The sequence below is a fragment of the Nicotiana tomentosiformis genome, chromosome 8 (genome assembly GCF_000390325.3).
Source record: "Nicotiana tomentosiformis chromosome 8, ASM39032v3, whole genome shotgun sequence".
NCBI classification, from domain to species: domain Eukaryota; kingdom Viridiplantae; phylum Streptophyta; class Magnoliopsida; order Solanales; family Solanaceae; genus Nicotiana; species Nicotiana tomentosiformis.
The window spans coordinates 109,628,733-109,700,821 of record NC_090819.1 but is presented as its reverse complement, the minus strand read 5'-3'; the positions used below and the strand labels follow the sequence as shown (position 1 = coordinate 109,700,821).

The window sequence follows — 72,089 nt, the reverse complement described above, 5'->3', positions numbered from 1 at the left end:
CGATTACACCAGAAGGCCAAAATTTCAGATTTTCCTTAAGTCCAAATTTTAATCCGTTAACCATCCGGAATCCACCCGAGGCCCACGGAACCTCAACCAAATACACCAACAAGTCCTAAAACATAATACGAACTTAGTCGAGACCTCAAATCAAATCAAACAACTTTAAAACCGTGAATCCTACCCCAATTCAAGCTTAAGGAACTTAAAAAATTTTAACTTCTACATTCGATGTCGAATCCTATCAAATCAAGTTTGATTGACCTCAAATTTTGCTGTCACGACCAAAATCGATGGGCCGCCACGGGCACCCGGATAACAATGTAACATATCTTTTTTATCGTATTATCATTGGCAAATGGGCCAAACGGGCCATCATGGGCTAACCAGAATAAACATAAGGGAATACTCAATATAGGACGACCCAACCTGATATAAAAACTTATACACGTGACATACAGGCCTATAAGGCCAACATGATCATTTGTAAACTCAAAACACAGGCCGACAAGGCCATAAAATCGTTCTTATACATGACATTTGTCTACAAGCCTCTAAGAATACATAATTATCATAAAGGTCGGGACAGAGCCCCGCCATACCAATCAATACATGTCCTAATCATACTGATCGAATAGCAACTCCGGAGCAAATAGAGCGCACCAACACCTTCCGCTGAGCTGATAGCCTACTTGGAGGACTCTCAACCTGTATATCGGGACCTGCGGGCATGAAACGCAGTGTCCCCAGGCAAAAGGGATGTCAGTACAAATAATGTACCAAGTATGTAAGGAATGAAAATCAGTAAGTAATAAACATGAGAGAAACATGGAGTAAAAGACTCAACATGTAAGTCTGAATAACTCTGTGAATCAATAATAATTATAATACCATGCATATGCGTATAAATGTCATACCATGCATAGGTATATGTGTACATAACATCATCAAGCCTCTGAGGGCATCCCATCATATCATCTCGGCCATTGTGGGCAAATTATCAACGTATACCAACTGATCAGGTGGTGGTGCATATATAACGCCATAACCTTTTCCCATATCACATATACATATAATATACACGTATATAACACCATCTGGTCATGGGTCAATGTATATGTATAAATGCATGAAATACATAAGAAATACGTTAATAAGATCTCTCGGAACGTCATAAGACCATTATCCCTTTGATTAATATCATGAAATAAACTTTATCAACTTACGTATTTTCTGAGACCCATAAACAGATGATAGAATAATAGGACACATGGGGAATCAAGAATATAGACACCCCTAGTATTTCTATGAATAGAGTCATTTATGAAAGTTGCGTATTTTGCTCGTTTCATTTGTATCATTTGGATCATGCCAAAAGGAAAGAAGGGATAGCCTTAACATACCTGGACTGATTCTCTTGACAATTCTTCTAACACACGTCTTTTGCGACGAAACACGTAATGGCGGATCGAAGTAGGGAAAAATCCGTGTGATATTCTTGAGAAAGATTGTACCGTGCTCTCTTAGAATCTCATTTTACGCTACTGTAGCAAGCCATCTGTTAGCAAGCCTATGTATTTCCCCTTGAGAAAGAGAATGCACAACTTTCCATCCGTTAACAAGCCTAGCTCTCTTATAAGGGTTTATAAGAATTCCTTTGAAAATGACATGCATTAGTAGCAGCCCATGATTTCCCTCTTAAATGATATATAACAATCTCTTATTTTTTAGATTTGTGGGCCCCCACTTTTGGGATGACTTAGCCACCAATTCTTCTAAATATGCCACAAAGCATATGAATGAAGAGTCATTGTTACCCATTTATCTTGCTGCCACGTTAAGGCTTATCCAAAAGCCTTAATTAAATAGTTAATCTTTCACTAAAATTAATAATTAATCAATTATCTACATAATTAAGAATTATCTCAAATTACTTAAAATACTACTCACTTTTAACACACTTTATACACCTTACTATCCTGGTTATGTGGTACCTTGTATGGCACTAGTCCATAAATACGGGGTAATATAGCTTGGACCGTATTTTATCCCAAATTGTCAAACTTCGACGAAACTCATTTTCTTTGATTCGCTTACCCTCTCACCTTTACAAATTTACTTATCACTTGTTTGAAATAGCGTAATACTTATAATCTCAAATAATCTCATTCCCGAACTTACGTCGGTTAACTTACGGCGAAACTTTAACATACGAAAATTCGGGATGTAATATCTTATTTTCGAGCTTACATCAATTTACCTATGGCGTACTTTCACGTACGAAAACATGGGGTGTAACATCATTCCCCCATTTGGAACATTCGTCCTCGAATGTTGACTGATGCACTTATCATTCTCATAACCCATAACTCTTGCGAATACTTTAATACTCTCCTTGCCAATCTAGGCAACTGTTCTGTGAATAAGTCCAAAGGCTAGGGCATTCCCCCCTTTAGGCCTCTTTCTCACACCACGACTTGTGGTCAGAATCCTTCCAATCTCGTAACTGTTGCTACCTTCCATCATGCAGCCTGTACGACTCTGACCTTGTAAGTGCGTCTATGTGACTTTTCTTTCCTTTTTCCTCTAGTTTTTAGCCAATATATAGGCCTCACTTTGTAAACATATACAGATCTTGACAAGATGTCCCTCTGGGCATCTATGGGTATACTGAAGTTCTTCCCTCGGTACTTTATCAAACTTACGAATATTGCTATATTTTATCTCATAGACCCAATTATCTATCCGTATGACTTTACTGCATCTAGGTAGGTCATACTATACCATAACTCTTACTTCGATTTATTGTTGCTTAGGTCTGCTACCAAATTCCAGCTTACTCTCGTTGCTTATTCTATATATATAAGTCTAAGTCCTTTAATGCTTCCTCATTACTGTTCATCTTAAGAATGACGGCCTAATCTCATCTCATACTTTGTAACTTTTATCCATACATTATTGATTCACCTCAATATTGATCTACAATCTACCACAGATAACTTGAAACTTCTTACGTAATACCTTGCCACTAGGGTTTACGTTGCATCGAGGAATATTTGAAGTGATTTTCCTGATCCACTTAGGGGTGATACTGTACTTCAATAACCATATTATATAGCATCCCAATGTGATTCACCTTACGTGGGTATTTTAATCCTGTACAATTCAAGAAATCCTCTTTAAATCATTACTCAATCGAAGGCCCAAACGTCATCCTTTATCTATCATAATTACACCCTCACTGTACTACATGGCAGAATTTTATCTCTTCTAAATGCTACTAGTCTTAGACTCCTTTGAGTTCGTTCAGGCTATACTGAGATTTCTATAACTTAGAGAAACCATCAGCTCTCTTATTTTCATGAGCTTAATCCCGAGGATCTATCCATTCTAGTCACTTCTCACTCGCCTTTTCTCATCCTTACTCCTGTCTTCCTAAAATTTTGTCGCTCTACCATACTTTAGCTTGCGACCTACACATATCTATTAATACTACTCGCAATCTTCCTTCAACTTGCTTGCACCATAGATTTCCTTATGTTATTCTGAAACATCAAGCGAGACATCACATCGTATCAAACTCTTCTTTACTCTCTTAACTAGGCCTCTCGGTATCTAGAAACCATAGGCTGAAAGATATGCCACTGACGACGCCGCTATCACTCCTAGATATTCAATCCCAGTGCTTGTAGGCCCCTATCTAAAGTATAGATTATTCACAACCTTCTGCACCTGAGTATCTCGTACGTTGTTCACCTTTACCTTACTTACCTTAAAATTTTGTATCACATCTTCTATCTCTTTCATGACCTTCATTCCACATAGGTATAATTCACATCCACATACTGACTTCTTATGAGGCTGGCACTCTTCATAGAATATGGTTCTGTACTATATCTCTTGTACCTCAGATATTAAGAGTGAATTTGCAATGATCTCAATCACGATTTCTATAATTTTCTGGGTCTAATAATCAGACTGATTTACTTAGTTGATGTAACTATTTTAGTTTCCTCTTCCCTCTGATCAGCCTGTATGTAGGCTTAAGCTATCTTCCGATCTACAGCTCATGGTATTAGTTATTACTTTATCCTTTCATGGACGCTATGGAATATCCGTGATACCATCATCTAACAATTCAATCCTTTGTCTATGCCATGGGCTCAATTCTTTCTTTTAACTTATACATGAGTCTTTTATGGCTGTATGAATGTCAATATATATGCTTCATGGATAATATAATACTCCGAAATCTTAAGTGCGTTCATAACGTAACTAACTCTGGATCATTGATCGAATAATTCCTTTCGTTCCATCTCAGCTTTCTTTAAATATAAGCAATTACTTTTCTTGGTCTTTCTGCCCCCTTGTTGCGTGCATACTTAGCTTATCTTAGTTCCCACGCATGCCCAATTTTTTTTTCTTTTGTGCAACTCATATGATTTCGACCATTACTTTTGGTTTCACTTCCCGTTCATTAGCCACGATAGGTGCCAGTTCACTTTCTTATGGAGTGCATACAATGTTGTAGTGAGACTGTTATTACAAGACCATTTCTTCTTCAAGTTACTATGGTTAGGTTGAAGCCTTCTTTCTTATTTCCTCAGCTAGTTCTTCATTGTAGTACTTAGAGAAGACCTTCTGACTCTTGTAAAGCTATGAGCTTATTACATCGTATACCCAATAAAATTTTTGATGTTCGTACTCACTTATAATTATCCTTAGTTACTTACCTCCATACTTATGTGCTCGTACGGTTGCTTCTGAACTGAAGTTTTGACTGTCTTCCCAGTGGGGCTTTCTTTTATTTCCATAACACTCATACGGTACTTTTAACTTCCCCAACTCCTATCTTGCACGATCTGCTGATTCGTCTATAACCTCCTGTCTAGCCAAAACTAGGCTCTTCCTGAATCAACTACCAACTACTCGTTGGCCCATTCTCATATCAATATTCCACGTAATATTTCTTGGGTTATTTCCTTGTCTTAACTTACGTCCCGCACTGGCTCCTTATCTACCAACACCATCTCGGGAAGGAACCCTTACTTTATTTCTTTGACGTCGTGTTTGCATAATGTTCTAGAATCGTAGCATATCTGTAGGATTTGAATAAGTGCAATCTCATCCCTTTCTTATTTTAACGCATTTTTCTTTTACCATTCCATAGTTACTAGAACCACTTAATTTTGTCTTAATGACACATCGCCCCATATTCCCCCCTTTAGGGGAGTATTAACATTTAGTGCTACGATGATCTACGTATAATTGTTTTACCTCCTCATCTTTGGCATCTTTTCACATCATCGATGACCCTTACTCACATTGCGATAATCCTTCTATACCAAGGATAACATATTTCCTTACTCGCGAGGGTGACACTTAGTATAACTGGCACATACATTCCCTTAAGCTTAATTTTGCTCATATTGCTTGCTTTAGGGAAGTGTCTTCCTGAATGACCATTCTCTGAATTTCTCATGAATCTTCTTCTGTTGTCCATTCTATTATCGCCAGAACGAAATCTGAAATTCTCATGATGTCGACCATTATCAAATCACTCAGTCCCTAATTCATGTTTAGTTTATCTTGTTCACCAGCCCATACTGATTTCTAATATTCTGAGGTCTAACTTTTCCTTCCGGTAGTCGCGTTGGAGTCACGAACTTATTTCTCGAAATAAGGATATGACTTTATGGCCTATATTCTTTTGTTGTCTCAAGGCCTGTCACCTCTCATCTTTTCCTTCACTTGACTATAGACTCTATAATACTGTCATTTTTTTGTCATCCATGTATCACATCTTACTCATAATGCTTCATTAACTCTCTTCTTATTTCTCTGCTAACATCTCTGTCTATCACTTTATTTTGAAAACTTCAACAAGACATTCTCTTGCTTTTAGCTCCCCTTGCTCCATCTGCTGGCTCTTCGGGTTGCCTAACATTCTCTCTCTACTAAGGATGGGAGCCACACTAAGGTAAATATTTACCCCTTCTAGGATTCCACTACCTATCTTCTAAAATTTCCGATCATTCTAGTATTCTTATCTGACTGTATTATTCTAGAGTGCACCATCTGGGTGTCTCACAAGGAGATCTATTAGCACATTTGCAATATCCTTGGAAATGTCAACTAACACAAATAATCCATCCACCATTTTCGGTTACTCTAACCCCATCCGGATCCTGATATCCCGTCCTTCTCTTAAACCATATCTGTTAGCTCCCATAGGGCATATCTGAGATGGGTGTAGCTGATTGTACATACATATATTGTTACTGAAGGTAACTCAAAAGGCTTATATTTCTCTGCCTGAATTGTAAATACTGATAATCTTCATTGGCTGGGCGCCTCGTACCCTCCTTTTACTTGTTGAAACTTGTATATACCTTCTGAATCTCTCATTACTTTTCATCATATGGGTGAATAGATATTTTTACCTTAAGGCTCCTTATCAAGAAGCTTACACGTCTTAGTACACACATGTTCTGCTGAAGACCTCATATTTACTCATCATAAACATGATGCAAAATCAAGTTCCTCTGACTCCACTCTTCCACAACCACATTCAATCTTTTACCAACTGTCTTTCTAGATGTAGGTATCGTCTTATTACGAATAAAATAGAATTTAGGGGTTTGAATTCTTACAAGTGAGCTCTACCACATGATCTAGAGTAAGAAGAAAGAGTGACAGTCCTAAATGCCATGTAGCCTCATGCTTATAAGTGTGGTGCACAACACACCCATAAAAAAGACTCTACTGGACACGACTTGTAGACTCCTTAGGACAGAACTGCTCTGATACCACTTTTGTCACGACCCAAAACGATGGGCCGTGACGGGCACCCAGTGCCTTACTCAACCGAGTACCAACGTAACATATCTTTCTTATCGTACTATCATTGGCAAATGGGCCAAACGGGTCGTCATGGGTTAACCAGAATAAACATATGGAAATACTCAATATAGGATGACCTAACCTAATATAAACACTTATACACATGACATACGGGCCTATCAAGCCAACATGATCATTTGTAAACTCAAAACACAGGCCGAAAAGGCCATACAATCTGTCTTATACATGACATTTGTCTACAAGTTTCTAAGAATACATAATTGTCATAAAGGTCGAGACAGAGCCCCGCCATACCAATCAATACATGTCCTAATCATACTGACCGAATAGCAACTCCGGAGCAAATGGAGCACACTAACACCTTCCGCTGAGCTGATAGCCTACTTGGAGGACTATCAACCTATCTATTGGGACCTGCGGGCATAAAACGCAGTGTCCCCAGGCAAAAGGGACGTCAGTACAAATAATGTACCGAGTATGTAAGGAATGAAAATCAGTAAGTAATAGACATGAGAGAAACATGGAGTGAAAGACTCAACATGTAAGTCTGAATAACTCTGTGAATCATTAATAATTATAATGCCATGCATATGCGTATAAATGTCATACCATGCATAGGTATATGCGTACATAACATCATCAAGCCTCTGAGGACATTCCATCATATCATCTCGGCCACTGTGGGCAAATCATCAACGTATACCAGCTGATCAGGTGGTGGTGCGTATATAACGCCATAACCTTTTCCCATATCCCATATACATATAATATACGCGTATATAACGCCATCTGGTCATGGGTCAATGTATATGTATAAATGCATGAAATATATAAGAAATACGTTAATAAGATCTCTCGGAACGTCATAAGACCATTATCCCTTTGATTAATATCATGAAATAAACTTTATCAACTTACGTATTTTCTGAGACCCATGAACAGATGATAGAATAATAGGATACATGGGGAATCAAGAATATAGACACCTTTAGTATTTCTATGAATAGAGTCATTTATGAAAGTTGCGTATTTTGCTCGTTTCATTTGTATCATTTGGATCATGCCAAAAGGAAAGAAGGGATAGCCTTAACATACCTGGACCGATTCTCTTGGCAATTCTTCTAACACACGTCTTTTGCGACGAAACACGTAACGGCGGATCGAAGTAGGAAATTATTCGTATAATATTCTTGAGAAAAATTGTACTGTGCTCTCTTAGAATCGCATTTTACGCTACTGTAGCAAGCCATCCGTTAGCAAGCCTATGTATTTCCCCTTGAGAAAGAGAATGCACAACTTTTCATCCATTAGCAAGCCTAGCTCTCTTATAAGGGTTCATAAGAATTCCTTTGAAAATGACATGCGTTAGTAGCAGCCCATGATTTCCCTCTTAATTGATATATAAAAATCTCTTATTTTTGAGATTTTTGGGCCCCCACTTTTGGGATGACTTAGCCACCAATTCTTCTAAATATGCCACAAAGCATATGAATGAAGAGTCATTGTTACCCATTTGTCTTGCTGCCACGTTAAGGCTTATCCAAAAGCCTTAATTAAATAGCTAATCTTTCACTAAAATTAATAATTACCCAATTATCCACATAATTAAGAATTATCTCAAATTACTTAAAATACTACTAAATTTTAACACACTTTATACACCTTGCTATCCTGGTTATGTGGTACCTTGTATGGCACTAGTCCATAAATACGGGGTATAATAGCTTGGACCGTATTTTATCCCAAATTGTCAAACTTTGACGAAACTCATTTTCTTTGATTCGCTTACCCTCTCACCTTCACGAATTTACTTATCACTTGTTTGAAATAGCGTAATACTTATAGTCTCAAATAATCTCATTCCCGAACTTACGTCGATTAACTTACGACGAAACTTTAACATACGAAAATGCGGGATGTAACATCTCATTTTCGAGCTTACATTAATTTACATATGGCGTACTTCCACGTACGAAAATATGGGGTGTAACATTTGCACACTAGTTATAAATGACATAACAGACCTATTCAAATTTTCAGAATCGATTTTCCACCCCGATATCAAAAATTCAAATCCGTGGTCAAACTTTAAAAATCTTTAGCCTTTAAATTTCTAATTTCCGTTAAATAGACATAACTTGAGCTAGGGACCTCCAAATTATATTCCGGGCATACGCCAAAGCCCCAAATCACGATACATACCTATTGGAACTGTCAAAACACTGATCCGGGTTCGTTTGCTTAAAATGTTGACCAAAGTCAACTTAATTGAGTTTTAAGGCTCTATTTCACATTTTAATCAATTTTTCATATAAAAACTTTCCGAAAAATTATACAGACTATACACGCAAGTTGAGGAATGATGAATAGTGCTATTTGAGGTCTTAGAACACAGTAATGAATGTTTAAATTAAAGATGACATTTTGGGTCATCACATTCTCCACCTCTAAAACAAACGTTCGTCCTTGAACGGAATTAGAAAAATACCTGAGCTGGTGAAAAGATGTGGATATCTACTTCACATGTCCGACTCGGACTCCCAGGTAGATGCTTCTACCGGCTGACCTCTCCATTGCACTCGAACCGATGGATAACTCTTAGACCTCAAATGTCGGAACGGCCAGGCTAGAATAGCTACCGGCTCCTCTTCATAAGTCAAATCTTTGTCCAATTGGACTGAGCTGAAATCTAACACATGGGGCGGATCACCATGATATTTCCGGAGCATAGACACATGGAACACTGGATGAACCGCTGATAAACTAGGTGGTAATGCAAGCCTGTAGGCTACTTCACCCACCCTTTCAAGGATTTCAAACGGTCCAACATACCTAGGGCTCAACTTGCCCTTCTTTCCGAATCTCATTACACCTTTCATAGGTGAAACCCGAAGCAATACTCTTTCTCCAACCATAAATGCAATTTCACAAACTTTATGTCGGCATAACTCTTTTGCCTAGACTGAGCTGTGCGAAGTCGATCCTGAATAATCTTGACCTTATCCAAGGCATCCCGTACCAAATCGGTACCCAACAACCGAGCCTCTTCGGATTCAAACCAGCCAACTGGCGAACGAGATCGCCTCCCATATTGTGCTTCATATGGAGCCATCTGAATGCTTGACTGGAAGCTGTTATTATAGGAAAACTCTGCAAGTGGCAAGAACTGATCCCAAGAACCTCCAAATTCTATAACACAAGCGTGAAGCATATCTTCCAATATCTGAATAATACGCTCGGACTGTCCGTTTGTCTGTGGATGAAATGCTATACTCAACTCAACCCGTGTGCCTAACTCACGCTGTACAGCCCTCCAGAAGTGTGAGGTAAATTGCGTACCTCGATTTGAGATAATAGACACGGGCACACCGTGAAGGCGGACAATCTCACGAATGTAAATTTCAGCTAACCACTCTGAAGAATATATAACTGCCACTGGAATGAAATGTGCTGACTTGGTCAACCTGTCCACAATGACCCAAACTGCGTCAAATTTTCTCTGAGTCCGTGGGAGCCCAACAACAAAATCCATGGTGATACGCTCCCACTTCCACTCAGGAATTTCTAACTTCTCAAGCAAACCACCAGGTCTCTCATGCTCGTACTTGACTTATTGACAATTTAGACACCGAGCTACATATGCAACTATATCCTTCTTCATTCTCCTCCACCAATAATGTTGCCGTAAATATTGATACATTTCTGTGGCACCTGGATGGATAGAATACCGGGAACTGTGTGCCTCTTCAAGAATTAATTCACGAAGCCCATCCACATTAGGCACACAAATATGACCCTGTATTCGCAGAACTCCATCTTCCCCCACAGCAACTTGTTTGGCATCACCATGCCACACCGTGTCCTTAAGGATAAGTAAATGAGGATCATCATATTGTCGCTCTCTGATACGCTCATATAAAGAAGACCGAATTGTGCAAGCTAGAACCCGACTGTGTTCTGAAATATCCAACATCACGAACTGATTAGCCAAAGTCTGAACATATGCAGCTAACGGTCTCTCACAAACCGGAATATAAGCAAGACTGCCCATACTCACAGCTTTTCTACTCAAAGCATCGGCCACTACATTGGCCTTTCCGGTGTGATACAAAATGGTGATATCATAGTCTTTCAAACACTCCAACCATCTTCTCTGCCTCAAATTGAGATCTTTTTGCCTGAACAGATATTGTAGGCTACGATGATCAGTGAATACTTCACGCGAGACACCATAAAGGTAATGCCTCCAAATCTTCAAAGCATGGACAATGGCTGCCAATTCTAAATCATGAACATGATAATTCTTCTCGTGAACGTTCAACTGCCGTGACGCATATGCAATCACCCTGCCATCTTATATCAATACTGCACCAAGCCCAATGCGAGATGTGTCACAATGCACCGTATAAGATCCTGAACCTGTGGGTAATACCAACACTGGCGCTGTAGTTAAAGCGGTCTTGAGCTTCTGAAAGCTCAACTCACACTCGTCTGGCCATCTAAATGGGGCACCCTTTTGGGTCAATTTGGTCAGTGGGGATGCTATGGATGAAAACCCCTCCACAAACCGGCGATAATAACCTGCCAAACCCAGGAAACTCTGAATCTCTGTAGCTGAAGTAGGTCTAGGCCAATTCTGAACTACCTCAATCTTCTTAGGATCCATTTTTATGCCTTCCGCCGATACAACATGACCCAAAAAGGTAACTGAGTCTAACCAAAATTCGCATTTTGAAAATTTGGCATATAACTGATTATTCTTCAAAGTCTGAAGCATAATTCGAAGATGTTTCTCATGCTCCTCTCGACTGCTAGAGTAAATCAACATATCATCAATGAATACAACCACAAAAGATTCCAACTAGGGTTTGAACACCCGGTTCATCAAATCCATAAATGTTGCTGGGGCATTTGTCAGCCCAAATGACATCACTAGGAATTCATAATGCCCATACCAAGTCCGAAAAGCTGTCTTAGGGACATTAGATATCCTAATTTTCAACTGATGGTAACCAAACCTCAAGTCGATTTTTGAAAATACCTTGGCACCCTGAAGCTGATTGAATAAGTCATCAATTCTTGGCAACAGATACTTGTTTTTGATAGTGGCCTTGTTCAACTGCCGATAATCTATACACAATCGCATTGAACCATCTTTCTTTTTTAGAAATAAAACTGGTGCACCCCAGGGTGAGACATTAGGTCTAATAAATCCCTGATCAAGAAAGTCTTGTAAATGCTCCTTCAGTTCTTTCAATTCTGGCGGGGCCATACGGTACGGTAGAATAGAAATGGGTTGAGTGCCCGGAGCCAAATCAATACAGAAGTCTATATCTCTGTCGGGTGGCATCCCCAGCAAATCTGAAGGAAATACTTCTGGAAATTCACGAACAACTGGTACTGAGTCCATAGAAGGAACATCCGAACTGGGATCGCAGATATAAGCCAAATAGGCTAGACACCCCTTCTTAACCATACACCGAGCCTTCATATAAGAAATAACCATGGTGCTAGAATGACCAGGAGTTCCTTACCACTCTAATCGAGGTAACCCCAGCATGGCTAGGGTCACCGTCTTGGCATAACAATCCAATATAGCATGATAAGGTGACATCCAATCCATACCCAAGATGACATCAAAATCTACCATATCAAGAAGTAGAAGATCCACACTAGTCTCAAGACTCCCAAAAGTAACCACACACGAACTATAGACATGATCTACCATGATAGAATCTCCCACTGGAGTGGACACACACAAATGAGCACTCACAGAATCACGAGGCATCACCAGATATGAAGCAAAATAAGAGGACACATAGGAATAAGTAGATCCTGGATCAAATAGAACTAAAGCATCTCTATGGCAAACTGGAACAATACATGTGATCACTACATCGGATGACTCGGCCTCAGGCCTAGCTGGAAAAGCATAAAATCGGGGCTGGGCCCCACCACTCTGAACCGCGTCCCTGGGACGACCTCTAACTGACTGGCCTCCACCTCTAACGACCTGACCTCCATCTCTAGTTGTCTGACCCCTGCCCCTAGCTGGCTGGGTGGGTGGCGGAACAACTGGTGCTGGAACCATAGCACGGGAACTCTGTCGTTATGAATTGCCTGATGCCCGAGGGCAAAATCTAGCAATGTGTCTCGGATCACCACAAGTATAACAGGTCCTCGGCTATTGTGACTGTTGACCCTGGAACTGGCCATGTCGACCTGGATAACCACTCTGATAACTCCGAATCAGAGGTGAATTAATAGGAGCTGGTGGTGCACTATAAGCTAGCTGGTCGGAATGAGACACATAAGGGCCATGACCACCTGAAGCACTGTAGGATGTCTGGAGCGCTGAATGAAATGGCTTGGGAGGATAGCCTCTACCAAAATTACCCATGCCTCCAGACGAGGCACCACTGAACCCACCGAACTGAAGAGGCCTCTTATCAGACCCCTCCCATCTCTCCTGTGCAAGAACCATCTCGATCCTTCTCGTAACATTAGCAGCCTCCTGAAAGGAAATCTCACTTTCGGTCTCCTTGGCCATCTGAATCCTGATAGGGTAAGTGAGTCCCTCAATAAACCTCCTCACTCTCTCTCCCTCCGTAGGTAGTAAAAGGAGAGCATAACGGGATAAATCCACAAAACGGGTCTCGTACTGAATAACAATCATACTGCCCTGCTGTAGACGCTCAAATTGCCTGCGGTAATCCTCTCTCAATGTGATATGGAGGATCTTCTCTAAAAATAGTCGTGAGAACTACTCCCAGGTCAATGCAGGCGATCCAACTGGTCTGGTCAATGTATAATCTCTCCACCACCTCTTGTCGGAACCCGTCATCTGAAATACAGCAAAATCGACCCCATTGGTCTCAACTATACACATGTTCCGCAATACCTCATGGCATCGGTCATGATAATCTTGTGGGTCCTCAGAAGGTGTACTACTGAAGTGAACTGGAAAGAGCTTAGTAAACTTATCCAGTCTTAATAAGGCCTCAGAAGACATGGCGAGCCTATCACCGGCCTGTGCCGCAACAACTGGCTGAACTACCCCAACTGGCGGGGCTGCTGGAGCCTGATATTGGGGAGCCATGTACTCCGGAGCGCGAGTAGTGGGAGTTTTTGCTCCTCCTCCAGCCTGTGAAATGGCTGGTGCCATTAGACACGCACCATTCTAGGCCACACCCTCCATAAGACTCACTAAATGGACTAGAGCGTCCTGAAGCACTAGAGTAGCTATGAATCCTTCCGGGACCTGAACTGGTCCAACTGGTACATTCTGAACTGGAACCTCCTCCCGAAGATCCACCTGAGGCTCTACAACATGTGTTAATGCTCGAGCTCTAGACTGAGCTCTACCTCTGCCTCTGCCTCGGCCTCTAGCATGACCTCGACCTCGACCTCTACCCCTGGTCATAGTTACCACCGGGGGCTCTGGTCCATATCCATCGGTAGATGTACTACGTGTTCTCACCATCTGCGAGAGAATAAGAATAGAATGGTTCAATCATCGATGATAGAATAAGATCGCACGACAGAATAAGAAAGAAGTGATATTGTTCCTAAACTTCATAGCCTCTGAAAGATAAGTACAGACGTCTCCGTACCGATCCTTCAGAATCTACTAAGCTTGCTCGTGACTCGTGAGACCTATATAACCTAGTGCTTTGATACCAACTGTCACGACCCAAAATTTCCACCTTCGGGACCGTGATGGTGCCTAACATTTCACTTGCTACGCAAGCCAATGTTAGAATAATCTTAACCATTTTAAAACAATTTAAATTAAACAGAAATCAATTACTGAAATAAAGTGCGGAAGACCATAACTACCGAGTCATCAAAATACATCCCTGAATCTGGGGTCACAAGTGCACGAGCAACTAAAATAATACAAATAAAGGTCTGAATAGAATTCAAGATGTTTGAAACATAATACACAGCTAAGATAAGATAGAAGGGGACTTCAGAACTGCGAACGTTGTGCAGTTATACCTCAAGTTTCCTCTGGATAGCTAAATCTGAGTAAGTCTATGGTACGCCGCTGGGACCAACTTTAAAATCTGCACAAGAAGTGTAGAGTGTAGTATGAGTACAACCAACCCCATGTACTCCGTAAGTGTCGAGCCTAACCTCGACGAAGTAGTGATGAGGCTTTGACAAGACACGTACATAAACAACCTGTATAAATATATATACAGATACGAAGCAACAATAATACCATAAATAATAATTTATAAATTTGGGAGGGAACATGAGAAGGGGGATGATATAATAATTTCAGCAGGAGAAGTATCACTTAGCAGCCAATTAATTCCTCAACAATAAAATGAGCAAGTGATAATATGAAAATGGCACGACACCGCCCTTCGTGCTTTTACTCTCATTCCTCCCATAATTTGATAAATAAATAATAATAATTGGCACGTCAACACCCTTCTTGCTTTAACTCTCTTTTGGCACAACACCACCCTTCGTGCTTTTACACTCTCTGAAAATGGCATGGCATTACCCTTCATACTTTTACACTCTTTCTCACCATGACAATAATAATATAAATAATAAAAATGGCACGACATCACCCTTCGTGCTTTTACACTCTTTCTCACCATATTCAACAATAATTAAATCAATAAAATTTTATGAATAATGATCAAATAATCAATAATAAACTTAAGCAGGAAAATCTTAATTAAATAAGCAATTATTCAAAATGAAATAAATTCCTCCAACATGCTTTGACTCAACCACAACGCATAAGTACTCGTCACCTCACATATACGTTGTACCCGCACATTAAATCATGTAACAAATAGACAAATAAATCATACTCCTTCAAGTCAAGGTTAACCACGACACTCATCTCGCTTTGCAACCAAATTCAAGATTTCAATAAACCTTTGCCTCGCGAATTCATGTCCGAAATCCTCAAATCTAGTCATAAACAATTCAATATACTCAATACAAATCATAGGAATTAATTCCATTTGAATTTACTAATTCCGGATTATAATCCAAAATTCATCTAATAAATTAAAAGTGGGGCCCACATGTCGAATCTGTGAAAGACTTACGAAATTCGAATACCCGTTCTGAGACGAGTCCAACCATACAAAAACTATCAAATTTCGATGTCAAATGGACCTTCATGTCTTAAATTTTTGTTTTTGGAATGTTTTACAAAAATTCCAATTTCTTCCATCTAAATCCGAAATAAATGATGAATATAGACATTGATTTATGAAATATAATCACTCGTGGATATAGAACACTTATCCAATTCAAAGTCGTGAAAATCTCTTTGGAATCACCTAAATCCGAGACTCAAAACTAAAAAATGAGTAAAAATGGCTAACTTCCGATTTTATGGGTTCTGTCCATGCCTTTTCGCATCTGCGGATACTTGACCGCATCTGCGGTTCCGCTTTTGCAGAAGTTGGGGTCGCTTCTACGGACTATCTTCTGCGAAGAAGAGTCCGCTTCTGCGCAAGGCTGCCCCTTCCCCCTTTTCCCGCTTCTGCGACGCGTGGACCACTTCTGCGACAGCCTGTCCGCTTCTGCGGTCTAAAATCCGCAGGTGCGATTACACCAGAAGGCCAAAATTTTAGATTTTCCTTAAGTCCAAATTTTAATCCGTTAACCATCCGGAATCCACCCGAGGCCTCCGAGACCTCAACCAAATACACAAACAAGTCCTAAAATATCATACGAACTTAGTCGAGACCTCAAATCACATCAAATAACTTTAAAACCACGAATCCTACCCTAATTCAAGCTTAAGGAACTTAAATATTTTCAACTTCTACATTCGATGCCAAAACCTATCAAATCAAGTCCGATTGACCTCAAATTTTGCACACTAGTCATAAATGTCATAACGAACCTATTCAAATTTCCAAAATCGAATTCCGACCCCGATATCAAAAATTCAAATCCATGGTCAAACTTTGGAAATCTTTAGTCTTTAAATTTTTAGTTTCCATTAAATGACAATAACTTGAGCTAGGGACCTCCAAATTAAATTCTGAGCATACGCCCAAGTTCCAAATTATGATACGGACCTATCGAAACTGTCAAAACACTGATCAGGGTCTGTTTGCTCAAAATATTGACCAAAGTCAACTTAATTATGTTTTAAGTCAGTGTTTTAAAAAGCATGGGCGTAAGACGAGGCGTTTTACATATGCCTCAGCGAGGCATAAGCCCCATAGATATTTAATTTTTAATATTTTATAAAATAATATAATGACAGTAAAAATTTATAAACAAGTAAAATTGCATAAAAATTGAAGAAAACTATATATATGTGTGCTCCATCCCCACAAAAAACTAATCAAAACAATCTATTATACGTTACTTACAAGCACAAGTAATTTAAATCTAAAAGAATAAAGTTTTCTATATGGAGGAACAAAAAGGATGATTAACCTGCAATTTGAACTTTGAATTTGCTGATATGAAGAAGAATGTAGTTCTCTTTGTATTTGTAAAAAAAAAAATATTCGTTGCTTTTGAGAGATATTAGTAGACTAGCGGACAAGATAAAAAATTAGAAAAACCATGAATTAGGGCTTAAATCATTAAAAATGGTCTTTACTTTTAAATTTAATACTTTTGAGTTCCTTTTTAAACCTTTTGAGTAATTACCAAACTGATTTTTAAGAATTTGGTGTTATATGAAAGACTAATTCAACAAATTTTATTTTAATTTAAAAAAGTCTCTAGGGCTTACTCCTTACTAAAACAGAGTTTTAAGTCTCTATTTCACATTTTAATCAATTTTTCATATAAAAACTTTCCGAAAAATTATACGGACTACGCACACAAGTCGAGGAATGATAAATAGTGCTATTTGAGCTCTTAGAATACAATAGTGAATGTTTAAATTAAATATGACATTTTGGGTCATCACATAGGTACGCTTCGATCGGTGTCAAGATACAGAAGAATAAGAGCTTAAAGAGAAATAATAATGATGTATTGCTTTGGAATGCGTGTTACAACATGTTCAACGAATTATTAGACCCCCCTTTATATAGTAGAGGAGTACTACTTTAGGTACAATTCTATAAAAGGTAAAAATCACTTGATTTGTTGATTGCCGGTTCCTTACTGATACGTGCCGAGATTCCCGCCGCAACATCTGCACGGTTTAAGATATTTCGGTCTTTTGTTGATTATGCTAACAATATTTCTTAGAGCTTGTTCGGGGCTAGGGTCGACTCCGGGGTCTCGGACTCAATTTTCTCGAAGGTAGGTGTCCTGACCCCGGGTTCTAGCCCGGTGTGACTCGGGGCCGATCTTTAGTCTTACATTGCCATGTTTCGAGCATGTCCTTTCATGACGTAGGCGAACTCGATCTCAACCGTATGTAGATATTCCCCTCATTTTTCTTAGAGTAGACGACGAGAAACGACATGAGATTCCGATTCTTTCTTCACACCACACGACAGAAACGACAAAACAGTCGAAACGTCTCGTCAGTCAAGTCTTAATAGAATTAAATGTTTGTCAGTTGCTGGTCGGACAATCCTGGATGCGAACCATCATTGAAAAACTATAAATATCCCCTCATTGCTTATTTAAACTTTACATTCAAACTTTCTGCCCTCGTACCTTAGCAATCTTAATATTTTCAGGAACTTATATTTCGGTTATTTGAGATCTTTTTATAAGAACTTTTGTTCCATCTTTATCCCAAACCATCAAGTGTACTCTTTTAACTTCCTCTTATTCCTCATTTCCCCTTTATTTTCAAAGAAATGGTGAATACTTCAAAAACTGTTCCCCAAAAAGAAACTCCTTCTACCTCGTGGCTGGCTAACGAAGAGACCGTTTCATGTACTGCTGTCGAGAAACCAGTACCGGAACCTCTCTGAAAATGTTCATCCCGGGGGGATGCTCGGTCAATGCTAATTTTAAGGTCAAAAAGCCCTCCTACGTACCAGGCCGATGCGAGGGGGTCTCGAGGTACATCTGCTCGATCACCGATGATATTCTCTTCGAAGTTAAAAAGGATTGTAACTAGGTTGACAAACATGTGGTGGTTCCCGAACTTGATGAAGCCATCACTACCCACGTCAAGGGATTTTTAAGTGTTTACACTTATCCCTTCACGCTGGGCCCTTGGACCCGGTTATCATCGACTTTTGCAAAAGATACGAGGTAACCCTCAGTCAAATTCACCCTTCTTTCTGGAGGATTGTAATCCTCCTTCGTTTCTTTGTAAGCAAGATCGAAGGGTGCCCTTTCACTATCGACCACCTCATGTATTTATACAGTCCCCGACTCTACCGGGGGTTTCTGATCAAGCTTCCCCGTCGGGCCAGTAAGGCCCCATTCTTGAGTATCGATGAAGATACGGATCGAGGTTGGCTAGGCCATTTCATCCGAGTGAAGACCTCGGACTTGATCCCGACCGAGCACATGCCATTACCTGAGAAATGGAACTTTTCACGTAAGTATAATTATGCTTCCAAAATTCACTTTTTCCCTTCCTTATTATCGGTGTTCTGTGGTGGTGCAGCTGTTGCTCGAGTCCCGAATGCAGTTCCTCGACTCAAGGAGCGGGTCGAGGGCATCGCATTACAAAAGCCTTATTCCGAGCGTTCGTGGTGCAAGCTTTCAAAGGGCCGATGGGAGGCCCGTTCGCACGATGAGATCTCTTTCGTAAGTAATACTTGGTTTCCCTTTTGCATTATTAAGTCCTCACTTGTTTTATTTCCTTTTGCGGGTTTATCCTAGGATGTAAAAATGAGTCCCCATCCGGTAGAGATGATTTCCCCACTAAGTCCCGTGCTCCTCGGTAGGGTGAAGAGAATAAAAGAAAAAGGGCTCCGAGTTCTCCGAGCTCGGAGAAGAAGAAGCCAAGGAGAAGGTTAGTGCGAAAATCCAAAGAAAGCATCAGCGCTCGAGCACCATCTTCGGATTCTCTCTATCGGTTGAGGAATGAATCCGAGGAAGAATCATAAGAAGAAGACTTCAATCTGGTAGCCCGAGTATCATCACGACTCGAAGGGCAAGGGCCATCCGAACTGAAGAAAGATGAGGTCGATCTGCCTCAAGTTAGGGAGGCCGATGAGGAGGTCATGGCCGAAGCTTCTCAGGATGTGGACGACTCCCTAAAGGAAGCACACGGTGTGATCGACATCATCGAGTTTGCTTTGTTCATTGAGTCCATGTTCAACGAGGCTCAGACGGTGAAGGAATCCGCGGATTTTTTGATGGCGTGGATTCTACCGCCACGGAAGACGTCACCAGGTTTGGTGACTTGGAGGTGCCGAAGAAAAGTCAGTCTTCGGGAACAAGCGGGCCTTCTTCAATCCCGAAGCTGGTCAACCGGTTTCCAGCTCCGACTATGGATCCTGACCGGAAGCGGTCGATCGTTATCTCCATTCCGGAGGATGCCTGGTTCCTTTACGCCCCCGTAGGGGTGGCTAGCTATCTTCGATGCTTGGTGACCGAAGAGGACCAAGCCAAGATGAATGAGGTAGACGCGCCCTGCCTGTTCAATAAAGCACAACCGTCGCTAAACCGGGTAACTTCAAATACTTCTTGATGATTTCAATTCATACTTAGACTAATTTGTAGATAATCTTACAATTTTTCTTTGTGTCTGCAGGCCTCGGTGCTTCATCATGAGACCTTTCTCCAATATTGGGATGAGCTAAACTAGCTTGAGGCCGAGGTCCGAGGGCTCACTGAGAAGAGAGATTCTTACAAACTTCTCAGCGAGCAACGCAAGGGGGAGGCTAAGAGCCTCCAAGTTGAGCAGGAGGTGGCTCGGAAGGAGCATGCAGATTTGGTAGAGCAGGTAAAAATATTTGAGGTTAGTGACAATAAGCTAGGCTCAGTTACTAATGGTCGGAATTCGCAGGTCCAGCAAAAAATCGATCGGATCGATCAACTGCGAGCTGAGATGGACACTGTCAAGGCCGAAACCGACGAATTGAGGGTTATGATAGACCGCTTGTCCTTGGAAAAGGAGAATGCTCGGGCGCAACTGGCTTCGGCTGAGGCCCAGCTTCGAGAAGCAAAAGAAAAAGGCCGAGGTACAGGACAAAAGGGTTGAGAAGCTCCAGTCTTAGCTAAGTATAGCCATTTCCGATCGAGGAAATCTTGCCAAGGAGCTGGAAACGGCCAAGTCGGTGGTCGTTATTGTTAAAGCCGATGCCGACAAAATGGTGGCCTAATATAAGGCCGATGACGAGGCAGTCAAGGTCCGAACTAAAGATATCGTTGAGCATGCGAAGTGGCAATCCCGAAGGGAGGCCCTCGAGGAGATTCATGCTCGGGGTTTCGACTTGTCGGCCAAAATTGAAAGTGCTAAGGGGCTCGAAGCTGAGGCCAAGAGATTGTCTTATCCCGATGAGGACTCCAAGGGTTCGAGAGGATCCAAGGGTGGAGGAGACTCCGAAGACCCTGGCGACGAGGCGGGCTCCGGTGAAGACTAGGCCGTTTAAGTGCCTTGTACATTTTTTGTATTTTTGTACTTGTGTACTTTTGTACTTTTTGTCAAGGCCATTAGGCCTTTGTAAAGACTATATATATAATATAAGGCTTGTTTTTCCCTTCGACAATATTTGAGTTTTGTTGTGTACTTTGCATTATTATTTATATTTGCAAATATCAAAATGGCTTAGAATGAACTAGTTAGGTCATGTTTGGAGGTTCGAACATGCCTTGCCTTTGACATTATTTTGTCTAAGGCATCGTGGGGGTTCGGTATGACCAAAACTTTTCCCCAAGGTTCTTATAATTTTTTAGATTATATTTTGCCGAGGGTAGCCTTTAGAACCGATTTAGAAATTTTTCAAGGCCTTATTTTTTATTACGTGTTACGGACGTCTCCGAGCCATTTTAATATGGCCGTAGCCTTTTTAGTTCGGGTGTTGACCAGTGGGCTTGTCATTTCGATTTATTCGGGCTTGCCTAAGATAACAGTCCCTAAATGGGGATGGTCATAGCCTTTAAGATTCGGGCGCTGCCTAATAGGTCTTGTGCCCCCGGGCTCCGATAGCCCGAGCCGTCCGAATTTGTTTTTGGACGGCAGTCCCTGATTGGGAGTGATTGTTTGAACCTCGATAAAGGTGGCCCTTGGGCTCGATACCTTTAGGGGATCTAATGTAGGAAATTCCTTAAGAGGAAAGAAAAAAGAGAAATTCTTAAGGGACAAGATATTTATCCGCAAGGTAGAAACTTCTTTTTATTCTTTTGTGTAATAGTTACACATGTGTACAAATTTTGTGCTAGGTCTTAAGCACTCTATGCAGGCATGGTTCATTTGACCGTTTGGCCCTTACAGTAAATCCTATCGATTGAGCCGAGACCATTCAATCATAAAGTTTCTTTCCTTGCTAAAGTCGTTATCCGAGGGTAATGCCCCCCAGTGTTCGGGGCAAATCGTAGAGAGGCCTCGAGTACTGTTGTCATGATCTTCGATACCGGTTTGTAACCGGACTTCAATTCTAAGTTAGCACGATTTACTGTTGCCTTGTTAAAAACCTTGCCGGAAAACCCATTTGGGAGAAAACTGGTTCAAGGGAAAAAGAGTGCAATGCATGCTTTCACACGTAAAGATTGTATCATACTTTGATGATTGCCTGCAAGTGTTAGTTCGGAATGCAAATAAATAAAAGAAATGAATGTTGTCGTACCTTAATAGTAGTATCGCTTCAGGTGAGCTATGTTCTAGTTGTTCGGTAGTTCCTCGCCGTTCATTGTTCCGAGTTTGTACGATCCTTTACTGGTGATCTCGATAATTCGATAAGGGCCTTCCCAGTTTGGTCCCAACTTCCCTTCGTTCCGGTTCCGAGTATTTAGCGTGACCTTCCTTAACACCAAGTCCCCGATATTGAAATATCGAAGGTTGGCCCTTCAATTGTAATACCTATCGATCCGATGTTTTGGGGCAGCCAACCGGACAAGGTCTGCTTCGCGTCTTTCATTTAATAGATCTAGGCTCGTATTCATAGTCTCGTCGTTTGATTCCTTGGTTGCATATCGGAACCTGAGACTTGGTTCTCCGACTTCTACCGATATTAGAGCTTCGGCATCATAAACCAGTGAGAACGGGGTGGTCCCGGTACTGGACTTCGATGTCGTATGGTATGCCCATAATATTTTGGGCAGGATTTTCTTCCATTTTCCTTTGTCGTCGGTCAACCTCTTTTTGAGGTTTTGGAGTATGGTTTTGTTGGCCGATTCTACTTGTCCGTTCCCACTGGGGTGGTAGGGTGTCGATAGGATCCTTTTGATCTTATGATCTTCGAGAAACTTGCTTACTTTGCTGCCGATGATCTGTTTCTCGTTGTCGCATACGATCTCGGCCAGCATTCCGAACCGGCATATGACGTGGTCCAAAATGAAATCGATGACTTCTTTCTCCCTGACCTTTTCGTATGCCTGGGCTTCCACCCACTTCGAAAAATAGTCAGTCATAAACAATATAAATTGAGTCTTACCGGGTGCTCGTGGAAGGGGGCCAACGATATCCATTCCCCACTTCATTAACGGCCATGGTGACAAAACCGAATGCAGTAGCTCCCTGGGCAGATGAATCACCGGAGCGTGTCTTTGACATTCATCAGATTTTCGTATGAACTCCTTCGCGTCCTTTTTCATATCGATCCAGAAGTAACCGGCTCTGATTATTTTTTGAACCAATGATTCGGCGCCTGGATGATTTCCACAGGTGCCTTTGTGGATTTCCCTCAAAATGTACTCGGTATCCCCTGGTCTTAGACATATCGCGAGTGGTCCATAAAATGTTCTTCTGAACAGGGTTCCGTCTTCGGACGGGCTAAACCGGGCTACCTTCTTACGTAGGGCCCTCGATTCTTTTGTATCCGAGGTTAGTTTACCAGTCTTCAGATATTCTATATATTTATTTCTCCAGTCCCAAGTTAGGCTCGTTGAGTTAATCTCAGCATAGACTTCTTCCACTACCGATCTCATAAGTTGTATGAATTCCCCCGAGTTAAACTCGTCATCCTCGACCGATGATCCTAAGTTTGCAAGGGCATCAGCCTCACTGTTTTGATCCCGAGGTACGTGTTTCAAAGTCCATTCTTTGAACTGATGTAATGTTACCTGCAACTTATCCAGGTACCTTTGTATTCGTTCTTCTCTGACCTCGAGCATCCCATTAACTTAGTTCACCACGAGGAGGGAGTCGCACTTGGCTTCGATCACCTCTGCCCCCAAGCTTTTGGCTAGTTCGAGACCTGCTATCATGGCCTCATATTCGTCCTCGTTGTTAGTCAACTTCATAGTCCTAATATATTGTCTAACTACATTACCTGTTGGTGGCTTCAATTCAATCTCAAGTACGGACCCTTTTGCGTTCGAAGCATCGTCCGTAAAGAGGGTCCAAATCCCCAAGGAGGTCCCTGAGTTGATTAATAACTCTCTTTCGACCTAGGTTATTAGGGCCGGTGTAAAGTAGGCCACAAAATCTGCCAAAAATTGAGATTTAATGACGGTCCGAGGTTGATATTCAATATCATACCCACTGATTTCCACGACCCATTTTGTGAACCGGCCCAAGAGCTCAGGCTTATGCATAACATTCCTCAACGGGTAAGTAGTCACGACACATATGGGGTGACACTAGAAGTATGATTTTAGCTTTCTAGAGGTGCTTAGCAAAGAGAGCGCCAGCTTTTCTAGGTGAGGGTACCTAGTTTCGGCCTCACCTAGGGTCCTGCTAACATAGTAAATTGAAAATTGCATACCCTTCTCTTCCCGAACCAGGACTCCACTTACCGCTATCTCCGATAGTGCCAAGTATAAGTATAGTTGTTCGTCTGTCTTCGGCGTGTGAAATAGTGGTGGGCTCGATAGATACCGCTTGAGTTCCTCTAAGGCTCGTTGGAACTCCGACGTCCATGAGAAGTTATACTTTATCTTCAATAGTGTGAAGAACCGGTGGATCTTGTCGGAGGACCTCGAGATGAATCGCCCCAGGGCGACTATGCACCTAGTTAATCTTTGCACGGCCTTTACGTTGTCCACAACTGTGATATCTTCGATGGCTTTGATCTTGTCGGGGTTGATCTTGATTCTTAGGTTGGATACCATGAACCTGAGGAATTTACTTGATCCAACTCCAAACACACATTTCTCCGGGTTCAGCTTCATATTGTATTTCTTCAATATGCTGAAGGTTTCCTGCAAATGCTTTAAATGGTCCTCTACTCGTAGGGACTTAACCAACATATTGTCAATGTAAACTTCCATTGATTTTTCTATTTGTTCCTCGAATGTCCGATTTACTAGGCGTTGGTAAGTGGCGCCAGCATTTTTTAATCTGAATGGCATCACGTTATAGCAGTATGTGCTGTACTTAGTGATGAAGGAGGTTTTTTCCTGATCATCCGGGTTCATCCATATTTGGTTGTACCCGGAGTAGGCATCGAGAAAATTGAGGAACTCGTGGTCGGTCGTGGCATCGATCATGCGATCGATGTTGGGCAAAGGGAAGGAGTCCTTGGGACATGCCTTATTCAAATCCTTATAGTCTACACACATTCTTAATTTATCCCCCTTTTTTAGGGACTACCATTACATTTGCTAACAAATTCGGGTATTTGACCTCCCGAATTGACCCTATTTTAAGGAGTTTAGATACCTCGTCCTTGATGAAAGCATGTTTGACCTCAAACTGGGGTCTCCTCTTCTGCTTGACCGGATGGAACTTCGGGTCCAGGCTCAGTTTGTGAGTGGTTATCTCCGGCGGGATCCCTGTCATATCAAGGTGGGACCAAGCGAAACAATCTTCATTAGCTATAAGAAATTGAATGAGTTTTTTCCTGAGCTCGAGGCTTAACCCCGTGCCCAGGTATACCTTTCGATCGGGCAAGTGCTCGCGTAATGCGACTTGTTCCAGTTTCTCGACCGTTGATTTTGTAGCGTCGGAGTCATCAAGGGCTATGAAAGGTCTGGGGACCCCGTAATCATTGTCTTTATCAGTCCCCTGTTTCTCCGGTTGAGTTGGGGCTGGTGTCGGTAATTGCTATTTAGCTTCTTGCTCTACAACCGAACCCGGCCCCTTTGTCGTTGCAAGTGCGGATATCAGAATCGCCTCTTCGACCGCAAACATCTCCTTTGCGGCTGGCTGTTTTCCGTAGATTGTTTTAATCCCACCTGGTGTTGGGAATTTTAACACTTGGTGCAGAGTCGAGGGTACTGCCATCATGTTGTGGATCCATGGCCTCCCGAACAAAGCGTTATACCTCATGTCTCCTTCGATCACATAAAACTTAGCTTCCTGGATGGTCCCGGCAGTGTTCACCGGTAATGTTATCTCCCCCTTTGTGGTTTCACATGCCATGTTGAATCCGTTTAGTACCCGGACTGCCGACACGATTTGATCTTGTAGACCAAGCTGCTCCACGACCCTCGATCAGATGATGTTGGCCAAGCTACCCGGATCAATTAACACACGCTTAACTCGAAATTTATTTACGAGTACAAATATTACCAGTGCATCATTATGGGGCTGCACGATCCCTTCCGCGTCCTCATCGTTGAAAGAAAAGGTTCCTTCTGGTATGTAATCTCGAGTCTGTTTTTCCCTCGTGATGGATACTTTAGTGAGCTTCAACATCGGCCCCTGAGGGACATCAACCCTACCGATGATCATGTTAATGACGTGTTGAGGTTCTTCTTGTTCCGTCTGTTTGTTAGAATCCCTATTCCTAAATGATTCTTGGCTCGGTCGCTCAGGAATTTCTCGAAGATGACCGTTTTTGAATAATCAGGCTACTTCCTCTCTCAACTGTTGGCAATCCTCCGTTCTGTGGCCGTGAGTGCCGTGATATTAACACATCTGGTTAGGATCCATTTGGGTTGGATTGGATTATAGAGCTCAAGGCCATTTGGTATCTTTGATGCGTCCGATAGCTGATATAATGGCGGCAGCATCGACGTTAAAGTTGTATTCCGATAACCTCAGTGCTTCTTTAGGCCCTATGGGCCTGTCGAAGCTGTTTTTGCTCATGAGTCCCCGGTTTCTCTGACCTCGATCACTTCTCCTTTCATTTCTCATAGAGTTCCGCCCAGACCCACTGCTTCTTCGGTCTCCATTATACGGCTGAATTCGTTCCCTATTTGGTCTCGGTTCATGATCGATGTCTCTCTTGACTCTGTCGATGGTCCTAACGGGATAAACGGACCTCGAAGGGCCCCCGAGTTTATCATCTTTGACTCTGATTTTGGATTGGTACTGGTTATGCACGTCGGCCCAAGTAACGACCGGATATTCTATCAGGTTTTATTTTAACTGATGTGAAGCCACCGAGCTTCGAACATTGAGCCCTTGGGTGAAAGCCTGAATGGCCCAATCATCAGCGACCGGTGGCAGGTCCATTCGTTCCATTTGAAATCGGGATACGAACTCTCTGTGCATCTCGTTATCCTACTGTTTTACTTTGAAAAGGTCCAATTTTCTGGTCTCGACCTTGATGGCTACGGCGTGTACTTTCACGAAAGAATCTGCAAGCATAGCAAATGAGCCAATAGAATTAGGAGGTAAGTAGTGATACCATATCATAGCCCCTTTTGACAGGGTCTCTCCGAACTTCTTCAACAGGATATACTAGATCTCATCATCCTCCAAGTCGTTCCCTTTGATGGCACATGTGTAAGAGGTAACATACTTATTTGGGTCGGTCATTCCGTTATACTTAGTAATATCGGGCATGCGGAATTTCTTAGGGATCGACTTTGGAGCCGCACTCGGAGGAAAAGGCTTTTGCACGAATTTTTTGGAATCCAGACCTTTCAATATCGGCGGTGCTCCTGGGATTTGGTCTACCCTGGAATTGTAGGTTTCCACCTTTTTGTCATTAGCTTTGATTTTCTTCTCCCCTGATTCTACCCGTTTTGTCAGTTCTTCGAGTATCTTTATGATCTCGGGGTTAGCCCCCGATTCGTTTTCATTTGACCTTTCTGCGACGGGTTCATCCCTGCGGGTGACTTTCCGGGGAGGATCGGGTTCAACTCTGCTCGGTGCACGGCTTTGGTTCTGTAACTGAGCTATCGCCACTTGTTGAGCCTGCAGCATTTCGAAGATTACCCGTAAACTGATCCTGTCTCCTCTAATGTTTTGTGTATTTTGAGCTGCTGATCGGGCTCCACCACGGACGCTATTCTCGGGGTCGGTAGGCAGGTTTGTGTCGATAGCCACATGTGAATTAGCGCCAGTCGGGTCCGCGCACGGAATTCCGATGGGATCAACGGGAAGTACCTCGTCACAAGGCGCTATGTTGTTATTTTCACCGTGATGACTGGACTCATTGTCAACATGTAGGGGTGCTGATTGAGAGTTCGACATTTTGAGTTTTAACCTGCAATTAGAGACACTTCAAAGAACAAGTGTAAAGTAGTATATGTTATGGGGATTCGTATCAAATAACCACTATTATCCTTAGCCCCACGGTGAGCGCCAAACTGTTTACCCTCAAAATCGGATAACAATTGAATTAGTAAGTGCTTTTAAGGATACGTGGACTAACTTGACACAAAAGGATAAATTAGATTGCAATTGAAATAAATAATGACAAAATAAATATAAACCGCACGAATTGAATAGTCTTAGCCTTGGAAGGTTAATCACCCTCGAGCGAGGTACGCTTCGATCGGTGTCAGGACACAGAAGAACAAGAGCTTAAAGAAAAATAATAATGATGTATTGCTTTGGAATGCGTGTTACAACGTGTTCAATGAATTATCAGACCCCCCTTATTTAGTAGAGGAATTCTACTTTAGGTACAATTATATAAAAGGTAAAAATTCCTTGATTTGTTGATTACCGATTCCTTACTGATACGTGCCGAGATTTCCGCCGCAACATTTGTCCGGTTACGGATATTTCGATTTTTTGTTGTTTATGCCAACAATATTTCTTAGAGCTCGTTTGGGACTAGGGTCGACTACGGGGTCTCAGACTCAATTTTTTCGAAGGCAGGTGTCTAGACCCCGGGTTCTAGCCCGGTGTGACTCGGGACCGATCTTCAGTTTTGCATTACCATGTTTCGAGCATGTCCTTTTATGTCGTAGGCGAACTCGATCTCGACCGTATACAAGAATGACCACCTATCATTAATTTGGCCGTTTTGAACCTCGATTGTATGATGTTAATATATTTGTGGCCAAAAAGCTTTCAGATGTGGCTCGAGTTTGGTTCGTAAGAAATCATAGAAAAGGTAGAAAAGCATGTTGTACGTTTGGAATAAACGTTAATTCTAATCTTGATTTTCTTTCAAAAAACTTCCTTAATTTTATTCCATATGACACTACTTTTTTAATCCACTCCAAGATTATCCACACATTTCTGTTTGCCACTCTTTAATTTTAATCTTCTCATTTCACCCTTAATTATATCAACATATATTAATGACATGAATATTAAGCTGTTGGTTTATTATATATATAGATATATTTATTTATTTATTTATTTACCTTATGTTTCATTAAAAAACTTTCTTCTTTTTTTCTTTTAAATTTTATGGGCAATCAAATACAGTCATAACAAATGAAGCCGAGGGAATACTATATACTCCATAATATATTCCTTCAATTTTGGGAGAATATTTTACATGCAACTGCAAGAACAGATCAGAGAAATTTTGGAACTCCTATAACACCTATGCTACCATGAATATGGACCTCAAAATTAATACCTCTCTCCAGAAAACAAAGAAAGAATAAATAATTCTATACTTTCCCGAAACCGAACATATCAAATGTACTAATTGAGACATAATTCACAACACGAATTCAAAAGCAAAGATCCAAATATAAAGAAGCAAAATCACAGGACAATACCATCGGATTTCCTACCAATAAAGCCTCCCTCATCTTGTGAAGATTTGTTGAAGAACTCTATACAATCAGCAATTGCTTCATTGTAATGAGAAGTTGACGAGTAATAAGAAGAACTACACGAGGTCTTGGGCGGGTCAGGCCTATCACACGACCCCCCGCCCTTCGCTCCTCGAGTCTGAGTAGATTTGGATGATACGAAAATTAAACGCATGAAAATCTTGCGGAAGCGATCAAAGATTTTCATGGCTGAGAAATTGATCAACTTATAAGACCTACTAAGTGTTTGAACACTCTGAAATATTTCTAAGTCCTCTCTACTACTACTGCCTTGAACAGAAGGCTTAATATTAGAGTACATTATTATTATTATTATTATTATTATTATTATTATTATTATTATTATTATTATTATTATTATTATTATTATTATTCTAATTCTCTTAGAAAACTAGAATATTACAGCACACAAGAACACAATTTTAAGCCTCAGGGAAACGCAGTGTTATCATGTCTGTCGTATGCTGTTACAAAAAGAGAGTGAAGTTTCCCAAAATGTTAAGAGTATATTGTCCAATTCTAGGTATGAGGATATATTTTCACAAGGAAAAAAATGATGTTTCAGCTTTCAGCCATGTGACCAAATCATTCGTATGGGCTTTTGATGTCTTTTCTCAATTGTTTTTTAAGATTGTTTCATTAACTTCCAAGTAAATAATAATCACATCTTATACCAAAGCATTCCCTTTGAAATTCAAAGAGCTTATTTGAATAATCATAGAATCAATCACCGTGTCTCTTACCTAAAACTATATATATATATATATATATATATATAGTTTTAGGTAAACAACTTTCAGCTTAGGTGGATCTAGCACTATTATTATTTACCCGAAAATTGGTACAGTTGAATTTGATCGTGATTTCTAGACAAATGGATTAATCTTATCCAAAGCAGTGATAAATTGATCAATTTGGATGCAAAATACTTAGCTCAAAATGCAGGTGGAACTACAGATCTGAAGAGCCCGAGAACAGAGTATCCGGGCACAATGATGATTAGAATAACAAGCTCGAGAGAAAAAATAGTATCAAGATGTTGTGTTGGAATATATTCTTCGATGTCAAAAAAAAAACCATCCTTACAATGGGCATTGAGCCTATTATTTATAGCTCAGTGAGCGTAATGGTTGGGTCCACCACTAATAAAAATTATTGAAGTACGATAATGAAAACCTAACGGTAATCATAAATGCTCAAAACTCTGTAACGAGTCGTTATTCTTTAATGCTGTGGAATATTCTTCATTAAATGTTACCGGGTGCAGCGTGTTTAATGCCTTTATGAACTTGCTTTTCTCGGTGACACATGGGGTAGCTGTGCCCGATTTTCCGTCCTCCGTAACATATTTTACCCAATACAAATAGTCCCCCTGCTTTCCGGTGATATAACTTTGTGTTACCGGAAAGTTAGTAAAAATCCTCTTTTGGCGGGAATTACTATAATTTCTTTTGGAGGTTACTGACGGTTGATTAGGCGCCTCTCTCTCCGCATTTAATGACCCGAACATGGGTCTTCCTATGATTTAGCACGCCTTTTCCGGTTATCGATGTAACTTTAGCCAAGTATTTAGCCGTTCAAAACTCCACTTATACGTATCAACTTCCATTTCCTTTGGGTCTCAAAATTGCTTGAACTTTCGATTTGCTTCCCTGTTCTTCATCCCTTCTCTAATTTCCTTAAAATACAAAATCTTTTCTTCCCCTTTTCTAAGGGCATCTTCATCTATACGTACCGGTTCTTTGAAGAGCAAGAACATAAACGAGGATTCCGCTCCTCCAACAGTAAGTTCTATAATCCCAAGAAGGCTCAATACTTCAAAGGATTTTGAAGAGAAATTTCCCACTGAAAACCCTCGTTCATGGATGATTAGCAGATACCCATCTTCCATTCGTCTTTCCAGTAATCCTAATGTAAAGAAAGATTGAACCTGCCATGAATTGGACATTATCGGAGCGAGTGACAATCCCAGGGCGGGTTTTACATATTTTTACACGTACCCCTTTACTTTGGGTGCTCTTACGTTGAATGGAGAGCTTGATACTGTGATAGCGGAATTTGGTCTCCATTATCAGGTGTGTTTGGCACGGGTAAGTCCTTCTGTATGGAGGACGGTCGGCTGCCTTCGGCGCTAGTGCCTGGAAACCAATGAAGAGCTAACATTGGCTCATATAGTGAACCTGTACTCCCCTAAGATCTTCCGCGGGGGAATGATAAACCTCTGCAAGCGTGGTCACCACGCTTTGATATCTAGTATAGACGATGATAATGACCGAGGGTGGATAGAACGGTTCGTTGCAGTTGTCTATGGATAAATTATTCCAACAACGGCTTCATCCTTTCTGGTTGCTTGGAACCACTCTTGTAAGTTCCTTTTGATACGGTTTCTCCTCCTAAACATTCTGTCACGCTTGTATAAGTATTGATCCTTTATCTCCCGTATGTCGCAACGACTCGATGGATCCCACCGGTGGTAGAAGGCTTGGACCGGTGGGTTCAGAAGATCTTGGACATCACCACTCCCGAGATTCGCTTGTGGAAAGAGTTGTCCATTAAATACGTATGGAAGGCCAAAAATCATGGTAATAATAATTTACCTTGCTTTAGCTTTTTGTACATGAGGAATTTGGTTGAATTCTCCTGACTTGCTCATGAAATTAGGTCTACCGCGGGCTTAGTCGAGATGCCCGAAGAGGATGTTTTCCCTGACCCTGCTGATGCGGCGAGGCTACTCCAGGAGGCACTTACTCGAAAATGCGCCTCCGGTCCCCGACCATAGAACAAGTATCCAAAAAGAAGGCGTTCCTCTGCGGCTGGGGAAAAGAATAAAAGGGAAAAAATTGATTCCCCTGAGACATCCCTAGTGGCGACGATGGCTGGTCCTCCATTCGGGCCGGTCATAGACATTGTGAGGATTGGTGATGATGAAGAAGCTAGTGATGAGGGAGTTTCTATACATAGAAGGCAATGATCCTCATCCTCTCAACGGGATGCTCAACCTATTGAGGCAGTCATATCCACCGCTGACGATGTCTCGACACTTTGGGGAGAGTTTGATTTAGTGGAAAATGCCTCCCGTTCTCGAGCCCCAATTGTTGTGTCAGGTACTGTGAGGCATAGTACCAGGTCCTTGCCTTCTTCGGTTAGTGAGCACCCGATATCCAGTGTTGCCTTCGATGCAGCTGTTTCCCGTTCTTCTCCCTTATCAGCTTTATCACCACCTTCTTCGCCACCAGCAACTGCTACATCATTTCCATCTTCATCCATGCTTCTGCCAACAACATCATCTCCAATGGCCGCACCTGACCGTGCTGAAGGCATTCTCCTTCCAAAGTCCCCTGTTCATGGGAATTTGGGGCAAAATTATGCTGCCCCTTCTGAAGATCCTCAGAGGAGGAGGAATGTTACCCTTTCGGACTCTACCGGGTGCAACCTTCTTTCCCAGCCGGTGGAGCTTGCAAATTATCTGAAGCCCTTGGCTTTAGAGAAGGATTGGAAAATGATTAAGACACTCTCGGAAGAGTGTTTTTTGAACAATGCTATGCATAATGACGCATCGGTATATTTCTTTCTTTCTCTGCTATTTTTCCAGCTCCTGAATGAGTGCATTTTAAGTTTTACCTCTTCTTATCTTGTAGGCCAATTTTCTTGCTTATGAGGGCCTACAAAGGTTAATCCACGAGAAGGAGGAACTTTCTTCTGAACGGGATCGACTTTTGGCAGAACGGGACCAGACTGTTCTCCGTCTTTCGGAACTGGAAAGCAGGGCTACTGAGGCCATCATTTTGGAGGGTCGTTTACAGCAAAGTGAGCAGGAAGTGGTGACCCTTAGCCAAGAAATCGGGCCGCTGAGGACAAGTTTTAATGAAGTCAAAGCTAAATAGGCTGAGGTACAGGATGCCATTCTTGCTGCCAACGATCGTGAGGTTGCTGCTGCTAAAAGGGTAACTAATTTAGATGCATCCTTGAATTCTAAGGTCGAAGAGCTTACTGTTGCGGGGGAGAAACATGTCCGGTTAGAGGAGAAGTATAAGAAAACTATCGAGCACAACAGGCTCTATAGTTCAACTGTCCATGATCTCGATGTTAGTCTCCGTTCTGCCAGGTTTGCCCCGGGACAATCTTTCTACCGAGATAACTCAGGTCAAAGAAGAACTCAAGTGCCGAGAGGCTTCCCTCGTTGTTGAAAAGACTTACGCTATGTATAGAATGAGGAGGAAAATCTTAGAAGAGGCTAATACTGGAATCATTGACATTGATGCCAAAATTGCTAAGGCCCGAGAGCTTGACTTGGTTGCAAACAATGGACTCCAGGTACGGTCTGATGCTCCCAGTTCTTCTGATTTTGGTTCTGAGTTTTCGGACACTGGAGAGGGATCGAAAAGCGATGACGCCGAAGATAAAGCTGGGGAAGATGTTGAGCCATCGGTTGAACCATCTACTACTCCCAGGGATATGGATACTTCCCTTCATCCTGATTCTGATAATGCTGTAGCTTAGCTTTTTCTTTCCCTGTTTTGTATTTCTTTTGGCACATTCTTGTAAATGAACACATATTTTTGCTCAAATGTTTGATCGAGTCTTACTTTTTCTTGAATATATGTGCATATTTTCCTGTATGTGGTCTCAGATGCATTTTCTTTGATGCACTTCTGTCTCCGAGAATTATCCCCTTTTACATGAGGTTTCAATAAGTATTTGAGCAAGTTTGGTTTCTGCGTCTTTTTCATATGTGGTTTCGGGTGTTTTTTTCCCCGATAGAATTTTTGGTTCCGGGCATATATTCTTTCGGAACCAACCCTTTAGCGGGAGGGTTTTTATAAGAGAGGGCCCTTTTATGTTTACGGTGCTCTTGAAGAGGATGTCAACTATTCATTACAACACTAACATTTAAAGTACTTGTTTAACTTTCAAATGACAAAATTAGCTCATTGTTCACACAAGAAACAAGATAATAGCAAAAGGATTTCATTTCATTCCTTCTATTTTCATAGTTTACAAAGGCATTTTGTTATGTAGAAAAGAAGTTTTCATGACTTGTGACTATCTTGTACAACTTGTTTCTATGTGGCTGTATGTGCAGTCCCCGGTCCCAATGACGTGTGGCATTCAGTGTTGCCTTGCCGGACTTTCGTTCCCGATTGATGTGGCATTCAGTGTTGCCTTGCCAGATTTTCGTTCCCGGTTGATGTGGCATTCAGTGTTGCCTTATCCTCATATCATTCCTCCCCAGTGTTCGAATGTGAAGAATGCGAATTGGAACACTCGAAGCCTTGTGTCTTCGAAAATGCCACCAATGAATCTCTAGGTAATCCTTCATTAGGCAACATATCTTGATTCCCATTAGGAATCTATGTTATCGAGCGAAAGAAAACCTAACAGCCCTCTAGTGGTTTGAGCTCGTGAACGATCGTGTAACCTTTGTTCGGTAGCAAACATAACTTCCCAATGGGAATTTGCTATTGAAGCAAAGATTACCTTATCGTCTCCGAGTGAAAACTTGTTTGTTTGCCTTGTCACCGAAGGTCTTATCACTGTTGTCTTCGTAATATGCTTTTCCATTGCTTCTGTTTGTTTGATATTTGTTAGTAGTAATATTTTTTTAGATGAACCATAGTCTAGTTGATGGGAAACTTGTCTCCGTTATAGTTTTCCAACTCGTACGACCCCTTACCAGTGATAGCTGAAACCCGGTAAGGGCCTTCCCACGTAGAGGCTAATTTTCCCGCATTGAGTTCTCGGGCGTTCTAAGTCACCTTCCTAAAGAACAAGTCTCCCACTTTGAAATAATGGAGGTTGTATCTTTGATTGTAATATTGCTCAATTCTCTGCTTTTGAGCTTCCATTCTAACATGCGCCAAGTCCTTGTGTTCTTCAAGCAGTTCCAATTTGATTAGCATTGCCTCGTTGTTTGACTCTTCGTTTGCTTGAAAATACCTTAAGGTTGGTTCCCCTACTTCCACGGTATCAACGCTTCTGTGTCGTACACAGGGGAAAAGGGGTTTCTCATGTGCTTGATATGGACGTCGTTCGGTAGGCCCATAGTACCCCAGGTAATTCTTCGGGCTAACGGCCTTTCACTGCTTCTAACCTTTTCTTTAGATTTTGCACAATTATTTTGTTTGTCGACTCCGCTTGGTCGTTTGCGCTCGAAAGGTAAAGTAAAGAGGTAATCCTTTTTATCTTCAAATCTTCAAGGAAGTTTGTAACTTTTGCGCCGATAAATTGTGGCCTATTGTCGCATGCAATCTCTTTCGGTATTTTGAACCTGCAAATTATGTTTTCCCACAGGAAGTCGACCACTTTGCATTCTCCGATCTTTTGATATGGACCTGCTTCCATCCATTATGAAAAATAGTCAGTCAAAATTAAAAGAAACCTTACCTTTCCAGGAGCCGGTGGTAGTGGTCCGACGATGTCCATTCCCCATTTCATGAACGGCCACGAGGACAGAACTGAATGTAGGGATTCGTGGCATTGGCACTTATCACATTGTTGCACAAAGTTCTTAGCATCTAGTTCCATACGGGGCCAGTAATATCCTGCTCGGACTAACTTCAGCACTAGAGAATCTGCGCCCGAGTGGTTGCCGCATATCCCTTCATGGACTTCTCTCATGACATAATTGGCTTCTGATGCTCCTAAGCACCGGGCCAACGAGCCTTGAAAGGATTTTCTATACAATTGGTCTTTCTTAAAGCTATATCGTGCAACTTTGGTGCGCAACGCTCTCGATGTTTTGGGGTCTTCGGGTAACTTTCCATGCTCGAGATAATTGATTATCTCGTTTCTCCAATCCCAGACTAGACTAGTCGAATTTACCTCATAGTAACCATCCGTGTCCACGCCTGAGTTCATCAGTTGTACTACCATCCCTGATTTTGATTCTTGGATTTCTGTCGATGAGCCCAAATTTGCTAATACATATGCTTCTGCATTTTTTCCCCTCGGGATGTGGGTTATTGACCACTCTCGGAATCGTGCCAATAAAGCCTGAACCTTCACTATGTATTATTGCATATGCTCATATTTGGGGTCAAAAATTCTGTAGACCTGATTTACCACCATTTGTGAATCACATTTGATTTTGATGGCTTCGGAGTCGAGCCCCCCGGCCAATTCGACCCCTGCAATCAAAGCTTCGTACTCTGCTTTATTGTTTGTTAAAGGAATCGTTCTGATGGCTTGCCTTAAGGTTTCCCCCGAAGGCATGATTAAGACTATCCCGAGCCTGGACCCTTTCACGTTTGAAGCCCCATCCATGAACAAGATCCAGGCTCCCGATGTCATTTTCGACACCATTATTGCCTCTTTGGCAGCCAGGGGCAATAGTCCCGAGCTGAAATCGGCCACAAAGTCAGCCAGGACTTGTGATTTAATCGTTGTCCTCACTTTATACTTTATGTCGAACTCACTCATTTGAACGGCCCATTTGGCCAATCTACCCAAAAGCTCAGGTTTATGGAGTATATTCCTTAAAGGAAATGTAGTTACCACGGCTATCGGGTAGCATTGGAAGTAGGGCCTCAGCTTCCGAGTAGCGACTAGAGAGCTAAAGCCAATTTTTCTAGATGCGGGTAGCGAGTTTCTGCTCCCGTTAAAATTTTGCTAACGTAATAAGTGGAAAATTACGTAACTTCTGAGACCGCCAGGTATACTAGCAATGTTTCTCCTTCTTTTGGCTTCGAGAGTAATGGAGGGCTTGGCAAGTATTCCTTCAATTCCTTCAAGTCTTGTCGACACTTGGGTGTCCATTTGAAATTATTTTTCTTTTTGAGCAGTGTGAAGAAGCGATGATACTTTTCCGATGATCGGGAAATGAACCTGCTCAAAGCCGCTAATCTTCTTATGAGTATCCGGACTTCCTTTATGTTGAATAGTTGATCCGGGATGTCCTCTATGTCCTTGATTTTGTCGGGATTTACCTCAATTCCTCTTTGTGAGACCAGGAATCCTAAGAATTTACCTGAACTGACCCCGAATGCACAATTCTCGGGGTTAAGCTTCATATTATGCTTCCTTAGTGTGTCAAATATTTCTTGCAGATGCTTCAGGTGATCACCTGCATTCAAATACTTAACGAGCATATCGTCTATATATATTTCCATAGTCTTTCCTATTTGTTTTTCGAACATTTTATTCATGAGCCGTTGGTAAGTGGCTCTGGCGTTCTTTAACCCGAATGGGAAATTACGTTATAATAATATGTGCCAAAATTCATTATAAACAAAGTCTTTTCCCGGTCTTCTGGGTTCATTTTGATTTGATTGTACCTAGAGTAGGCATCGAGGAAACTCATTAACTCATGCCCGGCCGTGGCATCAATCATTTGATCGATATTCGGCAATGGGAATGAGTCGTTTGGACATGCCTTATTAAGATCCTTATAATCTACACGCATATGAAATTTATTAATTTTCTTAGGAACCACTACTACATTAGCTAGCCAATCTGGATATCTTATGTCTCGGATCGAACCAATCTCAAGTAGATGGGTTACCTCTTCTCTGACGAATTTAGTCCTTGCTTCTGCAATAGGGCGCATCTTTTGTCTTACAGGAGGTATGCTTGGATCCAAGCTTAACTTATGCACAACTATCTCTGGCGGGATTCCTGTCATATCCTTGTACGACCATGCAAAGCAATCAGCGTTAATTTTAAGGAATTCGATAAAAGCAGACTTGAGCTCTAGGTGTAGTCCTGTTCCCAAATGGAACTTCCTTTCTAGGAATTCTTCAAATAGTGCAACTTGCTCCAGTTCTTCTGCCGTGGACTTCGTTGCGTCCGTTTATTCCGGTACTTGGAAATACCTTGGTACCTGATATTGTTTCGACTCCTCTGTCTCCGAGGAAATTACCTTTGTTTCGGGGGTGGAAGCTGGTTCCGATAACTGATATGCCGCATGTTCCTTTCCTTTGCTATAGGATACCGATATCGCATTCATTTCCCTTGCGGCCGGTTGATCACCTCTTATCTATTTAATCCCCTCGGGTGTGGGAAATTTCAGCAATTGGCGGTACATCGAAGGCACAACTTTCATCTCGTGCAACCATGGCCTTCCCAGGATTATATTATAGCCTATGTCTCCATCTACTACTTTGAAGAGATCTGTCTTTGTTACGCCGTCGGCATCCGTGAGCAATAAAATTTCCCCTCGGGTTGTCACACTTGCGAGGTTAAATCCAGCAAGGAGCTTTGTCGCCGGGATGATGCTCCCGGTGAATTTAGTTTGATCCAGAACTCTCCATTGTATGATATTAGCGGAACTTCCTAGATCCACTAAACACGTTTAATTTTAAAATTTAACACATTTAAAGAAATTACCAGTGCGTCATTGTGTGGCAATAGTAATCCGTCCGCATCTTCTTCTGTGAACATGATATCATCTTCTTCTGGGTTATTGATACTTTTGTCTTCTTTGCGGCCGAGAAGGAGATTCCATTGATCTCATTCCCCCCGAAGATAACGTTGATCGTTTGGCGTGGAGGTCTCTCTCTCTCATTCTTTCGAGTTTTGTGTGTCACCCCTGTCCCGACCATAGTTGTTTTTGGCTAAGTCACTCAATAATTCTCTGAGGTGACCATTCTTTAACAACGTTGTCACTTCTTCTCGGAGGTGTCGGCAATCCTCAATCCAATGGCCAATAGTGTCGTGGTATTCACACCATTAATTTGGGTCCCTCTGGTTGGGATCGGACCTCACAGGTCTCGGGAATCGTGTCTCTTTGATATCTCTCATGACCGACACTAACTCTACCAGGCTGATGTTGAAGTTATACTCTCATAACTTTGGATGAGAATAACCTCGTGGTCTCGAGGTTTCTCTATCTTTCAGCGATCTATTGTTCCACCCACGATCGATCCTTCTGTCGTCGGTGAACTTGTCTGACGTCTGGAAGCCCATGTCACGACCTTCCATCCACTCGTAGGGCAAAAATTGGCCTCTTGAAGTCCGTCTATCTGAGCCAACATCATCCTTCATTTTTTCTTTGTTCTTCTCCCGTCCTTTTGCCGATGATGGAAAGTCAACCCGATCATCTTCGATCCTTATTTTTGACTCGTACCGGTTGTGGACATCCGCCCAAGTTGTTGCTTGAAACTCGAGAAGACTTTCCTTTAGCTTCCGGGAAGCGTCCGAACTTCTCGGGTGTAAACCCTTAGTGAACGCTTCAGCTACCCATTCTTCCGGGATAGCCGGTAATAACATCCTTTCCTTATGGAACCGGCTAACGAATCTCCGTAATAACTTGGGTTCTCCCTATGCGATCCTGAATATGTTGGCCTTTCGGGCTTGTACCTTTCTGGCACCGGCGTGGGCCTTGATGAATGAATCCGTGAGAATTTCGAAGGATCTATGGAATGTTCGGGCAATAATGAGTACCATGTCAAGGCTCCCCTCACCAAATTTCTTTAATAACATAGACTCAATTTCGTGAGGAGCCAAATGATTTTCCTTTACCGCCGTTGTGTAGGTGGTAATGTGCTCCTTTGGATCTGAAATTCTGTCGTATTTTGGCACTTCAGCCATTCTAAACCGCTTAGGGATTAGTTTCGGGGCTGCACTCGGCTTGTACGGTAATTGAATATACTTCTTCGAGTTCAGACCTTTCAATACCGGTGGTGCGCTCGGGATCTGATCTATGCGGGCATTAACTTCCTTCATGAATCGAAAAAGTTCTTCCTTAAATGGGTCGTTGTCGTTGTTGAGGTCAGATCTACTCCCTCCTGCCCCGTCAGAGCCAACTTCGCCCCTGAGAGTGTTGTTGTCGATTCTCTGCGCTGTTTGATTTGCAGGAACGACGGGAGGAATTGGATCTCGCTTGTTCGCATTATTTGAAGCACCTGGCATTGCCTGCTTTAGTTCCGTCATAACCTCATCTTGTCGCGTAAGATGGCTTAGGATGATTGTATGTTACTCTTGCAGGATCCTTATTGCATCCGCCACGTGTTCTTCGTCAGCATCGCCAAGAGTAGCCTCTCGCACTCGTCTAGGGTACCTCCCGTCATATACCGGTGTGGCGTTATCTTTTCCATTGCGAGTGTCGCTGATTGAGTCCTCAAAATGGGGATGTCCCCCTTGAATTTCAGGATTGTGAGCGTCGTTAACGATATTGATTCCCATTTGTTTGTGATTTTATTTTACCTAAGATAGAAAATGATCAAAGCTTGTGAATGGAGAAAAAGCAAGGACCAATTTAATCCCACGACTGTCTAGGCCCCACGGTGGGAGCCAAACTGTTTACCCGAAAATTGATACAGTTGAATTTATTCGTGGTTTCTAGACAAATGGATTAATCTGATCCAAAAAAGTGATGAATTAATCAATTTGGATGCAAAATACTAAGCTCAAAATGTAGATGGAACTATAGATCCGAAGAGCCCGAGAACAAAGTCTCCGGGCACAATGATGATTAGAATAACAAGCTCGAGAGAAAAAATAGTATCAAGATGTTGTGTTGGAATATATTCTTTGATGTCCAGAAAACCCGTCCTTACAATGGGCATTGAGCATATTATTTATAGTTCAGTGGGCGTAATGGTCGGGCCCACCACTAATGACAATTATTGAAGTGCGATAATGGAAACCTAACGGTAATCATAAATGCTCAAAACTCTCTAACGAACCGTTACTCTTTAATGCTGTGGAATATTCTTCATTAAATGTCACCGGGCGCAGCGTGCTTAATGCCTTTATGAACTTGCCTTTCTCGGTAACACATGGGGTAGTTGTGCCCGGTTTTCCGTCCTTCCGACTTTGGTTCAACGTGTCCCCTTCTTTGGTGGCCACGTACCGTAACATATTTTACCCAATACAGTTATAGCGGTTGTTCGGCTCGGACAATAATAGCCCGGCTTCTTTTTGGCCAAGAGTATTTGTTTTCAAAGTTAAGGATGTTAGGCTAAATTTTTAGAAGTAAAAACTTACTTTTGAGTAGAAACAAAAGTAGCTTTTGAGAAGTAGAAAAAAGTAGTTTTTTCCCAAAAATACTTTTTTAACTTTTGAGAAAAATATATTTAGAAGTACTTTTTAAAAGCTTAGTTAAATACTAATTACTGTTCAAAAGTATTTTTTTAATTAATTAATTAAATATAAATTGTTTCTCACCAAAAGTACTTTTAAATTTCAAAAATAAGTTGATTATAGAAGATTGGCCAAACAAGCTAAATGGACTAGGTGATTGGATTTAACTTTAAAAAAAATAATACTATCAAGTTTAACACCAAGAATTCATTTATAACCAACATATACTTTTATTTATACATTATTGAATGTAAACTTTCAATGGTAATAATGGCAGGTACGTGTTAGTATTTCATCATAAGTAGTTAAATACTAAATAACATTAGACGATAACAGAGTACAAACTCTTGCTTCCACATAAACTTTCCCAGGTTTGCAAAAGTAGCCCTTCGTTGGTGCACAATGGCTATCCTCTGAACAAATGCATAGTCCTTCTAAAGCACAACCTTCCTTAACAATGGACAATCCACTCCTTAACCCAAGTATTTGATCTGTCCAATCATTAGAAAATAACCCTAAAGGATCATAAGTTTCTTTCACCTTCAAAAACTTATCGGCATCCTTATACTTTTTAATCACATCAATGAATGCCACATTACGATTCTTCCCCCAGTGAGGTTCTGCTCCATATTTGAACATCGCCATTTGCTCTATTTCTTCAAGAATATCTTCATATAACCTAGGAGTCAATGGATTTTTGCTTCTATAATATGTTATATCAAAATCCACTGCATCTTCTTGATGTCCCAAGTAAGCATTTGAAGCTGTGACATACCTCATTAGGATTCCACTGTATAGGTCTAAACCACATAATGCCTTAGGCTGTAAAACCACAAGTTTTTGCACATCTTGTATAAAGTTTTTTACTTTGGACAAGCCAATACTGAATGTTGTTTGGTGAAAAAATAGACCCTTTATTCTTGGATCCCAAGGGCATACTAAATCGTCAAGAATTCCATCATTGATTAGGCAACTGCCAGATGCTTGGAGTCGATTTTGTGGTCCGATCAAAGGATAGCCCGTGAAAAGAATACCTAGTAAGGTGAGTATATATAAGAATAACTTTAGTTTTCAATCTAAAAATTTTCTTCACAAGCTAGATAATAAGTAAGTGGCCGGGGTCCATTTGGTACGACGAAAATATTTCAAACAAATATTTTTGATGAGGAAGTCATTTTCTGTGTTTGGTCGACAGAACATGTGTTCAACGAAATTTGTTTTATCAAATGGAAAAAAGTGACTTTCCTCACTTATGAGCGGGACGTCAATTTCCTTACTGCTATTTATATTTGAAACTTTATATTACTTGCTTGACCTAGCACTTAAGATATTATTATTAAGAATTTCATCAAAACTCGCTTAGCTCTTATATATATATATATATATATATATGTTTTTTAGGAAATATTTTTTCTCAACAACCAAACATTGAAAAATATATTTTAGCTATGAAAATTATTCTTATGAAAAATGGCTTTCATTGTATCAAACACATTCTCAGTTTTCCTCCACGATACAAAAGTTTCGATTTGAAATTAAATTGAAAGAGAGTAATAATCTATAAAATCCGCACCTGTTTGAGTTTCTTTGTGCAAAGGTGTTAAAACATAAAATCTGCAAACTTATTTTCTAATGGGACATTTTGCTGTCGAATTCGCTGTACCAACAGGTGGATGCAGAACTAGCTGTAATATTCCTTTTTAGTTTTGCAAATAAGAGCAGGATCCCAAGATTGTTCTTTATGTATAGAATCCTTTCTAATAGTATATACTTTTCTTATGCGCCAGCTATAACAAATAAGTCACTGCTATATGCCTCTTTATAATTTTAAATTTAAAAAAATATCTTTTTCAGATCTCTTATTAGTTAGGTGTAAAAGACAGATCTCTTATGTGTAAAAGTAAATCTGTAAAAAAAAATTGGATCGTAAAACTAAAAACAAATTTGTAAAGAGCCAAAAAATCATATCTGAAAGTTTGGCTTTACTGTGGATTAAATTACTGCTTTTGATTTTGTTTGGCTGACTGAAAATGCGGTGGGAAAATACAGCAACTTTTTGGGTGTGTTTGGCGTCAAGGAAAATATTTTCATAGAAAATGATTGGTTGTATCACTTATTTTTCCTTGTTTGGTTGGTGAGTGAAAATCTTTTTTCGAATTTTTTTTTTAGCATTTAGTTAGAGAGTAAAAATATTTTTTTTAATAAAATAATTCTTTAAGCTACTCTCCTCCCCCAAAGTCCCTATGTTTTATGTGCTCTCCCCTCCCCCCAATTCCCTATGCCTTATATAAGGTAGGGATAAAATCGACGTACAACTTACCCTCTGCAAATCGTACCATTGTTGTTATTATTATTACCCACAATATATCTGAACATTCTAATGGAGATTTTGAGATACTTACCGTTGTTTGTGTACCCATACTTTGCTGTGTCCAATAATGACTTGGTGAGTTTTCCACTTAGGCATTTTCCATTAGAATCACGTAGAGCTTCTTGAGTCTCCTCTATTTAAAAGATTTAAGAGGATAGATGTTAAACAACATACGGAAAAAACATATATATTTAATAATATTAATCTCCCTTGTACATTATTTGGATCTTATCCCTTGTCGGAGGGGGAGTTACAATTTAGCTAGTAACTATAGTCTAAACTCTTTATTCCTTCCTTTTATTTTTACTTGTCCACTATACTAAGAAAAATATTTATTTTTATTTATCCAGTTTGAAAAAACAAGAGATAATTTATCATTATATATCTACTTTACCCTTATCATTTCCCATCATTTTGGATTTATAATTGTCATAGTTTTTCAATAGTTATAATTAGGGATAATATAGTAAATTATCATTATGTTAATTGATTCTTAATGGATGTGCTTAGTCAAAGATGGACAAAACAAATAAACTGAGGGAGTATGCTATTCATAAATCTATTAACATCTGATGTCAAAATTTAGAATTCATAAAATTCAAATCTTGACTTCGCCTCTATATATCCCTAATAACACAAATAAGAATAATTTCAATAATGTTGTGAAGTTTAAGCCAATTACCTGAGCTTCTCATAGATGAAAGAATAAGTGGAGAAGTGGGTCGGAATCCAAGATAATCATTTAGAGCATTGCCAGAGATGTTTAAGGGAACTCGATTATCAATCCTGTAAAGCACTGTTTTTTGACTTGGGAACCAAGAGAAATCTGCAAATTCATGTTTTCTTCCAAAGGTGATGACTTCATCTCCCAAATTTGAATCACTCTTTTCTACAAAGGTGATATTACGTTTGAACATTGGTTGTAACTTGAAAGTAACCTACATATACAAAACAGAGAAGCTTGTTCAGTATCATATGCAAGATTTTTGGTAAGCGATGTAGATATTTGAAGAAATGAACGAATGAATAAATCGCTATAGTAATAAATGATGTCATTTATTTTACATTTATACTCAATATTTTTATTTTCTACACTATCTATATATACATATTTAATAAAAATTTCGACGAAAACAGTATCACGTCCACTTGCCACAATGTGTATCAGCCCCGAGCTTGTTAACGTCAAAAGAACGTAGAAGGGTCCAACGTTCCCTCATACTCTTTCTTTCTGTTTTTGGATTTAAAAAATTAACTCATATTTTTATATTTTACCCGTATATCTCATTTTTAATACAAATAACCAAACAAACGATAAAAATAATCTTTGCATCACAATCCCTATATTACTAATTCGGATTTGGATCACCTCCTGTACATAATCTCTCCATTTCCATCAATGCACATTTAATTTAATGACACTTGTCATTTTTCGGATCTAAGGGCCAAAGTTTATTTTGCTGGATTAGAATGAAAAATATTTTGGTTAAACTAAATATTCTTTTGCTGGATTAGAATAAAAAATAATTTTCTTTTGCACATTTTTTTTCCGTTCTGATTGGGCAGACAAAATTAGTTAGTCAGAGAGGAAAAATATTTTCTTACCAAGATTAAAACTAAAAAATCCTATATTTTTTCTTTTGCACATTTTTTTTCCGTTCTGATTGGGCAGACAAAATTAGTTAGTCAGAGAGGAAAAATATTTTTCTTACCAAGATTAAAACTAAAAAATCCTATATTTATTTATTTGTCCTCTCAGAGAGGAAAAATATTTTTTTCATTTGTCCTCTTTCAGTTTTAGTTGGGCAGACAAATGAAAAAATATAGGATTTTTTAGTTTTAATCTTGGTAAGAAAATATTTTTCCTCTCTGACTAATTAATTTTGTCTTCCCAATCAGAACGAAAAAAAAATATGCAAAAAAAAATTATTTTCATTTTAATCCAGTAAAAGAATGTTTAGTTTAACCAAGATTTACTCTAAATAAACCTTGGTCCTTAGATCCGAAAAATGATAAGTGTCATTAAATTAAATGTGCATTGATGGAAATGAAGAGATCCGTACCGGAGGTGAGCCAAATCCTACTAATTCATATGCTAATAATCTTTGTATTAAAATCGCTACCTAACTTGTTTCTAAACGAAACGACCCTTAACAGATTTATTAGTTGGTGTGCAATGAGTTGTTATGACTTGCAAGTCAACTGATTGTAAATTTCCAACTAATTATTGAAGCTAACATATGAATTAAATTATTTCAATATTTTAATATTAAAATTTAAATATTTAAAAACTATACAAAAAGTATTATAATTTACAATTACTTTATAAATATGGTGAAAAAATACATATTAAAATATTAAGTACTCAAAATTTATATAATTTAACTCTAGAAAAACAAAACTTAATATTATAAATTTATAACTTAGGGAGTAACAATACCAATTTTCTAAAACCGAGTGAAGAAAGGTGCAGACATGTAATATAATATATGTTCTAAAACCGTGTTAAGAAAGGTGGAGACATATATTATATATACATACATCAACATGAAGGGATGTAAGTACCAAAGTCAATAAGAGGATTAAAGTTCTTAGTAAATGTTATACTTATCCTTAATTTTTGTGACTGGAATTAAAGGACCACGCCACCAAATGGCGCAATTTTATTTTTTTTTAAAATTTCTTAATTGTATAACAGCAAAGAGCGCGAAGCTACCCTCCATTTCACTTGACATTGCATGGGGTTTTATATAGGTAATTTTATATAGTTCAAGGGGGGTAACAACAACATCCCATAGTTTCGTGGATAGTTTAGTGTTTTTTTAGTATTAACTCTTAACTGAACCATTTTAAGGAACAAGTTAACCATTCACTAGTTAGTAACAAAAGTTCGATGAAAAAGTCGTAAATTTTGAAACCAATGTAACTTATCCCTTTTTCACATATAATACTCTTATCACAAATGATACAGAAAATGTACAAAAAATTGTGTCACTACCTAGAGACCACTATATTTTACTATGAGATTTTACGTGACTTCTGATAATTTCAGAACATGTTGCAGATTATACAGATAATTAAGAAGGAAAGTAAGGTGATTTATATACCTGTGAAATGACTCCAAGAACTCCAAGTGACAATTTAGCTGCATAGAACTCAGGATTAGCAGCGTCAAGGGTCCGGACTTTTGCATAGCCTTCTTCTTCTGTAGCTGGTGTGACGATCCGAAGCTCAACTACATAGTTATGCACTGCACTTCCCAAACCCCACAGAGAGCTTCCATGTGCACCAGTACCTAGCAGACCACCAACACTCATCCCCCACCAATAAGGCGAATGAGGCAGCGCAAGGCCAACCCGCGCTGCCTCATCGATCAAATCCTTTAGTATTAGTCCACTATCCACCCTCATCTTCATATTCTGTCGATCCATCATCTGTACCTGTTGAGACATAATATAATTAAAATAATTTAAAAAGTGTAATTTCTAATAGTTTAAGCTTTTACGTTTGATGGTCACACAATGAAGTACGGCAATATGTAGTACCTTATCAAGGAGTTTTGTACTGATAATGAGACCATCATCCTCACCAGGACAAACCAATTTAGGAATACTCTGAGAGTAGCGAGTGGCTACTCTCATTTTCCTTTTCTCCTTAGTTGCTTTTCCTACTGCAGAGATGAGCTCTTCTTCTGTGGTAGGGTACGTGACTTCAGCTGCACGGCAAATGCTCCGATCCGGAAATGAGCCATAAATATTTGTGATGGTGCAGTTTGAATTTTTGGTTGTACACTTGATGGGATCTTGAGGAAGGGTACCTTCAACTAAGAAAATCATGATCAAGAAAATGCAGTTTGATGTCAAAATTTGGCGTATAACGCCGTTTTGAAAGCGTACGTTTTTCATGATTAATTGGTGATTTTCGTTCTTGTTCATTTCTTTCTAAGGGAGCCAATTCCAATATATAGACATGTACTAGTACTATTAAAGAGGATAATAATAGACTGGATTTCATGTATTGCCCAGTGGATACATGTTGTGGTGGATGTGCCACATGGGTTTCTTAAAATATATGAATGTTGACTTTTCAATGTTAGACTACAGAAAGGATTTTCAGGGATTGTAGTTGAAGTTCATAAAATATTATCCCATTTGTTTCATTTTTTGTATAAATTTTATTCCATTTGCTCATTTTCTGTAGGATGAGATTTGACTATTAGACGGTTTAATTCGCAAGAAAGAAAGCTTTTTGCCTATACCAAATTAAAATATTCCCACTTCAGATTCTAAATATACCATGATAGTATAAAAATACCTTGCGCGTAATTTCATTTATGGTACCTAAATTAATGCTATGTTGAACAACTGGGGCGGCCTAAGAGCTTAGCATGATGAACCAAAAAGCCTCCGGGACTTAAAAATAATGAATTACTATTTTCATTAACAACATTTAACCAACCCAGCAACCAGATGCTTCGACCCGCATTGAATGCTGGACCACTCGTAAGTAAGCAGAGATGCAGTCAAGATTTTAAGTTTATGAGTTTGAGATCCTTATTCTTTTAAGTTACTGCCTTACTGGGTTCTAAATATATATATATTAATTTAAAACAAATACATGATTTGAACCAAAGCTACTAGGTTCAGCTAAACCCGTAACAGACATTGTGGCTCCACCTATGAGGGTAAGGAAAATGAAGTCATTGCCTTAGATCCCCAAAATATTAAGGGCTTTTAAGTCTTATGTGTCACATATATTTTATGTAATTGTTATTAATAAAATATTTTAAAAGTTTTAATTAAAGTTATACAGTTGAGTGATAAATAACTATAAATTTTTCTCTCATTTAATTAAATGATGAACGCTATCAAATATAATTTTTTCCCCTCTATGTACACATGTTCTTTTATGTTTCTAATGATTTCACTTTCTAATTTTAACTCAATTCTCCGAGTTGACTATTTCTTTTCACCATACTTTATTGATCCATACATTAGAAAGCAATTATTTTGTGTTCCATCTTTTTAAGAGAAATCCCCAAATGCAATGGGGCACAAGGTTTCGAAAGACAGATTATCGTCATGCCCCCTCTACCTTCTTCCACTTAATTAATGCTATATTTTCATTTAAAATAGAGTTCCAACCGTGACGTGCACCTAATTCACACGTCACGCTTTATACCACTAGGCCAAATCCCTAGGAGTTTGCTTTGTATCTCATTATTATATGAATTTTACAAAAGAAATTTGAGGACCTTTTAATATATTTTGACTTCAGGCCACAAAATCCGTCGAGTCGTCCCTGTTGAACAAAAGCTAAGTATCGAGACTAAATCTTGTAATTACAATATACATACATTGTACTTAGGTGTAGTAAATCGTACGAGCCGCCATAAAAGGTCATTTTCCGACCAGTAAACTACTAATTTTTAAAAACCTAAATTATTCAAATACCCATTTTAAAAACCAACTATTTTACCCATTTGAGCAAGAGAGCATTGACAATTATAAAGAAAATGAGATAGTAACGTCGTGCCAAACATTAGTTGTTTTGTTATAATATAAGCTCATCTTTGTTGAAATTATCCAAATTTAAGCGTGCAAGCTAAATTATCCATATTGAATACCCTAGAGTCTCCTTTCACCTTCACGCAACATCATTGATTAAATTTCTTCAACGGAGAATTCTTGGGCAAGGTAAAAAGTCGTACTTTATGGTATTGGTCAAATTACAAAAAATGCATTTTCATGATTATTACATTTAGCTCATGTAGAGGAGATATGCTTAGATTTATAGATGCATTCGTGACAAAATGGTTAAAAGAAAATAGTTATCTACCCATATTATTCACTAAAAATGGGTTGGATAATGAATTTTTTAAAAACGGATCAAATGTGGACAAGATCATATTATCCACTTAGAAAATGGATAACCAATGAGTTTAACTTTTACATTTGTAAAGCTTCAAATTGGGGTTCCTCAAGTTTGGAAGATCGAGAATTCTCCCAAAAGTGATCATATTCAAGAAACCATGGATAATATGGATTATCGGTCAGTTAACCCGATTTTTTATCCGTATTGTGAATATGGGTCGGGTCGGATAATTTATCCGTATTTGCATTATCCATTTTCGACCTGACTATATCCAACCCGACCCGTCCGTTTGCCACCCCTAGCTGTTTGGATGCTGCCCAGTTTTGGCTAATATTGTCCCTTGTACAGTTATTGCTATTTTTATAACTTTGCGACTTTGCTTATCCTAGGAATAGTTCTGGATACGTGCGTTCCACGTATACTTCATACAATGAGTATAAAATAGTTTAGAAAATTTATAAAAGTTATATAATAAAACTTAAAAAGTATGTTCAAACAACTTTAATTATACTGTTTGTCTAACATATCAAACATTAAGCTTGACAATTATTTTTGTTTACTTCAACAATATAATTTACATGTGAACAACATTGATTATAGTTTCAAATATTTCACGTTTAAATTAGGTTCCACCTTGTCTTTAAGAAAAGTTGTGTCAAAAGAAGTAGTATTTTGTGGAAGTAGTATAGTATGTTTGATCGACACATGTCTTCCTTAAATAGCTAGTAGATCATGATCAATTTCATGGTCCATACCTATAAAGAAGTAATAATTAATTATGATAGAGATGCTTGATCGTTATTGAGATACAAATTTTATATTGTTATAAAATAAAAGCAATTTAAAACATGAACAAGACATGTTGTTATGAAATAAAAGCAATTTAGTAAAACATGAACAAGAAATGGAGATAGAGAGAAGGAAGAGATTTTCTTCTTCAATTGTGTATATTTTCTTATCTATTACAAGGCTTTTATAAAAGCATGAAAAGTGAAGAAAAATATATCATTGAATATATCATTAAGCATTTGAGAAGATCATGGAGGAAGAGTAGACATCCACCATAATTTGATTTTTCTTATAACATTCCCCTTGGATGTCTATAGATAATGTGCCTCGTTAAAACCTTAATAGGAAAAAACCCTATGGGAAAAAAATTCTAGTGAAGGAAAAAGAGTATACATGTTTAGAAATACGCCTTTTGGTTGCCTCGTTAAAAACCTTGCAAGGAAAACCCAGTGGGACAAAACCTTGTAAGAAAAAAAGAGTACAACGCGTATTAACTCCCCCTGATGAGAGCATCAATTCACATCCTTGAGCCTTCGCATCCCAATCTTGTACACTAGTTTCTTGAAGGTTGACGTCGGTAGAGATTTGGTGAACAGATCAGCCATATTATCACTTGAACGGATCTCTTGCACATTGATATCACTATTCTTTTGAAGATCATGTGTGAAAAATAACTTTGGTGAAATTTGCTTTGTCCTATCCACTTTATGAATCCTTCCTTCAATTGGGCTATGCATGCTGCATTGTCTTCATACAAAATTGTGGGTAGTTTGTCACACATCAAATCATATTTATCTCGAATAAGGTGTATTATAGACCTCAACCATATACATTCTCGACTTGCTTCATGAATAGCAATTATCTCAACATGATTAGATGAAATAGCCACGATTGATTGATTAGTCGATCGCCAAGATATGGCAGTGCCTCCATATGTAAACACATAGTCTGTTTGAGATCAAGCCTTGTGTGGGTCATATAAATACCCAGTATCGGCATAACCAACAAGATCGGGACTGCAATCATTGCCATAAAATAGTTCCATATCGGTAGTTCCTTTTAGATACCGTAATATGTGTTTGATTCCATTCCAATGTCTCTTTGTAAGAGCAGAGCTATATCTTGTTAAGACATTAACTGAAAAAGTTATGTCAGACCTTGTAATGTTAGAAAGATACATTAGTGCACCAATTGCACTAAGATATGTTACTTTGGGACCAAGAAGCTCTTCATTATTTTCATGAGGTCGGAATGGATGTGCTTTATCCATATAGAATCGCTTTAAAATCATATTAGTGTATGCTGATTGATGGACAAAAATTTTATTTTTCATATACTCAATTTGTAGACCAAGACAAAATTTTGTCTTTCCAAGATCTTTCATTCTAAATTCTTTTTTTAAAAAGTCTACTTCTTTAGGAAGCTCTATTGCTTTAGGAAGCTCCCTAGGAGTTCCAATGATATTTAAATTATCAACATACACGGTGATTATAACAAATTTAGATCCAGATTTTTTTATAAAGATGCAAGGTCAAATTGAATCATTTTTGTACCCTTCTTTCAATAGGTACTCACTCACGCGATTATACCACATGCGCCCTGATTGTTTCAATATATATAAGGATTTTTTTTTGAAGCTTTATTTAATAAATTTATTGGAAACCTTAATATGCTTTAGAACAATTTAAATCCTTCAATGATTTCCGTTATACGCATATCACGTTTTTCTTGTATTGCCAGATTAAAACCTGAAATGGTGACATCCACCACAGGAGAACATGTCTCTATATAATCAATGCCAGGATATTTACATATCTTGTTGTGACACAAGTCGCCTTTATGTCTATCGACTTGTTTTTTCGCACAAGAACACATTTATACCTCCGCTGGCTTTATACTTTCAGGTGTTGGGACTATCCGTCCAACTTCATATTTTTCAGGTGAAATCAATTTTCATTGCATATTTTTCATTTGGCCAATTATTTATCTGTCCAAATTTCATGATAGATTTGAGCTCAATATCCTCGTCAATATTAATAATATTGAGCGCTACATTATATTAACAATATCGTCAACAATCATTTTATATATGTTCTACTATTAACTAATAAAGACATAACTTATTGAGATCTATTTATCTTATTATTTTCAGGTACCTGAGCCTCTCCCATGAGGTCTTATGAAGTATTATGTCGTGGTGCTCTTCTAGAGCACTTGCCTCCTTATTATGACCATCTTGAATATTTGATCCTCTCCTTCTTCGAGGAGTTTTATCTTTGGAACCGATTAGTCTATTATGCTTCATGCATGTCATAGACTCTATTCATTATAAACTTTATTTTATTTAGAGTATTAGCAACTTAATATGACATTTAGCTTTGGGTCAGCAAATACGCCTGGCAATATTTTGCAAATGAATTATCACTTGAACTTCAAGTTCACATTTTCTCGTACGAGGATCTAGATGTACTCATGATAATTTATTACATGCATTACTTTTTCAGCTGCCCATTTTCTCCTCCTATTGTTAGGATCACCAACACATATCCCTAGCCTTATTTGGGGATCCATCTTTGTGCATTATGGTGGAACAATTAAATTATATAGCACATTCATATTTCTAGATGGAAATTATTTGGTTCTTGACCCTGAACCGATTGTGATAGAGAGAACTTATCATAACTTGGCTTGATGCGTACAAGTGCTGTTGTATATTAAATAATACATCACATACCAAATTTTATTTTGGCAGTTTTGTTCTCATAACCAATGGTTTAGATATAATTGGAGGCATACAATTTCTGCTAAACCAACTTGGATTTAAACTAGTATTATCAAGATAAATCATCATAATTTTTATTCTGGAACTGTGCTCTAATAATTTGAGCAATCAATCTTGCAAAAGCCAAACTGCAAGTTGATAACAAATGCACATGTGACCATAGAATAGATGCATCTATTAAAATCATATAATAGTAAACGGTCCACATGGAAGGTGACTGGGCCCATATATTTATCACCTTTTATTCATTCCAGAAATCAAGGGATTCAATCCCAACTTTAACTGGTATATCATGAGAATAAGCAACACAAGAGAATTCTTGAAGAATCTTATATTTCTTCAATATATGCCATTGTAATTCTCAATTAATTTTTTCGCATCATAATTGAATCGAGATGGTCAACCGATCATGCCAACTAATATTTATTTCAGTAAACCTCTAGTTTACTTGTGGCTTGTGATTGCATCATCATGCTTATACTTGTGTAGGATAAATAGAAGAAAATTCAGGTAACCTTTCATATTTACCCGGTATGATTATAGTAATATAAAGATATTCAATCTTCTTTTTATTTATAGTCTCAATATGCCAACCACTTTGGCTAATATATTTGTAAATCAAAATATTGTTTTTGAGACTTACTACAATATTAATGTCATGAACAGTTTCATGCATCCGGGTAGTAACAAATTAGTTCTCTCAGAGCTCATAACTGCTTTTGTACTACAAGATCTTTTGTCATACCATCCATATAATGAATGTCTCCTTCACAAAGAGAATCATATCATAATAATTGTCATGTTCAAAATAATCATAAGTAAAATAATTTCTTGCTTTAATTTTACTTTTAATAACTTTCATAAGGCTTGACAAAATAATTTTGGCATATCACATGTATGCGACCAATGATATGTTCATGTAACTACACAGTAATATTTATTATCTTTCTTTGTCTCAAACCTCCCTTAGAGGTGAATTGTAGTATTTATCCAACAATACACAAGTATATTATTATGCATAATATTTATCTCTCTCTCACACACACACACACACACACACACACACACACACACACATATATATATATATATATATATTCACATTCACTTTCAGGAATGAGTATGCAATCTCAATGTTTATCACAAGTCACATTCTCTTGAAAGAATTTCTCCCTTTTTAAAATTACCATAGTGATAACTATTATTATTTTGGCCTTTCGCTCGCCCACATTCATTGGTCAACCACTTGTCTCTTATTTAGACTTATCATGCACTGTTATCACATTCATTTCAAGAATGGAGCAAATCAAGTGGGACAAGCTTCATGTTTTTTCATGAAAAATACATTATTTTTCTTTAGTTATTATTATTATTATTATTATTATTATTATTATTATTATCAATATGGTGCATTAGGACTCAAACCCAATGACTTACCCATATAAAGGCATGCTAGGCTATAATGCGTTGGAACTTGAATCCAACGTCTTTTCATCAACATAGTGCGTTGGGACTTGAACACATCGTCTTACCCTCAATCTTTGGCATAATAGGCCAAAATTCACTAGGACTTGCACTCGGGCCTTTAAAATATTATTACTTCATAATTATAGGCATAAGTAAATTAACTTTCAAGAAGACTTATATAACTATTTCAATCTTGAAACAGTTTCTCTGCAACAAAAATGTTAGTTAGGATATATACCAATTTTGTTTTTTTTTAAATGATACAATCATTTTTACATTTTAATAAATTAATTAGGGGAAAGGTGCAGATAACCTATAACCACTTATATTTCAAAGACTATAAGAACTTCACCAAAAAAAATCCAATACGGAGGAATGAGCCTTATGTTTACAGCAAAAATATTTAAGGCTTAATGCATAACCGTGACTATTATAAATTATAACTATAATGAGTTTATATTGATTGTATATTCGAATGCCAAATTTGCAAGGTACTGTAAAATCACCTACATATTTGATAATTTTGCTTTCAATGAAATACATCATGTGATGGTAAAAAAATTATTATTAAATTACCTTAATAATGATCTATCATAGTATGTAAACGGTCAGAACATATATATACGCTGGAATATTATCTTTGTCCTATAAGAGATGTAGCAAATAAAGACATACCTTTCCAGTTCTTTATTACACTCGATACAATTGAAAAAAATATTTTAAATAAACACTGCACATAAAGTTAATGCAAAGATATGAAAGTATGAATGAGTTTAGATAGATGTAAAACTTATCTTTGTATTATCATCCAAGATATTTTTCATTGTACTTGATCTCATTGTCTGCTTATAATTTACATAGTCTTGACGTAGAAGATCATGAAATGAAATGAGCAATTCGTGTTGATAACGTGTTATAAAATAAAAGCAATTTAGTAAAACATGAACAAGACATGTTGTTATGAAATAAAAGCAATTTAGTAAAACATGAACAAGAAATGGAGATAGAGAGAAGGAAGAGATTTTCTTCTTCAATTGTGTGTATTTTCTTATCTATTACAAGGCCTTTATATAGGCATGAAAAGTGAAGAAAAATATGTCATTGAATATGTCATTAAGCATAGAAATATGTCATTGAATATATCATTAACTATTTGAGAAGATCATGAAGGAAGAGTAGACATCCACATATATATCATTGTTGCGCGTACTTGAATTTTATTGTCTTATTCAAAATTATGAGTCATGTCATTTGTAAATTAGGAGAAAAAATATTAATAGCTGATTTGTACAAATAATTAGGCGTAATTAACACTTCACAATCTAAATTGAGGAAGCGTGTGTGACTAAAGGAAAAATTAAGGAATAATAAAAGAAAAATTACTGAATAAAACCCTGCTTTGAAATAATTTAAAAGTCATGTATATGCTCTTATTAGACAAAAAATTGAGCATAGAGAAAATCTACAATAATTATGATATTAAATAAAAGTTAATGAATAATTCACTTTTACTGTTACTTTTAATCGCACTATATTATAAGTAGGAAGCCCCAAAGTAAAAATTTGAATTACCAAAATACCCCTAAAATTGAATGACCATTATACCCTTCAGATAAACATTATTTCTATAACACTTTTGTACAAAAATGTAAATGAATATTTTAATAAATTTATTAATCTACTAAACATCTTTTCACATACAATGCATATGAACATGAAAATACAATAAATATAGAATTACGTGGGAACATTAGTTCTTGCAATCTTAAATGATATATTAACTACTCTATTTATTTATTGTGATTATTATTGATGGGAAGTCATATAGTTTTCATATTTCAGTTTTGTTTCTTTCATCTTCTAGGGTAATAGTAGTGTAATATTTTTGCATAAATTATTTATTTCACTCTATAAAAATGCACATCAAATTGTTTAATAAGCATATTCGTTTCTCTTGGTTCTGACAAAATTTTCCTTTTCCTCAGAAAATCCATTGATTTTGCCGGACTTCATTCTGCAACATATTTCAGGTTTAATTTTTGAATTCTTCTCTTTAGTTATTGTGTCTGATTCATGTTCCATTTTGGTATATTTTGTAGTGGTCCAAAAGCTGGAATTTAGATTGCTGCAATCTTTAGCATCCTTATTTGATTTTGTTATTATATTTTTGTTGTAAAATGATCGGTTGCCTTTTGTATTATACTACTACTTTGAGCGGTGGTGATTTGTAATAGTAACTAATAAGCGGGACACTTTGCAAATAGAAGAAGATTAGTGTAAAAAAAATTGAATTGTTGACTGTATAAAAAAATTATATAATTAACGTGATATATTAATGGTAAATGTTTATAGTAATATCTGTTTTTTTTAGGTTGCTTACAATTTTATAAATAGAACAGCACAAAGATTGTGCAGTTAGAAGTGAGAACATACATACTCCAAACTCCAAGAAAAAATAAAAGATAAGAATCCCCCTAAAACAAAAACTTACAGGGATTCTATGATAACAAAAACTTACATGGATTCTATGATGTCTAAGTATGGAGTCACTATTATTTACGGGGCATTCTTTACACCAAAAAATAAAATAAAATACTAAGCAGTTCATTTCTATTCTCTGGATGGAGTTCATTTCTCCCTTAAAAGGTTGAGAGATCCAATATACATAATAATTGCTAATATTGCACAAACATGATTGCAGATTTCAAAACTTATTAGCTTTCTAGTTAATTTATACTAATTAACATGGGGTTGCACGTTCGAAAACTAGTATCTATATAAGTCTGAATAGTCTATTCAATATACAGATTGAGCTAACTCCCTTATTTTTGCGGAATCATTATATTTTATACACACAAATAACATGAGTTAGAACTATTGAAGAAGAAAAGTTATAATAGGAATAGAAACCGAATCTCTTTTTTTACATCTTTTGTTCTTGTATAAATTATGCTTTTGTTTTCTCAATTTTTTTTTGTTTCAGTGACAACATAATCCAATACTCCTATTAGTCAGGCTTTTATCTGCTAGGACGAACACGAGCATAATTTTTTTATTTTTGAAATAATAAGGAGTTGTAGGCTCTAAAAGTAATAGTAATGAAGGAAAACTTAGTACTATGAAAGGAGATATTTTCTTCTTTTTCATTCTTTAAATTGGTATTAATGAAGTAATTCAGTACATATCAGATGATGATGCTTAATACATGATTTTGATTTATGGGTAATATCCCGACATAATCTTGCTTAGAATAGCATAGAAATTCAAAAGTCTAAAAGACAGACTAAATTTCATGAAGTCCTGAAACAAAATAATAAAGGGAAAGAAAAGTTTGTACATAGAAGAAAAAAACTGTAATTTACCAATAAAATGTATATGTTGCCAAATAGGAAAGCAAAAGCCAAAAGATCATTGTATTTTTATGGGAGAGAGAAATTATGCCAATGGATACGACTTTGGCATAAAGAAGGCACTGTAAAAGAAATAAAGTGACAATATATTGTGCATTTTTATACGAAATATATCAAGCATATAAAAAGGTTTTGAACGGATGACAGTGGAAGCTCAAAGGAGCAAACTGACAAAAACGTGAAAGATGGGAAGGATAATTGAATACTATCATTTATTAGGATCTCAGTTAAATGATCAATTTTATTTTTCTATTCACGCACGCGTTCACATTGTAGTATATATATATAATGGAAAATAATTTTACTTTAGGTATAGGGTAATTGGGTCATTCAAGATTTGAAGGATATTTTAGTAAAATAATATTATCTAAAAGTCTTCACACTTATAATATAATATGGTATGATTGGTCACGTCCAAAACACACCTCGAAAGAGATATGAAACGGTCGCTTGCAATAATAGAAACCCAACTAAGAGTCGGGGTCGAATCCACATGGAGCTAAGATGAGGGTTATTGATATATATTTCACTGTGAGTGATTGAATTATCTAGATTGCACTTCCACACAAAGATTTATTTTCTATTTCTAATTTTACTCGATTGATTGCAAAATAAAGAAAGAAGACTAGAGAAAATTATTTTTAAGGTTTTTCCAAATGGATCTAAAGAGATTAGGTAAGGGCCTGCACGGGATACGAATGGGAAGCATGAATATGAAGGCGTTCGACGGATCTCAGAGAGCCACTATCGGGGAAATCAACCTTGATCTACGGATGGGTCCGACTTGGTTTGATGTTGAGTTCCAAGTGTTAGATATATCTGCTACTTAAAGCCTATTGTTGGGACGACCGTGGATACATGCAGCTGGGGCAGTGGCTTCTACTCTACACCAACCTGTGAAGTTCGAATGGAATCATCAGGAAGTGATCATTCATGGGGACGGAAGCAACCCTATCTACACCAATCAGACCGTTCCAGTCATCAAAAACAGGAAGAAGTTGGGTGGAGAAATATATCACCACATTGAGCGGGTGAACGCAATTGAAAAGGATCGATGGTGGAGCAAGAAGATAGAAAACATATTGTTGTGGACGGGATATGAACCAGGCAAGGGTCTTGGCAAAAAGCTTCAGTGGATCACTAAACATGTACAACCACAGTATCATGGCACGACGTTTCGACTCGGATATGAATACACCGTGCAAGAGAACCAGGATTGGATACCGCCATGGCGCGCCCCTTATTATCTACTGGAACAACCCGTACCACTGCTGCACCAGACATTCCGTCAAGCTGACATGATGTGGGGAACCGAAGAAGATGAGATTTTTCCCGGTATGAGGAAATTATTTCTGGTTGAGGAAGACATGGACTGCAGCACAATTGTCGAGGAGGAGGAGGAGGAAGACCTTACCATTCAAACAATGGAAGAGGGAGTTGTTCTCAAGAATTGGACCACGGCACTATCCCGGGCTCGCCGAGTTCCTGGCAAAAATATTACATATCTTGATGAACCTACGACTGTGACATGTAATGAGACGACGCAACATAAGGACATCGATTCAAAAGATCTAGAGGATGATGTAATACCTGAGAAAATTATCAAAGAAGTAGAAAATTTTGAAAACAAACCGAAGTCTAATTTGGAAGAAACTGAGGCCGTTAACTTAGGGGATTCTGAAACAGTCAAGAAAACGCACATAAGCATCTATCTATCACCGACAGAAAAGGAAGAGTATATCAAGTTTCTAAAAGAGTATGAGGACATCTTCGCATGGTCCTACGACGATATGACTGGTTTAAGCACATCTATAGTAGCTCACAAGCTACCCACTAATCCCATGTGTCCACCGGTAAAGCAGAAGCTCAGAAAGTTCAATCTAGATATGAGTTTGAAGATAAAAGAGGAGGTCACCAAGCAAATCAAAGCCAAGGTTCACCGAGTGGTCGAATACCCGACCTGGTTAGCCAACATTGTGCCGGTTCCAAAGAAAAATGGGAAAGTTAGAGTATGTGTCAATTACCGAGATCTAAACAGAGCAAGTTCTAAGGATAATTTTCCGCTACCTAACATACACATACTGATTGGCAATTGTGCCAAACATGAAATCCAATCCTTTGTGGACTGCTTCGTAGGATACCATCAGATTTGGATGGATGAAGAGGACGCCGAAAAAACTACCTTTATCACACCTTCGTAGGGAATATATTATTATAAAATGATGACGTTTGGTTTGAAGAATGCTGGGGCCACCTATATGAGGACCATGACGACTATCTTCTATGATATGATACACAAGGAAATAGAGGTGTGCGTAGATGATGATATCATCAAATCCAAAAGAAGTTCAGATCACATAGCAGACCTGAAGAAATTGTTTGATCGGATTCAAAAATACAACTTGAAGTTAAACCTTGCAAAATATGCCTTCAGAGTCCCTGCGGGAAAATTGTTAGGTTTCATCGTCAGCCGCCGAGATATTAAACTAGACCCGTCAAAAATCAAAGCTATCCAGGACTTGCCACTGCCAAAGAATAAGAAAGATGTGATGAGTTTTCAAGGGCGCCTCAATTATATTAGCCATTTTATAACACAATCAACGGTGATATGTGAGCTAATCTTCAAAATGTTGAAGAAAAATGCTGCAACAAGCTGGACTGAAGAATGCCAAAAGGCCTTCGACGAGATCAAAGAGTATTTGTCTAAACCAACCGTGCTGGTCCTACCGAAACTAGGAAGACCTCTGCTGCTTTATTTGTCTGTGTTGGATGGGGCCTTTGGTTGCGTTCTAGGGCAACATGATAAAACTGGGAGAAAGGAGCAGGCGATATATTATTTGTGCAAGAAGTTCACGCCTTACGAAGTTAGGTACTCTTTGTTGGAATGCACCTGTTGTGCTTTGACATGGATAGCCCTGAAGTTGAGACACTATTTCTGTGCGTACACTACATATCTCATATCAAGGATGGATCCACTAAAATACATCTTTTAGAAGCACATGCCTACGGGTAAGTTAGTAAAGTAGCAGATATTGCTGAGTGAGTTCAACATCATCTATATAACTCTAAAGGTAGTCAAAGGGCAAGCATTGGCTGATCATTTGGTCGAAAATCCCATAGGCGGAGAATACGAACCATTGAAGACGTATTTTTCTGACGAAGATGTATCCTTTATAGGATAGGATATTACCGAGGCATACGACGGTTGGAGGATGTTTTTTGACGGAACATCAAACTTAAAGGGAGTAGGCATCAGAGCCGTCTTAGTATCAGAAACCAGTTAACATTACCCGGTATCCGCAAAACATAGATTCCCGTGCACCAACAATATGGAAGAATACAAGGCATGCATCTTAGGACACATGTTAGCTGTCGACATGAACATTCAGGAGTTGTTGGTAATGAGAGATTCAAATCTATTGGTACACCAGGTTCTAGGAGAATGTGCTACTAAGAATACCAAAATATTTCCATAATTGCATTGTGTACAAGAGCTGATCAAGAGGTTCACGAAGATAGAATTCAAGCATATCCCAAGGATTCAGAATGAATTTCCAGATGCACTAGCCACATTGTCTTCCATGATACAACATTCAGACAAGAACTTCATCGATCCTATCTCAATAGGAATTCATGAGCAACCGACTTATTGTGCTCATGTTGAAGAAGCGTTTGACGGAAATCTGTGGTTCCATGATATCAAGGAACACTTGGAAAATGGAGAATATCCAGAGAATACTACACACACCCAGAAGCGCATGCTCCGAAGATTGGCCAATTATTTCTTCTAAAGAATAGGAATTATGCATAGAAGAACTCCCGACTTGGGATTACTGTGATATGTCGATGCCAAAGAGGCATCTAGATTGCTCGAAGAAATACATGCCGAAACTTGCGTACCCCACATGAACGGCTTCGTTTTGGCCAAAACGATAGTAAGAGTAGGATATTTTTGGATGACTATGGAAACAAATTGCATCAAATATGTTCAAAAGTGTCACTAATGCCAGATACATATTGATATGATACGAGTACCGCCAACGAACTCAATGTAACGAGTTCACCCTAGCCTTTCTCTACTTGGGGCATAGATGTCATCGGACCAATCAAACCCGTTGCTTCAAACGGACATAGATACATTTTGGTGGCGATATACTACTTCACAAAATGGGTGGAAGTCGCGTCCTATAAGGCTGTGACTAAGAAGGTCATAGCGGATTTCGTCCGGAATCGCATCGTCTATCGATTTGGAGTACCTGAATCAATCATCACTGATAATGCCGCTAATCTCAACAGTGATCTGATGAAAGCCATGTGTGAAACATTCAAGATCAAGCATCGAAATTCCACAACATACCGTCCACAAATGAATGGAGTCGTAGAAGCCGCCAATAAGAACATCAAGAAAATATTGAGGAAAATGGTGGATAACTACAAACAATGGAACGAAAAGCTACCATTTGCTTTACTCGGGTATCGAACCACAGTTCGTACATCAACTAAGGCAACTCCCTATTTACTGGTTTACGGTACTAAAGCCGTTATTCCTGCCGAATTGGAGATCCCTTAATTAAGAATCATACAAGAAGCCGAGCTCAGCGACGCAAAATAGGTACGGAACCGCTATGAACAACTAGCTCTCATTGATGGAAAAATAATGAACACAGTGTGTCACGGTCAACTCTACCAAAATAGAATGGCAAGAGCTTTCAACAAAAAGGTTAGGTCAAGGAAATTCACACCGGGGAAGTTGGTACTGAAACGAATCTTCCCACTTCAGGATGAAGCAAAGGAAAAATTCTCACCCAACTAGCAAGACCCTTACATGGTCCACCGAGTATTAACAGGAGGAGCACTTATACTTGTAGAAATGGATGGAGAGATTTGGCCAAAACCCATCAATTTGGACGCAGTCAAGAGATACTATGTTTAAGATTATGTTTGCACTTTCTATTTGATATAACTGAACTACGTTTGACCTGATTCTCATTTAATAGGGGATACGTAGCCAGTCCTGTGGGTTCGGTCACATCATAATAAAATCTCCATTTCCCCTATGGTCAGAAACTGGGGCAAGAACCTGAGTTTACCCGATCTCATCATGTTTAGAATCGCCAAGGAATGTATCGCCAGAGGTATGCATTTAAACTGGGGCAGAATTTTGAGGAGGAGGAGGTTGTAATGTCTCAAAAGCGTGTCACAGTCACCAATTCGATAAAATTAGTTGCTCTCATGCATTATCACATATTTCAAACAACTACATTTTTATATAAACGATTTATCATAAATGCATGTTTTTTCAAAAATTTCATTCTTTCTATAGTAGTCGGACGTTACCTTGGGTGACTCAAACATGACCTCAAAACAGGAGCAAAGTCAAGTCATGCAATCGAGAGCTCGGACCAACCTTTCCCACTCCAAACTCATAATTTTCCTTTGGATACATGCACAATGGATATAACAGGAATGTCCTCAAAATATATACACACAACAAGATCACTATCTTCACACCGACAAAAGTCGCCAAACGCAAACGCGTCAAGCTAAGAAATACTTTGCCCTCTTGCATTTAATCATTCCTTTTCTTGCATAGGGCTAAGCACTGCCCTCATCATCGCATAAGGCTAAACGTTGCCTTTCCTTGCATGAGACTAAACAATGTCTCTACCCCTTGCATGAGACTAAACACCGTCTCTATGATTTGCATGAGACTAAGTATTGTCTCCATTATTGCATAAGGCTAAACACTGTCTTTCCTCGTATGAGACTAAGCACTGTTTCCATTCCTTGCGTAAGGTCAATCACTGCCTCACTATTGCATAAGGCTACGCTTTGCCTTTCCTTGCATGAGTCTAAGCACTGTCTCCATTCCTTGCATGAGGCTAAGCACTACCTCCACGATGCATAAGGCTAAGCACTGCCTTTTCTTGCATGAGACTAAGCACTGTCTCCATTCCTTGCATGAGGCTAAGCACTGCCTTTCCTTACATGGGACTAAGCACTGTCTCCATTCCTTGGATGAGGCTAAACATCGTCTCCATTATTGCATAAGGCTAAGCACTGCCTTTCTTTGCATGAGACTAAGCGTTGTCTCTATTCCTCGCATGAGGCGAAGCACTGCCTCCATATTACATAAGGCTAAGGCTAAGCACTACCTTTTCTTGCATGAAACTAAGAACCACCTCAATTCTCCACATGAGGATAAACACCGACTCCACACTGCGTAAGGTCAATCACTGCCTCACCATTTCATAAGGCTAGATGACGCCTTTCTTTGCATCAGGCTAAGCATTGCCCTCATCGCGTACAAGACCGAGCGTCGTCTCGTCTCGTTCTTGCATATGACTGAGCATCACCTATTTTCTTTATCAAGCGATCGTTATTACCACATACTTGCATTTCATGGTCTGAAATATCTCCACATTGTCCGAAGGCGTCATAGTCCAAAGGCACTATTCTCATAGCCTGAAGACATCATGTCATGGCCTAAGGATCTCTCAAAATTGTACATCATTATTCAAAGGCGTCATAGTCCGGAGGCACCATCCTTATGGACCAAGGACACCATTTGATAGCCTGTGAATCCCTTACCATACGCTTCATGGCCCATGACGTCATGGTCTAATGAAGGACATCATCTTCATCGTCCAAAGACAACTCTCATGGTCCGAAGAAAATTTACATCATGTTTAAATTTTTGCAATAACCCATATATATTCATGTGCATCGTGTTTTAAATTTTGCAGATAAATCAAGAGGTAACCGTTCTACAAACAGGAGCAATTCTCGCTCCATTTTCCGTTCACAACGTTCACATCCTTATATCACCTCAAACGTAACCGATAATCAGCAATTGATTACCCTTTGTTATATGATCGTTCAAATATCTTCCTTACACATCTGTAACATTCAATTTGCATTCATAGCCTCACCTCCGTTACTCACGATACTATCGCACTCAAAAGATCTTTTTTTGAAACACACGACCAATCTTATAACAATTCCATCGGTTTTTTTCATCGTTGGATCCATAAATACACACGGCCTAATTCCTGAAACACTAGGGATATGTAGGCAACTCCTCACTCACTTCAGACAAAATTGGTCATCATTTTCTTTATCCGACAACTCTTTCATCATTCCCAGATAAAGAGGGGCAGTTGTTGATATCCAATTATGCCCTCATATTTTTATATTCTTTTAAAATATCATTCCTGCATCATCACCAATATTTTCTATAATTTTTCATAATTTTTAAAGCTTTAAAATTAATTTTCTTGCATTTAAATTACTTGAATATGTATTAATTACCCACTAAATTATTTTTGTGATGATTTAACCATCCAAATATATTATTTGCATCCACATATATGTTTCATAATATTTTTACTTCATTTTATATAATTATATTGGTATTTTAAAGCTATTTACATAATTTTACAATAATAGCCTATATGCTATGCATAATTACAATTATTATATTATTCATGCTAAAATAGCATTTTATATTTTTATAATATTAAGTTATTATTTTTAATCATTTTATTGCATAAGTAATATTTTTATTATTTATTAATTATTTTTATTTTAAATAATTTCGTGTATTTTATTTATAGCCCAAATTTGGAGCCAATTCCGGACCAATTCAATGGCCCAAACATCCACACCTGAGCCCAATAACCCCCAAAGCCCAATCCAAACGACCCCTGTAATTGACCCTGTCGCGACCCGTTTAAACAACCCGCCCCATTCCCTTTTTGATCCTGGCCCTTAATCTCAAATGATTAACGGCCCATAATAAATCCCCACCTTTCCTTATTTCCCCTCACCCCATACCCTAATCCGATTCCCACACTTCAGCTGCCCCTAAATCCTCTCTACTTTCTTCTTCTCTGAAAAAACCCTAGCCGCTGTAACTCCAAATCCTCTTCAAATTCGGCTTAAAATGAAATCAATTCATGATTCCCTTACCTTATGCGTTCTGTCATCTTGTTACTTATACGATTTTGGCTTCACCTAGTACTCGCTTATTTTTGGCAAGTACCAGGCCTAGAGTTATGAACAATCGTCCTCAATCTTCGAGACTTAGAAGATATTTCGTCTATGTACACTCCCTACCAGATTATATGAATCCGATTTTTCAAGATCCTCGGCCAATCTTTGATTTCCGTCGAACTAGGGTTTGAAATTTCAATTTTTTTCTTTACTGGTTCTATTATTGATTGTATGTGATTTTCTTTCATTATTTGTGTTCGATTAATTGTTTTCCATGTTTGCTTGTTCGATTCCTACCACTATATAACTCATCCCTAATTTTCCCTTTGGACAAACCTAAATCGCTAAAAAAAAGTACTATTGTTCTCATATTCTTTCTTATCTTATACTACTCTGAGGCTCAATCTTTTGGCCGACTGAAAGCCAAGGCCACCGAAATTCAATTCTCGAACCTTTCTCAGTATGAGCACTTCACAGGGTTCATTCGAAACCCTTGGGGACTCTGACGAACTGAGATTCCTGGGTTCTATTGTTCGTTTTGCTATTGACACTGAAGTGTTGCTGAAATTACTCCTCTTGTTTACCTGTTCATCTGTAATTGGTAATGTACTTATGACTCTTGCAATTTCATTTTTTTCGTTTGAATTCCTGCTCTGCATATCTATATCTCTGAGATTTTTATGAACCAATATGCTATTGTCTACTTTGAAACTATTTTTGAGGCTCTATACCTTCTAGTAATCAAACTTGCCTATTTGTTGCTTTGGTTCTGTTTTGCTTAAGTCTGTTTTCTCTAATGTATATGCTCGAATGTTTGTCATTGTTGTTTAGTTCGAGCTTAGTATCTTGCCTTGTTCTGTACTCTTAGGATGAGTTGAGTCATGCCCAGGACCTGTTCTGATTCTTGTTGAAGCATTTATGTGCAACTTAATGTTTTCCTAGAGTTATCACTTGATCACGTTGATTAGCCAAACATGCTTTCTTTTAACTTAATGTGTGCTCCATGATTTGTTCAATCCATTGCTCTTTAATATTGCCTAAGACCTTTAGAATGATATGCAATATCTAGCCCCTTCTCCTATATGTGATCAAGACCTAGTGTCTGCATGTCCTGTTAATCTGGAGTTGATATATTCTGTCATTGTTTCTAAACTTTGGTATCACGACTGATGCTCAACATGCTAAGTTTTCCATGTTCAACTAGGTGATTGTTTGCCAACTATTGTAAACTATGCCCACTAGCATGTTGTCATGCTATTTGTGACCACATTCTCATTAGGCTCTCGCATTAAAAAACTTCATGTGAAAACTACCATCCACTTGTTCCTGTCTCTGACTTTGATATATTCTCAGGTTAATTGTCTAAAGTCCTTTAGGTCACTTCTGGGTCACACTTTACTTTGAAACTTTCTTTGAAATAGTTCATTATCCTATAGTGGTCAATCATGTCGCTCTTAAACTTTCTCTCTGGAATCACAAGCATCAACTTGCCTCATATGTACCTCGTGTGCCTTCAATCTAGCCGGCTCATGTTTATGTGTCTTGTCTAAAAATGTTGTTAGCTATAGCTTTAAGAATTAAGTGTTTAAGGTGTCTAGTTAAATTCTGTAAGTAGTTTGTCACCTATATGGCTGAGTTTAGTATCCATTTGAGTAAGTAAGTCATTCGTTTGGGCCTGATATGTTGAACCTGCTGTGGTACTAGAAATATGGAAGGCACTATTCGTATTTGGAGTTTGGGCCTGCAATCCATATGAAGTTCTAAACCTGTTTGAAGGCCCAGGTGTATTACTGGGTTATTCTGTATTTGTATTTGGGCCTGTAATAATTCAATATAGTCTGTAATAATTTGTAATAACAAACGATGGGGAAATTAGTAAAAAGGGGTTATGGTCTCCTAATTCTTGCATAAACGGGTAGAGAGCATGCTTATAGGATCTGCTTGCTTTGTTTGCTATTTTGTTCGACATGTTTTATTTCTGTACACACATAGAAACCATGCCTATAGGAAATCACACACTTCACTTAACTTGCCGAATACATGTACATTATTCAAAAGCATGATTGTTTGACTAAATATTTTACTTGCTCTCGTGTCTACTTCTATCTGATTATTAGATAGCATGCCTATAGGGTTGTAATAATACATACTTTTGTTAATGTTCATCTAGATACCATGATTATAGGGTCTTAACTAATTAATTAATCGGCTGCTTCTGTTGTTTTATTATACTGCCACCTAGATAGCATGCCTATAGGATAAATGTGACTAAATCAAGTTCAAATACCAACCATTAGAAATCTTGCATATAGGATACTGTCATTCGCCTAGAAAGCATATCTATAGAATCAAACACTGGTAATTCCAAGTTTTTCTAATAGCTTTCACTGCCTGTACGAGATTTGAAATCAGAATCGTATAGAAATCATGCCTATAGGACAGCATCACTCGCCCAAGACGCATATTTATAAAATCAGTGCTAATAATCCTGAGTCTGCAGACAGTTTACTGCCTCCTCGCCTAAGCCATTTAGAATAATAATGTTGCATATACGATGCCGGAATTCATAATCACCTAGAAATCATGCCTATAGGACTCTAAGTCTTAATTCTGAAATTATCTATGGCCTATTCTGCTAGCGTGCATTTGTTGTTTATGTGTGGAGGCTAACTTGGGCCCTTAATTGTCTTTGCGTAAAGTCTTATCTATTTTCAATGTCGCCTAACTTTCTCATTTTGAGCAACCTAAGTTGAGTCTAGAACCACCTCATAGCAGGTCCAAAGCCTCCTGGACCATAGACATGGGACGGGTAGTGCACGCATAGGATACAGTTTAGAATTGAATAAGAACGCCTTTAAGTAACAACTTCAACATAGTAATTGGGTAGCAGGAGATAATAGTTTGTGCCCGCTAAATAATATGAGCAGCCCCTACCTTAAGGGAGTTGCGAAGTATTATTTATGTTGCACGGGGTGATCATTTAGGCTAAAAAACTTAGGACCCCCCCTTTTTTTATATACTTACTATTTACACTTAGTCATTTAATATAGACCAATGCAGTTGTACCCTTGTAATCTTTAAGATTTGTACAAATTATTTATTCTTATGTGCTATAATAGATCCTTCAACTTCTATACCTTTCTTTACTTATCACTTAACTTAATCATCTTATCAACATAAAATTCGATCGAGACTCACAGTTCTGGATCTCGAAGAGTGCCTAACACCTTCTCTTTGAGGTAATTTGAGCCCTTACTTGATCTTTGGTGACACAGACTAGTTAAAAAAGAGTTACTCATAAATAGGTGCCCTAAAGCATCTTAAAGTCGTTAGGTGGCGACTCTTCTCTTCTAATACCTCCTTTAAAAGAGTTGTCACACGTCTAAACCCGCTTTCACGAGAAAATGGGGCGCGACACATAGAACTGAGCAAATAATGCAACACGGAGAAGAACAATTAATAGTATGCTAAGGAAAACAACAATCAAAGACAAGTGCACAAAGAAAGGGGAAATGACAACAAGAGCATTCCCGAGGTACCGCCTCATAGTCTCAAATCATAAAATGAATCACAACGGCATGCCAGAAACCTCGTGCAAACAATATCAACCGTACGGTAGAGACCTTGTGCAACAATATCGACCGCACGTCAGAAACCTCGTGCCACAATAACAACCGCATGGCAGAAACCTCGTGCAACAATAACAACCGCACGATAAAAATCTCGTGCCACAATAAAAACTGCACGGCAGAAACCTCATGCCAAAATAACAACCGCACGACAAAAATCTCGTGCCATAATAACAACCGCACAGCAAAAATCTCGTGCCACAATAACAATCGCACGATAAAAATCTCGTGCCATAATAACAACCGCACGGCAGAAACTTCGTATTAGATGTATCGATGAATATTAATCGATGATTCATCAAAACGTCTCGACCTATATATCGATTTATCTTTTCATGCATTATTAGTGATGAACGAATGAAAAAAGAAGTTATTAGCATCAATTACAATATAGTGTATGTGTGTGTGTGAGAAATTACTCACATACTTAATTATAACTTAGAAAATTTACTTAGATAGATGCTATTATAATTTATTAAAATTAAATAGTTAATATAATTATTTATAAAGATTATGCTTATAGTTTATAATTATTTATAATAATTGCATAGTTAAATAAAATAAATGCTTGTAGTTTATAATATATTTTTTATAGTTTATAATATTTTAAGAAAAAAACACAACTTTTTTTTTTTTAAAAAAAAAAACTGACCAAAGTTGGTCGGTTTTTGGTCAAACGGTCAACACTTAATGTACCGACCAAAATTATCGATCAACTTTGGTTGGTAATTCTGAAATCAGAATTGAAAAACGGGGGAACCCCCATTTCTCTCTTATTTTTCCCTCTCCTTCTCTATTTCCCTCACTCAAAACCTTCCCCTCTCCTTCTCTATTTCCCTCACATTAATCCCATTCCCCACCCCGCATCGCCACCACCCAGCCCTCGCCGTCGCCGTCGCCGCTTCCACTGCCACTGTCGCCCCTCTCCTTCTCCATCTCCTAAAAATTCTAGGTTTGAATTACAACCCATTTATTTATTATTTCTAGGTTTTGTTAATTAGTTATGAATTAGTTTCAATTGATTAGTATTTCAATTATTTGAACATTGTATTTTATTGAGGATTAGGGTTTAGGTCTTGTTTTAATTAGTTTTGTTAATTAGTATTGTTAATTAGTCAATTAGTTATGAATTATTTTTAATTGATGAGTGTTTCAATTTTGAGTTTGTATTGTCTTGAATAGTTTAGTTAGAATTGAATTATTAACTTTGTATTGTCATGAATAGTTTAGTTAGAATCTAGGGTTTACGATTTGTTCTTGTGAATCGAACTTTTAGGGTATGAGTTGAATTTTTTTAGTTTAGTTAGTTTATGTTTAAACTCGTAGGATATGAATTGAAATTTTAGTTTTTAGGATTTGTTTTTGTGAATTGAACTTTTAGGATATGAATTGAACTTTTAAGATATGAATTGGACATTTTGGATATGAATTAAACTTTTAGGATATAAATTGGTGTAATTATGAGCCAATTATTATCTTGAATTAACTAAAAAACATATAATTAATTTATAATTGTAGAATAAATTAATTTGTTCTTGTTTTATTTGTATAGATGGAACATCGTACTTGGATGTACAATAGGAATTATCCTAATCGGCGGGGATTGCGGGAGGATTTTGTAGAAGGGGTTGATGACTTTATTAGACATGCAATGTCACTTCCACCATACCAAAGTGAAGGAGTAATTAGGTGCCCTTGTGTCAGGTGCGATTGTATGAAGTTTAAAAATCGGAGGAAGTTAAGCTTCATCTTTATAGGAAGGGGTTTATAGAGAATTACTTTGCGTGGACTAATCATGGAGAGATCGATGGTAGCCGTGGAATATTTTATAACATGGTTGTTGGTGAAAGTAGTAGGTCGGTGGAGAATACAAATCTTGATTCTAGAATTCAGGATATGGTTGCGGATACTTTTGGGATGCACTTCGGGGGTGAGCCCAATGAAAATGTTGAACAAACTCCTATTGATGACGCAAAACGTTTTTATGAACAGTT

General features: G+C 38.5%; 1 protein-coding gene across 1 annotated transcript; it reads right to left on the bottom strand.

Annotated features, from left to right (window-relative positions):
• Window positions 1–41,984: 41,984 nt before the first annotated feature.
• LOC104091950 (probable L-gulonolactone oxidase 6) lies at window positions 41,985–48,107 on the bottom strand. Its single transcript, XM_009597397.4, has 5 exons — window positions 47,695–48,107; window positions 47,257–47,589; window positions 44,832–45,087; window positions 44,181–44,282; window positions 41,985–42,812 (listed from the first exon to the last, which is right to left on the bottom strand). The coding sequence occupies exons 1-5, from the start codon at window positions 48,082–48,084 to the stop codon at window positions 42,091–42,093; spliced, it is 1,803 nt and encodes a 600-aa protein (XP_009595692.1). The 5' UTR covers window positions 48,085–48,107; the 3' UTR covers window positions 41,985–42,090.
• Between the last annotated feature and the right edge of the window lie 23,982 nt (window positions 48,108–72,089).

What these genes read in the sequence shown, in the direction of transcription:
- LOC104091950 (XM_009597397.4), bottom strand. Translation starts at nt 48,084, where the DNA reads ATGAACAAGAACGAAAATCACCAATTAATCATGAAAAACGTACGCTTT. An exon ending in GTACAAAACTCCTTGATAAG is followed by an intron (nt 47,590 to 47,694) that starts GTACTACATATT and finishes ATGTCTCAACAG; the next exon opens with GTACAGATGATGGATCGACA. An exon ending in TTCATCTATGAGAAGCTCAG is followed by an intron (nt 44,283 to 44,831) that starts GTAATTGGCTTA and finishes TCTTTTAAATAG; the next exon opens with AGGAGACTCAAGAAGCTCTA.